At 31.1% G+C, this 72,089-nt stretch overlaps 5 protein-coding genes, 1 non-coding gene and 1 pseudogene across 6 annotated transcripts in view; 3 read left to right on the top strand and 4 right to left on the bottom strand.

The window, feature by feature from the left end:
• LOC125859803 (uncharacterized) overlaps window positions 1-3,921 on the bottom strand; it is a 7,052-nt gene extending 3,131 nt beyond the window's left edge. Inside the window, exons 1-3 of the mRNA XM_049539636.1 lie at window positions 3,613-3,921; window positions 2,473-2,598; window positions 1,695-1,889 (exon numbers count right to left, since the gene is read on the bottom strand). Coding sequence (XP_049395593.1) covers window positions 1,695-1,889; window positions 2,473-2,598; window positions 3,613-3,827 — 536 coding nt within the window. The 5' untranslated portion in view covers window positions 3,828-3,921. The remainder of the gene's footprint in view (window positions 1-1,694; window positions 1,890-2,472; window positions 2,599-3,612) is intronic.
• An 11,847-nt stretch (window positions 3,922-15,768) lies between these two features.
• Window positions 15,769-17,079, bottom strand: LOC125859121 (uncharacterized). The gene is made up of 2 exons (XM_049538843.1): window positions 16,993-17,079; window positions 15,769-16,224 (listed from the first exon to the last, which is right to left on the bottom strand). The coding sequence occupies exons 1-2, from the start codon at window positions 17,077-17,079 to the stop codon at window positions 15,769-15,771; spliced, it is 543 nt and encodes a 180-aa protein (XP_049394800.1).
• A 3,658-nt stretch (window positions 17,080-20,737) lies between these two features.
• On the bottom strand, window positions 20,738-21,253 carry LOC125859122 (uncharacterized). Its single transcript, XM_049538844.1, has one exon. It carries the CDS (start codon window positions 21,251-21,253, stop codon window positions 20,738-20,740), a length of 516 nt encoding a protein of 171 aa, XP_049394801.1.
• A 17,798-nt stretch (window positions 21,254-39,051) lies between these two features.
• LOC125859123 (uncharacterized) lies at window positions 39,052-39,573 on the top strand. Its single transcript, XM_049538845.1, has 2 exons — window positions 39,052-39,363; window positions 39,475-39,573. Exons 1-2 carry the CDS (start codon window positions 39,052-39,054, stop codon window positions 39,571-39,573), a joined length of 411 nt encoding a protein of 136 aa, XP_049394802.1.
• A 99-nt stretch (window positions 39,574-39,672) lies between these two features.
• On the bottom strand, window positions 39,673-45,966 carry LOC125859124 (uncharacterized; annotated as a pseudogene).
• A 4,882-nt stretch (window positions 45,967-50,848) lies between these two features.
• Window positions 50,849-56,877, top strand: LOC125859800 (protein DETOXIFICATION 14-like). Its single transcript, XM_049539625.1, has 7 exons — window positions 50,849-51,235; window positions 52,075-52,622; window positions 53,700-53,786; window positions 53,888-53,944; window positions 54,810-55,048; window positions 56,205-56,410; window positions 56,672-56,877. Exons 1-7 carry the CDS (start codon window positions 50,996-50,998, stop codon window positions 56,702-56,704), a joined length of 1,410 nt encoding a protein of 469 aa, XP_049395582.1. The 5' UTR covers window positions 50,849-50,995; the 3' UTR covers window positions 56,705-56,877.
• Window positions 56,878-58,384: 1,507 nt separating this feature from the next.
• TRNAI-AAU (transfer RNA isoleucine (anticodon AAU)) lies at window positions 58,385-58,458 on the top strand. Its single transcript has one exon. It is a non-coding gene; the product is annotated as a tRNA-Ile (tRNA).
• The last annotated feature ends 13,631 nt before the right edge of the window (window positions 58,459-72,089 follow it).

Consider the following 72,089-nt stretch of genomic DNA (forward strand, 5'->3'; position numbering starts at 1 on the left):
TATGCTTTCTGAATTAAATTTTCTGTGCTCTAAATGTTAATTGTTTTACATCTGGCATTTCTTCTTAGAACGGATATTTTATTCACTTAATTATTATTTTATAACAGGAGTCTGGTCCAACTTTCAACGCACCTCGACTATTTTATTTTATTTTTGATGAAGTAAGTAGATTCATTTCAAGGCATCAAGAAGATGCAAGCTTTACAAGGATAGATCAGTTAAGCTCACAAAAAAAAAAAGGATTTGTAGCGGGTACCTGCTACCTCCCCCCCTAGAATAGATCATCTATTCCTGCCCGTGAGACCTTAATATATGATTTTTGATGGAAATACTAACCATCAAGCAGGGTAACTGATAAAAACAAAAATTGTCGCATAGATTAGCATTTTCAAAATGAAAATAAAAATAAATACCCCCTCCGATCCAAAATAATTGATATTTTAGGCTTGGACACAGAGATTAAGGAATTCACTTACTCCTAGAAATGGGGATTTGACTAAATACCCTTAGTTATGATTTTTTTTTTAGGTGGACATAATTATCATGGGAATTAGGAATGTATCAAGAGAAAAATTGAGAAAAGGAGTTAAATACTTCTTGGTTTTGTGAAACATCAATTATTTTAGACCAACTTTTAGAGGCTAACAAATCAATTATTTTGGATTCGAGGGAGTATATAGAAGATGCAGAAACACAAATGTGCACTTCACTTCTTCTCTAAAGCCATATGCTTTTCATATACAACTGTGACCTTGACTGATCACAGTTTACTATCTTAACAATTACACAAACTGCAAATTTCCAACGCAGCATTATGTTATCTCATCATTCATCAGTATGCTTATTCTTTTCGAAATATGCTTTCTGAATTAAATTTTCTGTGCTCTAAATGTTAATTGTTTTACATCTGACATTTCTTCTTAGAACGGATATTTTATTCACTTAATTATTATTTAATAACAGGAGTCTGGTCCAACTTTCAACGCACCTCGACTATTCTACCGGGTACCTGCTACCTCCCACCCTAGAATAGATCATCTATTCCTGCCCGTGAGACCTTAATATATGATTTTTGATGGAAATACTAACCATCAAGCAGGGTAACTGATAAAAACAAAAGTTGTCGCATAGATTAACATTTTCAAAATGAAATAAAAATAACTACCCCCTCCGATCCAAAATAATTGATATTTTAGGCTTGGACACAGAGATTAAGGAATTCACTTACTCCTTGAAATGGGGGTTTGACTAAATACCCTTTGTTATGATTTTTTTTTTAGGTTGACATAATTATCATGGGAATTAGGAATGTATCAAGGGAAAAATTGAGAAAAGGAGTTAAATACTTCTTGATTTTGTGAAACATCAATTATTTTAGACCAACTTTTAGAGGCTAACAAATCAATTATTTTGGATTCGAGGGAGTATATAGAAGATGCAGAAACACAAATGTGCACTTCACTTCTTCTCTAAAGCCATATGCTTTTCATATACAACTGTGACCTTTACTGATCACAGTTTACTATCTTAACAATTACACAAACTGCAAATTTCCAACGCAGAATTATGGAACTTTCAAGATTTTGTAGCGATTGCGCCAAATAGTTCGCAGAAAAGCTCCTATAGCAGTTATAGAATGACAGAGTGAGGGAATGGGTAGCATACAGTAATAGCTAGGAGGAAATCAACTTTACCCCTGTTTAGCGAACTCTTGAAGAAGCAGACCGTTGCCGGTCCCAATATCAAGCACACTCCAATCAGCCAAGTCCTTCTCATGTACCCCAACTTGCTCGCCATCACCTACATGATTTGACAAGTGATTTTGACAAATGCCAGTGCACAAACCTCGGGTCCATGAAGCAACAATTTCCATAACATCAGCACCAAACCTATAGAAAGATAGGGAAAATAATAGATTAAAATCATTTTTGATGAATGTTTTGTTTATCATTATCATTTATTAGGAACATAATAATCCAATGTTAGAATCACTATCCCATCACCACTTCCTCTTTCAGGTTATCTTTTAGGGGTTGGGAATGGTAATCTTTGTAAAAGATCGAAAGAAAGCCCAAAAATTGTCTTCAATATCTATAACCGAACAAAATATATCCTGAGCTGAACCAAATCTTTGGAATAATGACAGAGCTGAAGCCAGACCCTTTTTCCAGCAAGGCTGCTAATATAATCAGATCTGTTACTCAAGATAACCAACCAAAGGACCTCATTAATAAGTTGTCCACAAAGACACAAATGTAAATGTAGATTACTTTTTTCTTAGTTGATTACCCTCTTCAGGTAATCTGGACAAAAAGAGTTTATTGCTACATGCTATAACCCATATGCTTCAACGAGTTTTAAGTAACTACAAGTTGAACGTTTGATCCACAAAGATCACAAAAAAGTAAATGATATCTTACTGGATGGATGAAAAGGAAACACATTGCTTTCTTTTGGCCAGCTAATTCTTACCAAACTTCACCAGCATGACCATGCTCGCGATAATTTGCCAATTCATCAGCATACGCAGAATCCCAATAGCTCTGGAAACCAAGCATTGAAGAAACTCCTTCAGCATCTTGCTCCTCCTTGTCAGAACTGTTCGTACACACAGATAAAAAATCAGATATTTGCTTATTAAAGCTTTAGCAGTTGGAATTTACTGCTTGAGAAATCAACATAAGAGCAATATCACTTGGCAATTTTTTTGGAAGATGTTCCTAATCAATGATCTGAAGCATTTTTATTAATGGTGGAACCCATAAACATGCAGTTTCAGCTACTGCTTTATTCATGATTTACCTTACAATGCAACCCCAACAGCATTATTCAGCATCATTTCCATTATTAATTAGCTCCAAATAAAATTGTCTAGCCCAGTGCAAAATGAAACGATTTAGTTTTTGTACACCGACAACAACAGCATGTAGTCCCACAAAACACTTACACTGGGTAAACAATTTCTACACAATCAGATTACTTTAATGTCAATAACCATAATAAACAAGAATTCGTTACCTGCAAAAGCTGACGACTAACCGGAGGTGAAGCTAGAATTTTGAGTTTATGGGTTCTAAATTTTAGAAAAGACTACTTACTGGATGGATTCTCCATAAATTATTTATAGATATTAATAGAATTTTGAACACAAATACAAATTCGCGCCAAAGTTAATGGCATCTGCTGGAGCAACCCCCTATTCAAACCAAAAGAAGTACCTCACCTAACTTGCGAAGAAATTGGTGGAGCTGGGTTCCGCACTATGAGAGTTTGCTTTTTATCTTTCTCGGAGAGGTCTGATCAAACAGGGGATCAGACCACTCCCAGTGTTTTAACTAGTCACTAACCAGCTTAATTAGTACCCGTTCAGTATGCGTTGGCTCAGCCCCTATGACTAACCTGGAACAACCCATAAAATACTCATATTACACTGTCAGCTTCCACTTTATTCAAGTTTAACTTTATAATGCAGTTTCAATAGCATCATTTCCAGTATCAAATAGGTCCTAAATAATATTTCTATGAAGTTCAGACTAAATTACTTATCTATCAAGCATAATTTATTTTTTAACGAATTAGCTCCTAAAATTTTGCATCTAGAGGGGAAAAAACCTGTAATCGGAGGGTGCACGGTTATTGACAGCGGCGAGAGCTTCAGTAGCATCAGCATGACGTTGTTCATCATCAAGTGTACTTCCGTATTCGCTCTTTATCGACCACGAGTCCGCCGCTACTGATCGATCGTCGTCGGAGATCAAGTCAGTTGCTGCCAATGTTCGCGCCGGTGCGACGTCGGAATCTTCAGGAAGGAGTCTCATTCCGACCATATATATCCGATGAACGGGAGAATATCGAAAGAGAGATACCAAAACCCTAGTCAGAAGAAGTAAAATGGGAATTTTCAGAGGGGAGAAAGAGGAAGTTGAGAAAGAAAGGATGGAAGGACACCTTTGTCTTTTCATCACTATCGATTTTTCATCTCACTATTAATAAATGTTAATGGTAAAAAGTGAAATTCGAATTCAAAAAAATTACTACTTATTAATTTTATTCGCAAGCAACCTCAAAAATACCTTTCCCCTTAACTTTCTCATGTAATAAGATAGGTGATCTCAATTCTTCTCTTTGATAGATTAAAAAAATGTCACATCGGTTTTATATGTGTATAGTTCCTTTTTTTTCAATTATGGCTACAATTGCTGACTTCTTCCTATAAAATTTAGGGAAAAGGGCTAAATTTACTTTGAACTATCTGAAAAGTAAAAATTAAATTCAAAAAAATTATTAATTTAAATTCTTCGATAAAATCTTAGTCACAATAAAAAATGGTTTGAGTCTTAGCTCAAAAAATTTCGGGGTGTTACATGAACAAACCCAATACTATGGGAGCTTACATACCTCGAAAGAATTAAGTTCTTGGCGAAAATCCTCAAAACTTGCAAGAATCTTGAACATTCTTCTTTTTCTCCTCTTGAACTTCTCTAAAAAAAAAAAAAACCCAAGCTCTTTTGGAATGACTAAAATTGATTCAAATCAGTTTAGACCCCAAAAAGGGTGAAAAAAACGTGTAGGCCTAGTGGGGTAAGGAAAAGACCAAAACATCCCTCCTTAAAACGGATGAATTTCCTTAACTAGGCAGGTTGCACTCAAACGGGCATATCCTTCATCCAAACTTGGAATTTAGCAAACTTGGTGGTGTTGGAAAAAGGACTCAATGACCTTTCATTTGATATCTCATGGGCCACCTAACTCATCATGTGCTGAAAGTTATGATCGTTTGAAGTTGACCCAAAACTCACAGTCGAAGAGTAACTTGTACCAAACTCAATTTAGCTCTTTCTAATATAACTCTTTCTAAATTTAACTCTTTCTAAGACCGAGATGTTACAATCCTATCAGTACATTGCGGTTGTGTACTGATATTGCATTTGCTCTTTTTTTGTTGAGTACATAATATATTCATGCGGCTACATCGAAATCTCAATTGTGATACAAGCGGCATTTGAATTCAAGGCTGAGCTACTTCTTCCAAGTTGCCATTGATTCTTCTCTACCTTTTGATCCATCTCTTCAGACTTAGACATTTATAATTTATTGCTACTAATTTTGGGCTTGCATACCATATTCTTGTCTATTTTAGAGTTTTGGCACATGTTTCTCTTTATTATTTCTTTATTAGATGTCTTTGATTTGACATGATAAACAAAAAAAAAAAAAAAAATCTTTGTTGATTGTTTATGTAGAACTATTGTACTTGACATTGATCCACGTCTCAAAACAACCAAAAAATATTAAGTACTCTGTTGTTTTATAAGTTTTGGTTACTAAAATGTGAAAATGAACATCTACTTTTAAACAAATTGAATGAAAAAAAGAAAATATTTTTTCCATTACGGTCTCTCTTACTTCATCTTGTAATTACAGGTTATTCGGATGATTGTTATTTATTATGTTTGTTATTGTAATAGAATATTTATTTTGATTATTACTTAAGCTGACTATATTTTTTATAAGTTGTTTAGATCATTGTTACTTATTATATTATTATTTAGGTATATATAATGTTTGTTTGATTGTTACTAAAATTTATACTATGTTGTTAACTATGACAATGCAATGCCATACTTTTTATTCTCGTTTCCAATGTATTTGTTCATATTATTATTTTGAATTTATGTCCTTTGTCTTTGTGGGTATTTTTTTTTTTTTACTTTTATAGAGAAGATATTTCATGGAGAGCACTCTAAAGTATCATGCTTCTTGTATGGATTGATCATCTACTCTCAACATTTTTTCTCCAATTTATGAAACAATATTGTATGATAATATAATTACAACATTTATACGGTGCTATACAATTTAATTTTTTGTATTTTCTTTAAAATTGTTCATTTTGAAGAAGTAATTTATAAATATTTTTTTCATATTTACTAATTTGAAATAATTACGTATTGTTTCACTAAGGCGAGTGACATAGTTATTTTACTCTATCTACATGTGAATCACAGTAGATACTTCTATTTGGAACACCAAATACATTCTAATGAGGATGAATGATCAAGGGCTTAAAGAAAAATGGGTCAGGAGCGGGGTGAGTTCAAATTTTGGATAGATTTTATGTAATTCAAAATAAATAATAACAAGACAAATCATAATAGGCCACATACTATTTTAAAGAGCAAAATTTGACCCAAATTCAAAATTTGTTTGAGGGTAACCTTAAGTCAAAAATTAAAGGTTGAGGGTATGTATAGATATAAAAGTTGAAGAACGTTATTTGTGAGTTATTTTTTAAATATTAGAAATACTTTTGCCTCATTTTTGTTGTATAAATTAATCTAAGACGTTTTATGAATTTCATAACTTCAAACCAAATCCTCTTATACATATGATAATACCATATTGAGTTATGTGATACAAGTAAGATTCAAAGTGGAGGCTAGTAAAACTTTGGTTTTAAGCCCCCCAAAAAATTAATATTGATTTATATGTTTATTTTTACTTACACAAATAAAGAAATTTGCAAGGAAAAGAGTACAAAATCTTTATTAAAAAGTAAGGAAAGAAAGATTTTTAAAATACCCTTGAACTATTGGAAAGGGTACCAAACTATCCTTCATCCACCTATTGGCTCTCAAATATCATGTCGTCCACCTTTGGGTCCAATATTGATCACTTTTACAACAGGTATCATTAAATACGTGATGATCATCTATTGGTTACAATTTAATTGCTTAAATTAATTTACAAACTCACCTATTACTAATTTTATCCGATCCAAATTGACTACACTCAATTCAAGTTAACTACACCCGGCTCAAATTAACTACTTCCGACCCAAATTACATTTATCCCACCAATTAAAATAAATACACTTTTTATTCCTAATATTTCACTTTCTCTTCCAACCTTACTTCCCCAATAAATTTGCATACAATCTCAAAAAATACTACGTAAATACACTCATGTATATATCACCATAAAAAATCATGAGTGTTTTGGTGATTTCTTATGGTGATACATGTGTGTATTTAGGTAGTGTTTTTCAAGATTGTAGGTGAATATATTGGGGAAGAAGGTTGAAAAATGAAGTGAAATAATGGGAATGATTGGTGTATTTTTTTTAATCGGTGAGGTAAGGTAATTTGGGGCGGGTGTAGTTAATTTGGGTCGGGTGTAGTTAATTTGGATTGGGTATAGTTAGTAATGATTGAGTTTGTAAATTAATTTAAGTAATTAAATTTTATCCAATAGATGGTCGCCACGTATTTAAAAACATTATTTAAATGATAATCCGTTATAAAAGTGATCAATATTGGACTCAAAGATGGATGGTAGGGGTATTTGGGAACCAATAAATGTCTGACATGGGTATTTGGGAGTCAATAGGTGGATGAAAGATGGTTTTGTACCATTTCCAATAGTTCAAGGGTATTCTAGACCCTTTTTGTGTGGTAAAAATTGTTTGACCTTAAATTAAACTACTTAAATTTTCATATTAGTAGATAAAAACTTTTTATGCAATAATATCTAAGGTAATGTATAATATACACATGACTAACTTATAATTAACTTGAAATAATCCTAATTACATTATTGGATAAATTACCTATATACACACCTTTTTTTTTTCCATAATTTTCATTATTCCCTACCGGTTCTAAAATTTTCCAAAATCCCTTATTTTACTCTCAAACCCCCAAACGCTGGATACATAAATCCTAACTCTCAAACCAACATTTATCCCTTCCTTATTTCACTTCACAAATCTCTCCTTATTTTTAGTCACAAAATCTTGATAGTTATTTTCTCAATCACGTTTGAAATTCAAAATCAATCTCTTTTCGATAGGTTAAGGATATTTTTAGACAAAAAAATTTAAAAAAGATATTTATGAGTCTTTTACCTATTTTTTAAAATACTCTAAAATTTATAATAAAATAAACTATGTGAACTTCAAATTTTCAACACTAAAACGTAAATTAGAAGAAAAAATAAATAGTAGTAGTTGTTATTATTTGTTAATAATTAATATAATATTTGAAGAAGTTCTTGCCTTTTCTATCGTCTTTTCTTTTTATTTTGTCTTTTTCCTTCTTTTTCTTTTTTTTTGGTTTAGTAGTTGTTTTGTTTTTCTATTATTTCCAAATCACTGTTGGGTTTGGTATTTGTATTTGGTTTCTTTATTTTTGGTTAATAAAACTCACCTCGGGTGTTTCATTAAAAAAAAAGAATATAATATTCGTAAATCTTCCATAATTTGAGTTGGTTATGGACTCTAACAACTAATTATTTATTGAAACTGATTAGGATTCTTGTATTATTATTTAATTTTCCATTTTCTCATAATAATATTAGTTTCAATTTCACCAAAATTTTATACAGTCTAATATTTTCCTCTTTTTTTTGGTATTTTTCATAATCAAATTTCTTTAATGGATTGTGCTTGTTCATGTATCTAATTGATAACTTAATTCTTATTTATTGTGATACATTTATAGATACACTTTATTTCAGCTTACATACATCCTTTTTTCACAACCTTATTGTACCAGATACATTATTATCAACTAGAAAATGATACATTATGTAAGTTATAAATATCTTTCAAGGCAAACAATACAATACTTATCAATTTAAAGAAGATACATAAATAGTAATGTATCATGCACTAATTTTTTAGATATGACACGTAAATTCGAATTTATACTAAATGTATCAATTACATAGCAACTGCCACACGGTAATGTATCGATTTCAAAGCTAACATCTTATGGACAACAATTACTAATTTAATGTATCTAGTATAAGTACAATACTTATCAATTTAAACGAGATACATAAATAGTAATGTATCATGCACTAATTTTTTAGATATGATACGTAAATTTGAATTTATACTAAATGTATCAATTACATAGCAACTACCACACAGTAATGTATCGATCTCAAATCTAACATCTTATGGGCAACAATTATTTATTTAACGTATCTAGTATAAATACAATACTTATACATAAATAGTGAAATGCTAAGTAGCAAAGATATTCATGATGTATCTTCTCAATTTTTTCAACAATTTTAAATCAAAATTGAAAGGATTTTCAATAAACTAGGAGAAGAATTTTGAATCAAAATTGAAAGGATCTTCGCTGAACTGGAGAAGAAAAAATCTTGAATCTCAATTATTTTGATAATCTTGAATCAAAATTGAAAGGATCTTCGATGAACTTGAAGATTCAAAAGGATATCGTTTGTCCAACAACAATTTCATCACTTTTGTATCCTTCATAACTCACCTTGCTTACCCAAAATTTTGACAAATTTTTTTGAATCATATCTGAAAGGTTTCTTCGTTGAACGAGGGGAGAAATTTGAAATTTTGAGTTTCTTCGTTCTATTAGGATTTGCCTCTGTATGATTGAGAGTAAGAAGAAACATAAGCGTAATTTATGGGATTTAATTAATTTTCAGATTTTATTCATTTTTTAGCGCAACAGAAAGTTTTTTCTTGTATTAGAATTAATGTATTCAGATGATGAATTAATGTATTCGGATGGTGACTTATGTATCCAGAAGATACAAATTTTAAGAGATTATTGTAATTAGAAAAAAAGTAGGGATACGATATAATTACTCTTTACATTATGGGATTTATGTAAGTTATACAACATTATTACTGTCAGATTTTTCTTGTAAACTTAAAAATATTATACAATACACAATAAGTACAAATTAAATGAATGAGGCCTCTTATTAAAAATTGATTTTAGCCTACTAATTTTATTGAGATGATAATTAGTTGTAAATAAGTTTTTTTTATCAAATTAGTACTTGTTGATTGTACGGACTTCGTCAAGGCGACCAAAGCATAGTCCCACTTATTATTTTTCTTTATTATAGTTATATATAACATGTCAAATAAACAAAATTAAATATCTTTTTGATAAATTTCTTATCAATCAATTTGGGCTATATATTAACCTAATTTTTAATATAATGGATTGAGCTAAGTGAGCTAACAAATGACCAGATCAATAATCATTCAAACTTGAACAAATTTAGTTGAGTTAAGCAAATTAAATTTGAATGTCATACGTAAATACACACATTCTTCCCTACTTCTTGACATAGAAAATTTTGTTGGTTCTCTTATAGATAGGGGTGTTCACGTTTTGGATAAAAATCGATTCAAATAAAAAAATCAAATCAAATCGATTAAATAAATTGATTTTATTTGGGTTTGGTTTGATTTGATTTTATATTATTAAAATCGATAGTATTTAGTTTGGTTATGGTTTTATTAGAAAAAATCGAAGAAATAACTGAACCGACAAATTATATACATATATCTTATTATTCTACATACATAACATATTGATTTTATAAACTATTTTAAAGATCTTCTATATGTTTTCATCAAAAAATATTTATAATCTACTTATGAAAGCAAAAATGCACAAGGTGAGAACAATTATCTTATTGGTTTCATATATATGAGTGTCTGACAATTTTTCATGGGACTGAATCTAGGCCAAAATACTGAATTTTGAAGTTTTATTCGTAGTAAATTCAGTGATAGAAAGTTCTATAATGCCAGTCTTTCTAACTATTTTTCGTTTTGAACGAATATTGTTGTCACTTTTTTAACGTTTTGAATGAATTGTTTCTTTTATTTTGTGTATGGTTAATAACCAAAACAAATCGAAACCGATAACAACCAAACTGACAAATGTATATTATATTTGATTTGGTTTGGTTTTGATAATCTTAAAATCGATTAAGTTGGTTTGATTTTGGTTAATAATCGAATAACCGAACCGAACCAAACCAAACTGAAATCGAAATCGACAAATATATATTATATTTGGTTTGACTTGGTTCTGATAAGTTTAAAACCGATTAAGTTGATTTTGAAAGTCAAGAGGGGGGTGAATTAAAATTTCCTCTAGTCAACTTCCTATAATGGCCAGTCGACTCACCTGCACGTTAGTAGAATAAATAAACAGTAATAATAACTTGTAGTAAGTAAATAACGCAGAGTGTTTTTATGTTGGTTCGGATCATCAATATGGTGCCTAGTCCAGTCCCATTGGGTTACAAGGGTTTCCTTAAGAACTTGTTGAGAACTTGAGTGTTACATAATGTTACAAATAAGAGCCCCGTCTGATATGCAAATCAAATCTTTTCTTCGACACAACCTCTACATGTATAACCTACAATCAGATCTTTCTTTTTCTTTTCTTTTCAATTGTTCACTCAAGTGTGTACAAAAATTTATGATAGATAAAAGAAGATTACAATATAAGTTTAAGTGAAGTGTGTAATTTTAATTGTTGTTCTGAGTCTTTTTTATATGTGAGTAGTACGATGGTCTTTTAACTCTAACAGGAAGACCCAAGGGAGTTTCCTTCAATCAAGGATTTTTAATATTTCCTTGATTGAGAATCTTTGATCCTTGATTTAATTTGCCTTGAAGCAAATGCTGATGTAGAATCCTTTGTTGATCTTCTTTTGATCCTGCCTGCTGTCTTGAGCCTTCTGTTTTGCAGCTGTCATCTTTCCTGATCAATTCCATAATCAGTGTGAATTGCTTGTTGTCCTTATTGATTGCCTGGTGTTGTTTTCTTTTTTGGAATGATGACTGATTGAATCAATCTTTTAGATTGATTGTGTGTTGATCCATTTCCATGGTTGTTGCAAATTGTGAGCCAATCTATTCCTTGATTGGTGCGATCCTTTAGATTTAATTTGATCAATCTATTTCCATGGTTTGCTCGTGTTACTCAGTCTTTTTGGTGAAGCTGGTGATCTTTGTGTTTCTTTTTTTGATTTCCTGCGATGTGAATTTAGCTTGCCATTATTCAGAATATCATAAGTTAACAATCTCTCCCTTTTTGATAATGACAATCAAGATTAATACGAGTTTAATTTGACTTCCCTGTTCGATTCATGCTCCCCCTTGTTGTAAGCCTCATGTGTAGATTTCCAACATGCTCCCCTTTGCTCTATAGCAAAGTCTGATTATTCTTCCCCTTTGGCATAATCAAAAAGGAAAACAAAAAACAGGATGCGCAAAAACAAATATACAATCCAAAAGAAATGGAGACATATCTCCACAAACTGGCAGTCTTTAGCAAACGAGAAAAGAACCCATAGTCTTAACGATCACTGAAAAAAACCTTTAGGGAGGTGATCACATTCTTGCACAGAGAGTGATGCCAAGAAAACTGGTACTTTATTAATAAATGAGGTAATGCCAAGACATTCTCAAAGGAAACAAAATCTTTCCTCAAGTAAAGGTTTTGTAAAGATATCGGCTAACTGATTCTCAAAATCAACAAATTCAAGCACAAAATCACCATTTTTAACATTATCACGATAAAATGATGTTTGATATCTATATGTTTAGCTCTAGAATGATGCACATTATATTTAGATAGACTAATAACACTAGTATTATCGCAAAAAATAGGTACTCCCTCAAAGGATAAATCATAGTCCAGGAGTTGATGCATCATCCAAAGTAGTTGAGTGCCACAACTTCCAACAGCCAAATATTCAGATTTAGTAGTTGAAAGGGAAACAAAGGTCTGTTTCTTACTATGCCAGGAAATAAGAAATTTTCCCAAAAACTGGCATGTTCCACTGGTGTTTTTTCTGTCATTTTTATCACCTGCAAAGTCAGCATTTGAATATCTAATCAAATCAAATTTTTTTGAAAAAGGATACCATAACCCCATATCAGAGGTTCCAATGAGATATCGAATAATTCGTTTCACAGCGGTGAGATGTGACTCCTTTGGAGCGGATTGGAATCGTGCACATTTGCAAACACTGAACATAAAGTCGGGTCGACTTGCAGTGAGATATAATAAGGACCCAATCATTCCTCAGTAAAGTTTTTCATCAACTGCTTTTCCTGTTGTATCGGATTTGAGGCGGGTGGAAGGACTCATGGGAGTGCCAAATGCTTTGCCTTTTTCCATTCCAAATTTTTTGATAAACTCTTTTGCATACTTTCCTTGATTTATAAAAATTCTTTTTTCTGATTGCTTAATTTGAAGACCAAGAAAGAATGAGAGCTCGCTCATAAGACTCATTTCAAATTCTCCTTTCATAAGATTTGCAAAATCCTCACAAAGAGAAAGATTAGAGCTTCCAAATATAATATCATCAACATAAATTTGAACAATAAGAATATAGGAATCAGATTTTTTTGTAAACAAGGTTGTATCAATTTTCCCTCTAAGAAAATCATTTTTTATCAAAAAAAAAGCTCAATCTTTCATACCAAGCTTTTGGGGCTTGTTTTAGACCGTAAAGAGCTTTAGATAATTTGAAAACATAATCAGGACAGGAGGGATTTTCAAAACCAGGAGGTTGTTTAACAAAAACTTCTTCTTTAATGAATCTATTTAAAAAAGCGCTTTTAACGTCCATTTGAAAAAGTTTGAAGCGATTGAAAGAAGCAAATGCTAGAAGAATTCGAATAGATTCCAACCTTGCTACAGGAGTAAAGGTTTCATCATAGTCGACTCCTTCTTGCTGAGAGTAACCTTGAGCTACTAACCTGGCTTTATTTCGGATAACTTTTCCATTTTCATCCAATTTATTGCGAAAAACCCACTTTGTTCCTATCACAGAACATTTCTTAGGTCTTTCAGTAAGAGTCCATTCTTGATTCTTTTCGAATTGATCAAGTTCTACTTTCATTGCTTGTATCCAAGATTCATCTTACATTGCTTCATTTATTCGTTTTGGTTCCATTTGAGATATGAGAGCTAATGAAGCTTGTTTCTTGAGAGAGGATCTAGTATGGATTTTATCATCTGATTTTCCCAGAATGAAGTGTTCAGGATAGCTTGCATTATGTCTCCATTCTCTGAGTACATTTGTTTTGTCAGCTGGAGTAGTCGACTCTACTTCTGCAGTAGCCGGCTCTTCAGTGATATTTTCAGTGGACATGTTAGAAATGACTTTTGTTGATTTGGATGATTTAATTTCATCCTCATTTGCTTCACTTTTCTGTATTCTTGGATTAGTGTCATCAAATAACACATAGACAGAATTTTCAACACTTAAATTTCTTTTATTAAAAACACCAAAGGCCCTGCTAATGAGAGCATAACCTAGAAAAATACCTTCGTCACTTCTAGGATCGAACTTACCAAGATTTTTCTTACCGTTATTGTGGATGAAACATTTGCATCCAAACGGATGGAAGTAGCTGATGTTTGGTTTCTTACCTCTCCATTGTTCATATGGGGTCTGTATAGGTCTGATAAGACACCTGTTAAGAATGTGACAAGCAGTGCTTACAACTTCTGCCATAAAATGGTCAGGGAGATTTCGATCGAGTAGCATAGTTCTTGATGTATCTTGTAAAGAACGATTTTTTCTTTCCACTACTCCGTTTTGCTGAGGTGATCTAGGTGAAGAGAAGTTTTGAGTGAAACCATTTTGAGCACAGAATTCTTCAAATGCCTTATTCTCAAATTCACCACCGTGATCACTATGAATAGTTGTAATAAAATAACCTGCTTCTATTTTAACTTTTCTACAAAATACTTCAAAATTAGCAAAAGCTTCATTTTTGTGAGAGAGAAAAATTACCCATGTAAACCTTGAGAAGTCATCAACAATTACAAAAGCATATCTTTTACCTCCAATACTTACTGTTTGAGTAGGACCAAACAAATCCATATGAAGAAGCTGAAGAGGTTTAGATGTACTTACAATGTCTTTTACTTTAAACGATGAACGAGTTTGCTTACCCAATTGGCATGCGTCACAAATGTGATCTTTATCGAATTTTAGTTTTGGTAAGCCGATAACTAGTTCAAGTCTGGATAGTTTCTCAAGAGCGTGCATACTTGCGTGTCCAAGTTTTCTATGCCATTGCCAAGGATCACTTGTGACTGCAGTAAGACAAATAAGAGTAGGAAAAATAACATTATTTAAAATATATATATTATTTACTCGATTTCCAATGATATTGAGCTTTTTCTCAGAATGATTGATAATGCAACTTGTTGTATTGAAGGTAACTTGAAATCCAGCATCATATAGTTGACCGATGCTAAGAAGATTGTGCTTGAGTCCTTCAACGAGATATACTTCAACCAAATCACATGATGAGCTTAGAGTAATAGTTCCAACTCGTGTTACTTCTCCTTTAGCATTGTCCCCAAATCTTACAAATCCTCTATCGATCTTTTTGATGGTTTTAAAGTTTTCTTTCTTTCCGCACATATGCATGGAGCATCGATTATCAAGTACCCACATTCCCTTTTTGTAGGTTTTCATAGATTGCTTCTCACTTGTTTCACCTAGTGCCATGAAACATAGATTGGCTATTTCATCATGATCATCGTCGGTTGTTTCTCCTTGATCCCATGCTCTGAGACTCTTAGGGTCCTCATTTCTTCGATTGTTTCTTCTTCTCCATTCTGGGCAATTTTGTTTGATGTGTCCTGGTTTTCCACAGTAGTAGTAGCGATCATCATTTCTTTTGAAATCATTGTTCTTAAAGTCCTGTTGAGGTCTCTGTCCTCTTTGTCTAAGCATTTGTCTCACTCTTCGATTTATAAGAGCCATTCCTTCGTCTTGATTTTCATCGACTTCTTCTCCAATTTCAGATGCCTCAGCTGTAAATGCCACAGTTTTCTTTTTATCATCTTTATTGTACCTGTTGATATGATTTTGTTCATAGGCCATCAAGTGGCCTCGAAGTTCATCGTATGTCATTTTCTGTAGATCTCTATCTTAAAGAATGGCAGCCGTAGTTTCCCAAGCTTTAAGAAGACTTTTAACAAGTTTTCTTACTTGAAGTTCATTTGAATACACCATTCCAAATGATTTGAGTTCGCAGACAATTTTACTGAATCTTGAGAACATAGTTTCTACATTTTCATCTTCGGCCATTTTGAACAATTTATATTCATTTACTAGTGAACTGATCTGAGCCTCCTTCACCTTGGTGGTTCCTTCATAAGTCACTTCTAGTTTGTCCCACATTTCTTTTGCAGTTTCACATGTTGATATCTTGTCATATTCAGCTCCGCTCACTGCACAATATAACAAACTTATAGCTCTAACATTAGTTTGAATTACCTCTTGCTGCTCCTTAGTGATGTCAAATGATTCAAGATTAAATGGTTTTTCAGTGCCATCTTTGTCAGTCAGTCCAGGAATAGGCTTTGGGCCCTTCTTGATCACTATCTATGCTTGGTGATCATTCAAAGAGACAAAGATTTTGAATCTGTTTTTCCAGTGAGAGTAATGTTGTCCATTGAAGTATGGTGGTCGATGTGAAGAATGTCCATCTTGAAGTAGGGCACCATGAATCTGATAATGTGCCATTGGATCTTTGCTCCTTGTGTGGTTAAACACTTAAAAGGTGAGACCTGCTTTGCTACCAATTGAAAGTCAAGAGGGGAGGGGGGGGTGAATTAAAATTTTCTTTAGTCAACTTCCTGTAATGGCCAGTCAACTCACCTGCATGTTAGTAGAATAAATAAACAATAATAATAATTTGCAGTAAGTAAATAACACAAAGTATTTTTATACTGGTTCGAATCACCGATGTGGTGCCTAGTCCAGTCCCTTTGGGTTACAAGGATTTTCTTAAGAGCTTGTTGAGAATTTGAGTGTTACATAATGTTATAATTAAGATCCCTGTCTGATATGCAAATCAGAGCTTCTTCTTCGACACAACCTCTACCTGTATAACCTACACTCAGATCTTTCTTTTTCTTTTCTTTTCAATTGTTCACTCAAGTGTGTACAAAGTTTTATGATAGATAAATGAAGATTACAATATAAGTTCAAGTGAAGTGCGTAATTTCAACTGTTGGTCTAAGTTTTCTTTTATATGTGAATAGTGTGATGGTCTTTTAGCTCTAACAGGAAAACCCAAGGGAGTTTCCTTCAATCAAGGATTTGTAATGTTTCCTTGATTGAGAATCTTGGATCCTTGATTTAATCTGCCTTGAAACAAATGTTGATGTAGAATCCTTTGCTGATCTTCTTTTGATCCTGCCTGCTGTCTTGAGCCTTCTGTTTTGCAGCTGTCATCTTTCCTGATCAGTTCCATAATCAATGTGAATTGCTTGTTGTCCTGATTGATTGCCTGGTGCTGTTTTCCTTTCTGAAATGATGGCTGATTGAATCAATCTTTTAGATTGATTGTGTGTTGATCCATTTCTATGGTTGCCGCAGATTGTGAGTCAATCTATTCCTTGATTGGTGTGATCCTTATGATGGCTGATTGAATCAATCTTTTAGATTGATTGTGTTGATCCATTTCCATGGTTGTTGCAGATTGTGAGCCAATCTATTCCTTGATTGGTGCGATCCTTTAGATTTGATTTGGTCAATCTATTTGCATGGTTTGCTCGTGTCACTCAGTCTTTTTGGTGAAGCTGGTGATCTTCGTGTTTCTTCTCTTGATTTCCTGCGATGTGAATTCAACTTGTCATTATTCAGAATATCATAAGTTAACATGTTTGATTTTCATTTTGACCAATAATCGATCCAAACTGACCTATGAACACCCATAGGCACTAAAAGAAATTAATTAAGATATTTAGTTTCGACTAGAACTCTATTTTCAAGAGAAACGAAGGCTGTTTGGAACAATTTTTCGACGATACAAGTCAATGCAAAACTTTTGTGTTGTAACATTTACACGATTTATCGTATAATTCTTTCAAACGAAAGATTTGACTTTAAAATATGATTAATTATACTAAATTATCCTATAAAATGACTCAATTTTGGATGCACCAAGGCTATTACTCCAAATAAAAAAAAAACAAATTAAATTAAAAAAAAAAAACCTCAATATTTAAATTAAACATCAACATAATTTGATTTGACTTTTTTTAAGCAATATTAAATATCTAAAAATATTTAGCGTAATTAACTGCTAAAAATATTAAATTTTGAAAAAACTATAAATTATACACTAGATTCCAGTATACTTTTATTTGAACGGAAAAGGGTCAAGAATACCCCTGACCTATTGGAAAAGGTTCAAAAATATCTTTCATCCATCTTTTGGTCTAAAAATACCCTCCACTTTTGCTTTTGGTTCAAAATTACTCCATCCACCTTTTGGTCTAAAAACACCCTCAACCCAAATTGAATTGACTTTTTTTTTACTTGTTATCTAATTCTTTTTATTTGTTTTAATGATAATATTTTATTTATTCAAATTCGTAATATTAGTTCATCCCAAAATATTTAAATTATTTAAGTCTAACTATATTTAAAATAAAATATTAAATTTGTTATGTTGTCAATATTTTTAGTAACAGGGAATAAAGGAAAAAGACAAAATTTGACTAATTATTACGTAGCTAATATTTAGGGTTTTAGATATGATTAGTAACCGTAAATAAGAAACAAAAAATATTTTCTTTCTTTTTCAAAATTTCGTGATGGGTGGTGTCCTTATATTGGATCACTGATTGTAAATAGGGAAAAATGAGTTTTTTTTAAAAAAATTATCATTATCATCATCATTGTTATTTTGGGTCAATGACAACGGTAAATAAGACATAAAAAAGGGGGTCTTGTTTTGTCAAATTTTGTCGTAAGAATTTTTTTAAAATTTTAAATATAATTAGACTTAATAAGTTTTTAATATTTGAGATGAACTAATATTAAGAATTTGAATAAATAAAAATTTATCTTTCAAAACAACTAATAAGTAAAAGAATTTAATTCAATTGAATTTGAGTTGAGAGTATTTTTAGACCAAAAGGTGGAAGGAGAAGTATTTTTTGAACCAAAAATACCAATGGAGGATATTTTTAGACCAAAAAGTGGATGAAGGGTATTTTTAAACCCTTTCCAATAGGTCAGAGATATTCTTGATCCTTTTCCGTTATTTAAATGATAGAGTAGAGTTGTCAATATGGGCTAGCCCACCCCATCCGGGCTAACCCATACAGACTTTGACATTTTACGGGTCAGGCAAGGCTAATCCATTTTTTGTGTGGGCCAGAAAATGGTCGGCCCAACCCACAAGTACGTGGGCTACAGGCTTGCCGGCCCTGCCCACTTTTTTAAAAGTTATACATTTTTTTATAATTATTAAATTAAATTATAAATTAAAAATATTATCATAAATATGAACAAAACAATATTACATGGTGTTAATGTTACTACTTGTTAATCAAATTCACAAATAAAATTATCTTTATAATATTTATTAAGTTTTTTTCAAGTAAAAATATAAATATCTAAATAGAAATATTAACCTAATTGTTTTGCAATGATCACAATGAAGCACAAAAAATATGACAATATTCCAACCATAAAAAAGTAAAAAATAAACTCCTTAAAAAATCATGAAATTATGGCGTATCTAATACTTTATGAAACCTATGGCGTAGCTAACACTCATGATCATCTTCATCAATCATATCTGAATCAACTTGTGGGAAGGTTGTCTTAACATCTTCATTTCCATCTGCAATTTATATGCGGTGTCAATTAGTTATATATTAAAAAATAACTAGATTGAGAATTATAATATTTAAATGTACACAAAAATATATTACCAGTTTGAGAAAAACCATGTAACCAGTTTCGAGTAGCAACAAGTATTTGGACATTTTCATGGTGGATGCAACTTCTATACTTGGTGATTTCCTAAAAACCTTTAAATAGATTTTGAGTTTGGATCTCTTTAATTTTAAATTTTAATATTATATTATATTTTTTAATTAATTTTTATTGGCCCACGGGTAGGTCCGACCTATATTTCTCAAGCCCCCAAATCAGCAGGCTTATTCAGGCCAAGCTAAATTTTTTTTTTTAAAGTGGGCTCCAAAATATTTAGCCCAGTCTTACAGGCCGGTCCAACATGCCTAGCCCATATTGACGGCTCTATGATAGAGTGGTTGGCCACTGACACTTTCTTTTTGTTATCCCTAAAAAATATTCCAATTATACAACTATCACTATATTCTATGATTGGTAACGCGCAAAATCTGTTTACATTATATTATAAATTTAATTACACTTATATTCTTCAAATATTGATATATTTTAATTTTTGTTAAAGAATATTTTATCAGGCATACTTAATCTTGGATTTATTAAATTGGATGTTTTGACCTTTTAACATATGAAAAAATAAAAGTGCTAGTATATTTTTCTTATTGTTTTAAATAATTTAACAGTTAATGATCCGTTAAAGCTGTCAGAAGCAAAACCTTATAGGAGTATTTCTTTTGGAAAAAATATTATAATTATTCCAAAACAATTAGAAAGAGATCTTTTAACGAGAGAAAAAAAAATACTTTAATTAATTAAAGAACAAATAAATTTAACCAAACTTCACAAAGAATTAAAATTAAAACCCATTATTATTTCAAAAGATACAAATTTCCCACAATAATTTGTTTGTGAAATAAAAAAAGAAACACAAAGTTTCTTATACATCTTTTTCTTGCATCAAAGAGTATATCTCAATCACAAACAAAAAAAACTATATCCTAAAAATTCATAGACCACTTGAATGAATGAATAACAACTTGCGCTGCTCAGACTTTTCAAAAATAATACCAAGTTCGTGTTGAATTCTCAAAAAATATTAGAAATGATATGACACTCGTGTCAAATTCTTCAAAAATATATTATTTTGGAGAATCTGACATGTATTCGTCAGCATTAGCATTTTTTGAAGAGTCTGAGCAACATACTGAATAGGAACAAATCTTCATCTTGAAGGTTCTTCAACTATAGTTTCAAGCAATGGCTTCTTTGATCTACACATTGACAACATTTTCTTGAATTCTGGTGTAGAAAACTCTTCAATATCATCCAATTTCAACTTTGGCAAATCAATTTTGTCATCAAATTTTGGTTCCTCTGTATACTCTGGCAAGATTTTGACTCTTCCAAAAGACACTTTTTTAGAAACAGAGTTAGCAGTTAGGAATAATGCACCTAAATCTGCTGCTGACACAAATGAATTCAATCTTTTCATTGGGAACATAACATACACATTGGCAATTTCAAGATCCTCGTCAGCATTTAACGCAGAAAATCTCTTACCAATATGTAAAGACCTCGAGTTAACGATGAAAAAATTAGGTGTTTCCAGCATGATCTCAGCTGCTTTGACTTGTTGATGTACGTTTCGAATTTCGCCATTTGGGAAAATGACCTTAGTTGATCTTGATTGTTTGTTGCCTCCTTGTACTAATAATGTGCAAGACACATAGTTACCCATTACGAATTGGATTTAGAGCCTGTTCGAATGGACTTATAGCTTAGGACTACGAAAGTGCTTAAAAGCACTTTTAAAAAAAGTCAATTCAAACAGGCTCTTCGTGCTTATGAAGTTGTAGTTAGTTGGAGGAAAAACCTTTAGAGTTGAGAAGAAATTTTCCAAAACTAGTATGAGTATTAGAAGGTGCAAATGAAATTTTCTTCAAATAAGGAAGAGAAATATTTTAAGATGAATATGTACTCTTGGTTTTTTTTATGTTTTGGGATTGAGAAAATGAAAGAAATATCCTATATTATATGTAGTACTAAATGAAGGGAATGTTGGTTATAAAAGGATAAAAATGTGGAATAATATATTTATTATTATTGTTATTATTAGTAGAGAGGCCAGTTGTAAAAAGAAAGAATAAAGTGTTGGGGGTATGTATATAAACCAAATTTGACAACTTGACATGTTTGTGCTGACTGTCATGAATACGCGTTTTGGTGAAGTGGGGTTTTATTTACATGGATTTGATTAAGCTCTCATTTGTTTAAACTTTAAAGGATTACAATGTGGGAAATCGAACATTCATTAAGGTGGGAGTTCAGGTAGCCAACCAATTGAGCTACTAAAATTCTACTTATTAAGATATTTGAATTTGTACATACAGATTTAATATAGAAAAATTAACTTAAATATGTCATTAAACTTTGAATTTTTTATTTATTTATGTCATTTGTTAATAGTTGAGTTTAATCATATCATTTCCGTTACAAATAGGGTCTATCAATGCTATTTTTAACTGTGTTTTGTAGTTTTGCAAAATCATTTTTCCACGCGATCTCTTATAAGAGGCTTATTGTCACACTCCGAATCTACACCTTGTACGTGGTTGACACTTGAAATCATTCTGACCCAAGTGAATCGTTGGCCTGACATGTTATAACATTGAACACTGTATAATGCGGAAATTTAGATTTATAGTAATGGACTAAGCTATTGAATACTGAAGTAATCTTTTATTAATAAAGCACACTAAAATATTATCTAAGCAAAAGTTTGAAATAGAATTGAGGCTATTAATGTCTATAACTCATGACTGTGTTTAATGAAACCTCTAAAATAACTGAACTAAAAAGTTTATTGGGACAAGATATCGGACTGCCTGGAAGCTAATACAATTGAACTAAATAAAACCTGTTGAATTATAACTGAATTCCTCGGAGTGCAAGGAGGACTCACCACAAGCTGAAAGTACAGGAACTTAGTGAAACGTCCAGACGCAAATCTGAAACAGATGCTGAAATCTACGTCATAAAACGATGTAGCACAAAGTAGCATCAATACATGTAATGTATTGGTATGCAAAATAATGACTAAGAACAACAATTATATAACAGATGAAAGAACCATAAATCTAAGCATGAGTAATACACAAACGATAACTGAATGACCGAGACATAGTATTTTAAAAATTGTTCACTGAAATGAAAGTCATAAAAATAAAATCTTTTAATTGAAAACATATGTTATGCACTAAACTGGTTATTTTTACTAAGTTGCTGAAATATGCATTTGAAACATGAAGAGATACGTATTCAAAACACCTCTAAATTAAACTTGGAGCGATTTAATAGTTTCATCTCTCAACTATTGACAACCTTAAAAATACCCTTCTACTTGACTAATTGAACTTAAATATACTCCTGATCTTGAATATATATATGAATATTAAGTCTATTATTTTTTCAACATCTGAATTCTTTTTAAATAAATAAATATATAATTTAATAAACTACTAAATTAATCAAATATCGTATCAATAATATATCTTGTAAAAGTTATACGACAATTGGTGGTGGCGATGCTAATGGTGATGGTTGTTGGTCTCAATTAAGATTGTTGTTGGCTAATGGTGATGTTGTGGTAGTAACTAGTGGTGACGGCTAATCATTATAGTAAACGATAGTAATAGCTAAAGTGATGGTCAATGATGACGGGAGGATGATAGTAATTGTGGGTGTTGGTAATGATTGTAAATATTGATCAGTATTGGTATCAATTAATTATAATAATTGATAGTAATAATGGTTGTGGCTAAAGAAGTGAAGATAGTAATTGTGGATGGTTACTGCGATAGTTGATAGTAATGAGCGCATGACAATAACAATAGTTGATAGTGGTTGGTGATGGCACTAGTGATAGATGGATATGGATTGCTAAACCGTTATTATTGTAGAAATATTTAAATAGCTATTTCAATAACATTAAATTTTTATTACAAATCTTATTCATTTAATTTTATTCAAATTCATTGAGTAATTGTTATATAGGGAAAAAAAAGCAGACATTATAGCCAGGATCTAAGCAATTAACAGTCATACCTAAAAAAACATAGACTTAATTTCAGATATGAATAATTAAATTAAAACATCTATTAAGTGTAAATAATTAAAATAGAAAGATTAATCATCAATGGTTTTCTGTTTATTGCGTGTGGAGCCCTATCTTTTATTTGCTTATGAAAAAAATAAAAAGCACTACCGAATTTCCAAAAGAATATTAAGTATATATATATTCACGGTATGTGAAATTTTTTTTGTAAAATTACGCACTTATATTGTTAATATTAATACAAATAAATGTTTGTGATAAATATTAATTTCGTAACTTACCAAATATTACAAATTAAATTACTGTAAAAATGTAATAAGATTTTACATTTACATATAATTTTAATCTTTTTCAAAATAGATACATATGGTAGGAATTATAGGAATACATTGGATTTAGATCGTAATTACGGGTGTTCACAATTTGGTTAAAAGGCAGATTAATTAAAATTGAAATAAATCAAGCGTTATTTTGGTTTTGATTTTGGCATAATACATATATAAATTGATATGTTCTTTAATTTGATTTTATATGACATTTACATCGTTTAATTTGGGTGTGCACAAGTAGACACTTAAATTTGTATAAGTTGAACAAGTAAACACACGTCCTATGTGGCGCCGTATGTGGCCATTCACACCCTATGTGAGTCCTACATGTATGATGTCACGTAGGGCACATATACCTACTTATTCAACTTTATATAAGCTTAAATGTCTACTTGTGCATATTCAAAATTGAAAGAAATAACTATCAACTGAAACCACATTAAAATATTTTGAATAACATAAATATCAACTGAAACCAAATTAAAATGTATATTTATGTATTATGTCCATTTCTTTTATAAATGTTAAAATAATATTGCAGGAATTTATTTCAAAACTGGTTTTGATAGTGTATTTCCTTGAAGAATTAAGTCTCAAACTATTATTGTTAGCAGAATCCTTCTAGAATTTACAAAGTTATTAAAATTAGAATATGTCACGACCCAGACCGTCGTGATTGACACCCACACTAATCCTCCGGTGAGAGAACCATTACTGCAACCCAAATCTAACAATTTAACCAAATACTATGCATTTAAAGATACAAAAGCATGTTTAAATGACAATAAAAATGGAGTTCCCATAACCTCCAAAGGTTTAAACAATTAACTAACCAAACTAATGCGGAAATTCAGCCCCTAGAACCTGAAAGTCATTGTACCAAAACTCTACTAATGACAAGTCTAAAATCAAGGGGTACAACCCTGAAACTAAACAATACCTTAAACAAATAGTCTGAGTCCGAAAAGAGTGGACTTAAACAAGACAGATCCATGGCAGCCTGAAAGAACTGGCTCACCCTTGAATCCGGTCATGCTCAATAGTCACCTAGTTGAAGTCTATCAATAGTCGCCTGAAGATGTGATATACTCAACAAAGAACAAGCAAGTTCATTATCAGTACACAACCACTGTGTACTGGTAGGATCACGCGGCTATCCCAATAAGTGAAACACATGCAAGTAACCACAATATTATAAAACAAGCATATATCAAACATATACAATATTAGTCATCTTTTCAGGATCAATGTAACATTCCACGTTCTCAATAATACACATTGGTTATCATTTTAGAGCAACAAATAGTCTTTCAACCTCAACCACCATTAGATATGAATGTGATCATCACAAGTAGATACACAACACAATTCAATGGTCATCTCACGGAACCCAAACCCAAACTGTTAGAGTACCGGTTTGTAGTACCCGATCCAATGTTTATGCCAGAACGTGGCAACCGATCCCATATTTATGCCGGAACGTGGCAATCGATCCCATATTTATGCCAGAACATGGCAACCGATCCATGTTAGTATGTCGGAACGTAACACCCGATCCATTCAACAAACCACAATCACAATTACAATCACAATCTATATTCTCACAATCATACAACAAAAGGTGATTCATGTCATACACTTATTCAATTATCCTCATTTACAATTAGGGTGATCAATAATGCAACATTCGCATAACATATATCACACCAACATGAAATCACAACCATCACCTATCTCAAATCCAAGCTTAAATCCCTTAAGACACTTGAATCTTCCCTTTCCGGATACTTTCCACTTGTTCTAGGTCTACAAACAACAATTTATACGCAATGGTCAACAATCAAATGTTTAATTATCTGGATTGTAACGAACTCAATAACCCTAGACTAAACCCATGATCCCCACACCCAGATTGGGGCTTTTCCACCATAATTCCCAGATCAAAACCCTCCCCCATCGATAATTACCCAAGAAACTAAGTTCTACGGATCGAAACACGGATTCGGGGAGTGAAAACCTTACCTTTAACCTAAAGAATGGTGAAAAGCGCTCAATAACTCGTCGTCTCCTAGCTCTCAAAGTCTAAAAGTGCAGAATAAAACGTTTTTGGGATTTTATTTCCTACTTAAGTCGCGTCTGTCCTGCTACAGTGGGACCCATCCCGCTATAACGACATCCATCTAGCTACAGCGGTGCACAGAGGCAGAATGTTGGAATTTGAATTCCAAGCCCCCATTTCACAACACACCTTCATCCCCTGACACTCAAAACGTACCTGTTCACGCTAAGATCAGTTTCGGGAGTTCTATTTGCCCGAATTCAATTTCGTAAAGTCGTACGGGTTCCTTAACGTCTTAGCTATCTACTCATATGATCAAAATCATAATTAGATCACCCAATTGTTACCATATTTCTCTAGACTTGCCTGACTCCGATTTCATACAAATCTGAACTAGGCTAGGAAATTCCAAGTTACTACTCAAAAGTTTTCTAGCCCCAATTCTTTCCCAGTGGCTTTTCCCTAACGATGGAATCAAGTCGTTACAATAGATACCAATTTACCCATCACTCGTCCCCGAGTGATCAACTAGGAAAGTCTGGCTAAAGTAAGGGTAGAGTAGTATCTGAATCTTCGAATTACTGGGGATACTTGTCTCGCATGCCCTTCTTACCGAATCTCATTACCCCCTAAGGGTTTCATATCTCCAACCTCAAACCAACCAATTGAATACCTACACATCCTCCCTTACAATGCCTTAATGAAGTCATCTCAATACTCGAGTGATAAATATTGTTGTATGTAAACTTAACTAACAACAAAAACGATTCCCAACAACCACCAAAGTTGATCGTACATGATAAAATTCCACGTCAATACTCGCTACAAATAGAAGTGAACCTGAACCAACCAACACACACTCATAATACCCAACCAATCATAGTTCTTATCAACATCTCCATCTCACAACCCAATTTCCCATGAGCTTAAGTTATAAACATTTGATCTTTAAACATTAGATACTCATAAAGGGATATGTCCAAGCATACAAGCCCTCTAACCACACTATCGAATGCTGGATTTAGCAATTGTAGATTACCTCTTAAGAACAGTAAAATTGGACCCAATGATCCCCACATTCAACCACACATAATCAATACATGACTTTGACGACTAGATGAATGTTAAGATTGTCGGACAACCATAGATTACGCAGGGTAACTCTTCTATGGATTATCATAAGTAAGGTGATATACGTAAAACCACTGAAATACATTAACAACTCCAAGACAACATCACATAAGTCATCTAAAATAACCACGTCTTCCCAAATCATCCCACTCAACAAAGAGAACATCGCAGGATCGGTACACCTGATCCACCTCTAAGGATCTACCTACAAAGTGAAAACACATGTGGGCTTAGCTAGTGAATCATACTCACAACCATCATGAACACTTCGACCATTTACCTTACTCCAAACCAACACTTTAAAATGAAACCCTTTCTTATATACTTTAACAATCAAAAGTAATAAACTTTACGACTCAAACCAAGTGTAAATCCTTTCAAAGGTTCACTACTTGATACAATTGATAATTTCTCACCTTACAAATTTGTTCCTTAACAAAATATATCACCACGAATGTGGACTTACAATGAAAACTCTAAATTGTAACTCAACCGTATAACATAATTCCCTTATCTATCAACATTAGCTTATACATTTAAGATTTTTATGAAATCATGGATCTTCTCTTATTATTAATCGCATCTCCATCGATCTTACAATATCATTTGCTAAAATTCCATCGTACTCATTACTAAACTCAAAAACAAAACCAAAACACTTATCATCACATTCGAGCTAATGTCTGTACACCCCTCTCTCAAGTCATTTCCAATAGTTTTTAACCAAATCTGACGGACTTGTGACACTATTACCATAGCCACAACAAACGAATGAAATCATGCGTCTCTAAGCCCAATTATCTACCAATCTGAAGATATCTCTTTAGTCTTTGCAATCAAATAAAATAGTCTTGCTCTCGCCTCTCTCTAAAGGCTGTACTACATTCTACTATATTTTCCTTAATTATAACTCTAGCTCTTTAACATTCTATTCGAGTGGTGTCCTACCATCTCTTATAATTTTTCATACAACCACGTTACTCACCAAGTATTAGAAAACCACGATCTTGGATACTCGCAAGTCGTAATTACTATACAAAAATCACTTAACCAATAATTTTATTATATAGTTGCATCTCGTCACAATCCATCACGAACTCTTATTGTCATTATGCTCTGTCAGCCTTGACTATCATTACGAAGTCAACCTTTTTCATCAACACGATGCCTCAAACTCAGGTAAACTCATCAAATCCAAAGGACTAACCCTATTTTATACGCACCTTCTTGCTAAATACTTTAATTTCCTTTACCCAGGTATACTCAATGAGACTGTCTTTATCCATAAACTGGTCATTCCGGTATCAATCCATTCATTTATGGCTTGAGATAAATTCACCAGTCCTTATACCACCCTCCTTCTTCCTAACAAACAAGACAGGAGCACCCCACGGGAAAGCACTAGGACGGATGAAACCTTTATCATAAAGCTCTTGGTTTTGGGCCTTAAGATCTCTCAATTCTGCTGGAGCCATACGATACGGAGGGATGTAAATGGGGCAAGTGCCAATTTTCAAGTCAATGCAGAAATCTATATCTTTATCTGGAGGCATACCAGGTAAATCTGTAGGAAACACTTTCTTAAACTCAGACATCACAGGAACATACTCAAAAGAGAGAGACTAAACCTCAACATCCCAAACATGAGCTAAATAAGCCAAACAACCTTGCCCTACCTATTTCCTAGCCCGATTGGAGGATATGATCTTAGCTAGCTTAGGCTTGTACACCCCTTCCCACTCTAATCTTTCCCTATTGGAGATTTGTAGAGTTACCGACTTAGTATTATAATTAAGCCCGGTATAATAGGGGAACAACCAAGTCATGCCAAAGATTATATCAAGTCTGTCATATCGAGCATAACCAAATCAACCCAAATTTGAAAATCCATAATCACAACAGGACAATGCGATATACATGAGTGACTATGACTGACTCTTCAACTGGGTAGAAACATAGATGGGGGCATCAAGTATATCATAAACCATATCAAATATCAAGGCAATTAAACTGACACATACGAATAAGTAGAACCCGAATTAAACAAAATAATAGCCATTCGAGCACAGACAAGAGTAGCTCTTGTGACCACTGCATCACACCCTCAAACTCGGTCTTACCCGAAAAAACATAAAACTGAGCCCTGTCCTCTTACGGGAAACCTCCTTGACTGGCTGCACTACTCTTCTACCTACATTACCATTTCCCCGACCTCCACGGCCTCGCTGATTTCCCTCCTCATATGCCCAAGTTCTCCACAATTTTATCACACCTTATAACTTATATTCGATTGTTGAACACTGAATTAGATCACGGGGGTTAGTTCAGGTACGATTCGGGGTCCATAATTGTGAATAGGAGATAATAGGAGAGACAGGGCTGAGATTCTGTCTCGCCTTGTCCCGCTCTGGCATGAGAAATTCGGCACTGGCGGTCTTGCCGTGGCGGGGAAAATCCTGCTCCACTGGCCCTGACGGAAACAGAACCCCTGCTAACCTTTTCTGGGTTCCTCTTTTTTCTATATTTCCCCTAGATTTCCTAGCTATAACTAGGTATTTAAGAAAATCCCTTTAGCTAGGACTATCGTTGTCTACCCCCGGTCAACCCAACGAAGTACGCAATTTAAAATCTTTTACATTGTTTCAACACTACCACACACATATCGCAGGATATATCCAGACTCTCACACGATTATCAGTTGGTCGCAACGCACGTCCAGATTTCTCGCTTATGAACCACATCGTAATTTATCTAAACCCTTCCACATAATCTCGTGATGACTTTCTTTTCACAACAAGTTTCACGACACTCAAGTAGTTACAACTTGCAGATAAGTCCAAATTCTTTAATTAGTTCGTTCCATAGACTACCGTCACTGATCATTTATGCCTTATATGTCCCCTAAGACCAGATGCCAATTGGAACCTTCTCAGTTCCAATTAACTTGCTTGTGTCTTTTTGGCTAGGACTACGGCGTCTAGTTCACATCGTTGTGATACTAATTGGAATCGGGAGATACCAATTGGACTTAACTTATACCACAAGTGACAATAGTAGCTAGCGAACCCCACAAAACTGTTAATTTCAATCATTAAACTTGGTCGAACCCAATTCTTAACCGCCTCAATCTTTAACTGATGGTAACCCGACCTTAAATCAATCTTAGAGAAAATCGATGCACCTTGCAATTGGTTTAAAAGGTCATCTGTTTTATTTAAAAAGAGAAAACGACGGTGTTTTGAGAGTCGCCACTTAATTTTTAAAGAAAAAATAAGAAAATTGATTTTTCAAAAGATTAAAATAGTAAATCTAATAAAAATATTTAAAAGGGCTTTGGTGTTCAAATTTAGCATTTCGGGAAGAGTTTAAAAGCACCCGAAATGGCCGCTAACATGCGGTTATCTGGTAATTAACTATTTGGCAAATCGATTTGAAAATAAAAGCATACTTTGTTTAAAGAAATAACAACTTAAGACTTGAACTTGTATTTTTAAAGGGAAAGGGTGATGGAATAAAAATATTAGTTAAGTACTAGATATTTTAAAGCCAAATAAAATACTTGTTTGATTTTAAAGATATGGTTGTTTCGTCTTTTGGGGAATTGAGTTACGGAAAAACCTTAGAATTAACTAGCAAATAAACAATTAGACAAATATGAAAACAAATAAAATAAAGAGGGAGAGATGGTTCAGGCCCAGGTCTGGTTTTCTGTTCGCCCGAACCAACACTTGGGCCTGATTTCTGCTTTTTGGGACATTTGCCCCAATACTTGGTACATGTCCTAGACTAACACGATAATGATAAAGATAAATGGGCTTTTGGCCCAATAGTTACAAAAATACAAAAGTCGAAAATTTAAGGCTCTTTTAGCCCATTTTTGATGCGATATACAACGTATACGTCTCATGTATATTGTTGTATATCGTGCATATCCAGCCTCTTTTTTCCACTCCAAGACCTGTACGTCAACTTTAGGGAACCTATTCTTCGACTTTTGTGGCGGGCTGACTCAGATAAAATAGAATTGGGCCTCCATGGCCTAATACCAAAATGAAAAGGGAGCAAAAGGCAATCAAGTGTACTCATTCGAGCAATACATACAATAAACAACAAAAAATAAGTATTAACAAGTGACTAATTAAGGATAAGGTGATATACACTCAATTATCAATTAGCTTAAATAAAAAGATCTCGAGCTTTTTTCAACGGAAAAGATGGCAAGCAAAAATCTTCACACATCAAGAATTGAAAAAGAACTATGACCCCAAAATATGCATCTCAAGGATAATAGACCATAGGCTATATCAACCTTAAATAAATAAATTAGAAATAAAACAAGCTCACCATATGGACAAATCGGTAGCTATCAAAATAGATATAGAAACCATATAATACTATGATAAACACGAAAGCATGATGAAAAATGAGGAAGAATGCGAGACACACGGACAATCATACACTAATACTTTTATGCTCATAATCTATTGGAATTTTTTAAAGAAAGCATGAGGCTCACATGTATCACAAATAGGCACGAAGATGACAATTTTTACTTAACATATTAATTAAAAGAAACAAACATATCATCAAACCAGTACCTATTTAAAATTATTACCAACTGAACTCACATATACAATAATCAATTCACATGACAAATAGGAATACTATGATAAAGAAGAAAGCAATTTAAGCTAACATATATTCAGAAAAATTGATTTAAAGAACTTAAACACGCAAGGGAACTATGAATATTTTTAGGTTAATAACAAGATATGAGAACAGGGAGGTTCTCTTCCATTTTCGAATTGAAACAAAATCGGTAGTCATCATTCATGGCTCCAGAGAGTATCAACCAAACAACGGAAGAGAGACAACATGTCACTAACCACTTAATGTAGCATACTAGGAGCAAAACAAACACAAAGGCTATCCAAAACGAACGAACTGAGAATCCAACCAAGTTTACATAATTACTAATCCAGTTTCACACATTTAATCAAGACAATGAAACGAGTAATACGATGATCAGCGAAAAGTCCAAACAACGAAGCAAACAGATGGGAAAGCTCATATTCAAACAAAATGAACTCGCTGCCAAGAGTATTGAAGTCGAAAGTAAAGAAGTAAACACAAAAATTTGACGAAAACCCAAACAGAAGACATGTTCAACCCATAATGATTAAAATCAAAATAAAACGTAGATAAGAGAAGAGGTATTACCTTTTTTGAGGCAGCGAAACTGAGATAGCACGAGCAAAGGAGCAACAACTTCTACCACAAAGCTCGGACACGAATCAATGAACAAGAAATCTTGGTAGAATCTTGAAATCAAATAAACGATGGCAAGCGAAAAAGGAGAACGACACTCAGACCGAAACTAGTTGCCTCCCATTTCTTCTTAAATGTATTTCTAGATATTTTTATAGTCATCTTTTGCTTAAGCTATTGTATTTCGGTTAAGAAAAATGCCAACCCTTTTTCCAACTTTTCCCATTTTTCTTCCAATCTTAACAATGAAAAAGAGGAGAATATATATAGGCAAAAATAGGGTTCGAATTTGGGGGGAAACGGATAGAATCTTGAATGAATTTGAAATTCGAAATGCAAAACTAACTTTTGGATAAAGTTACAAGTTGTCTTTGTACTAATTTCTAACGGAAAAGAGAGAAGAGTCGTCCGATTCGGAACAAGGACACTTGAGGTGCGGAGATGAAGACACCTGGATTCGAGTACGAGCTAGAGAAGAGGACGACTCACGATTCAAATTTTTTGCTGGAGCTGGACGCGATTTTCATTTGGAAACTGCCGTGTTTCTAGGTTCTTGTGCGTGAAGAAAAAGCAGAGGTGAGGGTCGGCTGGTGCATTGTTGTTGCTGTTATTTTGGGCTGCTGGGTAATTTTGAGAAGGAAAAGGAGAAGTGCGCTGGAATATTGCTGTAACATTGAGAAATTTGGATACTTGTTCTGAATGGTGACCCTATTCAACTATCGGTAGTCTATACACATCCTCTATTGCTAGTGATGGTGTTATCACTGTTGTTGCTCTAGTTCGAACGATAGAGTGAAGGAGGAAATATACCAATTTGTATCACCCAAATACTAATTGGATTCAAGTCATAACACGAAGGAGTAGAAAGAAGTGAGTTTTTCCTAAAGTCCTATAGCCTCTCAAAGAAAAGTACGGACGTTTTCGTACCGTTCCGCAAGACTCTACTAGACTCGTTTTGGTACAATGAGATCAACGAACTTAGGGCTCTGATATCAACTTTGTCATGACCCAGACCGTCGTGATTGACACCCACACTAACCCTCCGGTGGGAGAACCATTACTACAACCCAAATCTAACAACTTAACCAAATACTATATATTTAAAGATACGAAAGCAGGTTTAAATGGCAATAAAAATGGAGTTTCCATAAACTCCAAAGGTTTAAATAATTAACTAACCCAGCTAATGCGGAAATTCAACCCCTAGAACCTGAAAGCCATTGTACCAAAACTTTACTAACGACAAGTCTAAAAACAAGGGGTACAACCCTGAAACTAAACAAAACCTTAAACAAATAGTCTGAGTCCGAAAAAAGTAGACTTAAACAAGAAAGATCCATGGCAGCCTGAAAGAACTGGCTCACCCTTAAATTCGGTGACGCTCAATAGTTACCTAGTTGAAGTTTATCAATAGCCGCATGAAGATGTCATGTATTCAACAAAGAACAAGCAAGTGCAGTATCAGTACACAAATACCGTGTACTGGTAGGATCACACGACTATCCCAATAAGTGAAATACATGCATTTAACCACAATATTAAAAAACAAGCATATACCAAACATATACAATATTACTTATCTTTTCAGGATCAATGTTACATTCCACGTTCTCAATAATACACATTGGTTATTATTTTAGAGAAACAAATAGTCTTTCAAACTCAATCACCATTAGATATGAACGTAATCATCACAAATAGATACACAACATACTTCAATGGTCCTCTCACGGAATACAATTCAATGGTTCTCTTACGGAACCCAAACTCAAACTGTTAGTGTACCAGTTCGTGGTATCCGATCCAATGTTTATGTCGAAACGTGGTAACCGATCCCATATTTATGTCGGAATGTGGTAACCGATCCCATATTTATGCCGAACGTGGCAACCGATCCAAGTTAGTGTGTCAGAACGTAATACCCGATCCATTCAACAAATCACAATCACAATCACAATGTATATACTCACAATTATTCAACAAAAGATGATTCATGGTATACACTTATTCAATTATCCTCATTTACGTTTAGGGTGATCAATAATGCAACATTCACATACATACATGCATTATAATGAGCAATTACAAACATATATCACACCAACATGAAATCACAACCATCATCTACCTCGAATCCAAGCTTAAATCCCTTAAGACACTTGAATCTTCCCTTTCCGGATACTTTCCACTTGTTCTAGGTCTACAAACAACAATTTATACGCAATGATCAATAATCAAAGGTCTAATAACGGATTGTAACAAACTCAATAACCCTAGACCAAACCTATGATCCCCACACCTAGATTAAGCCTTTTTCTACCATAATTTCCAAATCAACCCCCCCTCAACGATAATTACCCAAGAAACTAAGTTCTATGGATCGAAACACGAATTCGGGGAGTGAAAACCTTACCTTTAGCCTAAAGAATGGTGAAAAACGCTCAATAACTCGTCTGGGGTCGTCTCCTTGCTCTCAAAGTTGAAAAGTGTAGAATAAAACATTTTTGGGGTTTTATATCCGACTTAAGTCGCGTCTGTCCCGCTATAGTGGGACCCATCCCACTACAGCGGCATGCATAGAGACAAAATGTTGGAATTTGAATTCCAATCCCCTTATCTTACAACACACCTTCATCCCATGATACTCAGAACATACCCGTTCACGCTAAGATCAGTTTTGGGAGTTCTACCCGCCCGAATTCGATTCCATAAAGTCATACGGGTGCTATCTACTCATGTGATCAAAATCATAATTAGATCAACCAATTGTTACTAGATTTTTCTAGACTCGCCTGACTCCGATTTCGTCCAAATCTAGACTAGGCTAGGAAATTCCAAGTTACTATTCAAAAGATTTCTGGCCCCCAGTTCTTTCTCCATTGACTTTTCCCTAACGACAGAATCAAGTCATTACAAAATATTAATAATTAATCCAAATAAAGAGAAAGAGAAATCCAATTAATTTACGTTTTGGGATAATTAGGTACATTTACTTAAGTGTCTGTTCAAACCAATACACCTAAACCCCTAACGAAATAGTCACCGTTCAATAATTAACCAATCACTTCTAAAATTATACTACTCTGTCTGTTCACTTTTAGTTGTCACGATTACTTTTTTAGAGTCAAATGATAAGAACTATGAATAACATTTTACGGTGTATTTTTTCATCATATTGATATGCAAAAAATAGCAATTTATAGTACTTTTCATATAGTTTTTGAATATCTAATATTTTTATTTAAAATATCAAGTTAATGTAATTTAATTCAACTTTGAAAATTAGTCAAATTGATTTTCGAAAAGCGCAACATAACAACTAAAAATGAATATATATATACGAAAAGTATATCTATACTATATATAATAAAAAATACTTATACACTATTTATAAACACTCAATGCTACATACACTATGTATATAAAGTATATATTTAGCGAATATCATACATACAACTTATAACATGTATATAAAGTGAATAATTGATTTATCATATTCATATAAAAAGTGTATAATCCACGAGGTAGTGGTAAGGTCTGCGTACACTCTACCCTCCCTAGACCCCACCTAGTGGGATTACACTGGGTATGTTGTTGTTGTTGTTGTATATAAAAAGTGTATAATCCTTTTCTCACTATTTCTCTCTTTAATATCTTATTTTTTAAAAGTTTGATAGATAAAGTTCCAATTCTTCTTTAAGAAAAAAATGAAGTCTTTTGGTGAACAAGATGAAATTATGCCTAATTGATCCATGTGATCAAAATTAGAGGTCTCAAAATATTGCAATGAAATCTGACATTTTGTCAAAAGATAGTGAAATTGAAGAAGATGGCCCCTTTTTAAATAAGAAGATATTTGAGGAATATAAACAAGAAAGTGAAGTTCAATCCATTAATTGTTCAAGCAAGTGAAATAACATAACTCTTACTGCGCTAACTTTGAAGTGATCGATAAAGTTATTGTCATGTGATAAAAAGTCAAAGGTACAAGCTTTTGAAACAATCACTTGTAAAAATGCAAGATAAACTGCATATAATAGACCCTTGTGGTTCGATTCTTCTTCGAACCTCACGTATACCAGAAACTTTAGTGCAACAAATTATCTTTTAGCCCGTTCATTATTAAATTAATTTATCTCTTTTACATATACTCATCTTCTCAGCATTCCAAATATAATTTGAGGTATTGCCATATGGATCATCCACCTAGCTAGATTTATAATAGGTAAAAATTATACAAAGCACAAAGTATAATAATCAAATTACTTCCTATCCCTACTCTTTCAAAAATTACAACATTCCCTTTATTTTATTGTCTAGCGGATATTTTAATATGCGGGCGGATACTTTAATTTAGAAGCTGTAATTATCAGTTCAATGCATTAAAAAGGGTTTTTATCAGTTTAGTGCGTTAAATAAGGGATATAAAACAGAAATAAAAATTGACTACCACAATTCACGCATATGTTTCTTTCATCTACAAATCAGTCATTCATAAAACGATTACTAAACTAAAATTTTAAATTTCAAATTTTGAATTTCTCTCTTCCTGTTTTGCAAAAAGCTTTGGAAGGTTGATTCAAAAAATTTGCAGCGCATTTTTTGGTGAAGATTTGTAATGAATATTTCGATCTTGTTAAGGCATTCAGGAATATGGGAAGTGATGTTAGATACGAGCGATACAGAAGTGATGGCATAGTGTTTGGGGAAAATATTTTGTTCGTTAATCTTAATTCAGTAATTGTAGCAGAATTGAATGTTGATGAATCAATAAAAATATGGGAGATCAGATATGTCGTAGAAGGTAATTCATCTCTATTGTGTATTCAAATTGATATGGGGGTGAAATTGTACATAGAAGTGAAGAAACATGAGGTAGGATTCGATATGTATACACTATGCATTGATACATCGGATAAAAGTGATGAAGAGATACAAAATTTTAATGTAACAACAGGTGCAATTGTGTGTGTTGAAGGTGGAAAAAAGGACACAAAAGCTCTAAGCATTGTTGAATCGAAAATTTGTGATTCCTATTACATACTAGGAATGGAGGTGGAAAATTATATATCAGATACAAATATTTTTAATGTGGAAGTGAAGCAATTGTACAAGGATAAGACAACTCTAATGGCTGTAATGGTAAAATACAAAATAAAGCATCGCTTCAATTTTAGAGTTAAAAGATCTAATAGTAAAAGGTATGTGATACTTCAATCTTATAACATTCTTCATTTTTTATATTTTATTTGCTATTATGTTGATCATGATACACAAGTAACATGTGTTACGTGCAATTGTAGGTGTTAGGTATCATGTTCATTTTGAGTTACTTCTGATTGTTAATGTATTAATTAAAAAGGATAAGTGAGCGTATTGTGTTCAGTGGATACAATAAAGAATCATGTGCATTTTGAGTTACCTCTGTTTATTAAAGTATCAATTAAGAAGGATAAGTGAAATCATGTTAATAAGTGGATTTTGAATTTGTTATCTGATTTGTATATCAACAATATAAATTGAGTCATTATCAAACTGTGTGATATATTATTATGTGTGAACATTACTATTTAAATAAAAGTATTTGTAATAATGTATGTTGTACTGTTATTTTATTTTTAATATTATGAATTGATACATTAAACCTGATCAAATAACAAATATATATGGTATAATTGCAGCTACGTATTAGTATGTTATTCTGATGATTGTTGTTGGAATTTGAAGGCGTGTATTAGGAAAAATATGGACATATTCAAAGTGAGATACCTCAATAGTGAACATACCTGTCCATTGAGGAATGGGGTATTAAGTAAGGTACAGGCTACTGTTGGGTTTGTTAGTGGTGTGACAACTCTAAAGTTAGTGAATCATAAAAGAAAACATACTCCAAACGATATAATTGATGATGTTAGGTCACTATATGAAGTTGAAACTTCTGACCAACAAGCATGATGTGCTAAAGAACGTGCATAGGAGATGATAAAGGGTAAACCTGCAGATGGATATAAATAGATGCCAAAATACATATATATGTTGGAAACTGTGTATCCAAATTCATATATACGGATGCACAAGTCGGAAAAAATGAGTTTATGTATCTCTTCATATCATTAAGGCCAATGATGAGAGGGTTTGAGTTCTGTAGGTCTGTTGTTGTTGATGGTGCTTCACATCTTAGCAGAGCTAATCGAGTGACATTTGTATCGGCAAGTACACTCGATGGGACAGATATGTCATGTTGTTTATTAATTTAATTTTTTTATGATAGTAATATAACATCCTGCAATAATTATGTATAAAGAATCATAATGTTGTGTGTTTCAATATTAAGGTTATATATTGCCGTTAGCTTATGGAATTGTAGACACGGAAAATGACTGTTCATGGACATGATTCTTCCAACAGTTTAAAAATGTATTTGGTGATAAAGAATAAATGTGTGTTGTATCAGATAGAAATGAAAGCATAATGAAGAGTGTAAGTATTGTTTATCCAAATGTTCCTCATTTTGCATGCATATGGCACCTATGGAATAATGTGTGTACATACATTAGGAGAAGCAGATTCATACTAAGTGATTTTTTCTATTCAATGGCAAAGGCTTATCGGAAAGATGATTTTGAAAAAAATTAATGGCTAAAGTGGAAAAAGTAGATGGCAGAGTTATGAAGTATCTTCAAGATGTTGGGTGTGAAAGGTGGGCTAGATCTTATGCAACAATGAACATGGGGAGAATGATGACTTCGAACATAGCGGAATGTATCAATAGTTTCCTTATTGATGCACGGCAATTACCTATTATAGACTTTCTGGAAGAAGCTAGAATTCTATTTGGTACTTGGAATTGCAAAAATCGAGAAATAGCATCTTATACAAAGGAAACATTAAGGAGAAGAATTGAAGAAATATTGATTATAAACGCATCCAAATGTGCGAAAATGAAGGTACATATCTGTATTACAAGTATTATGTTTCTAGCTTTACTTCTCATTATATTGTTATGTATACCAAATCAAAATTCGTTTATTGTATCTCTAATTTTTAAATATTTGCAGGTTGTTGCATCTTCTGATTATATCTTTGTAGTGTATGAAGGTGGGATAAGATACATTGTTTGTCTTGAGAGGAAAACTTGTTCATGTGGTAGATTTTAACATGACGAGATACCTTGTGCGCACGCAATGACTGTTTTCAAGAAGAGGAATATTAAATATGTACACCCCTACTGCTTTGATTACTATAAACATGATGCATTAACAAACACATGCAGTTTCAATAGTATCAATGCCAGACAAAAGTGATTGAATAGCTTCAGAATGTGTTTTGGAAGAAGTCGTCTTGCCACCAAGATACAAAAAAATGCCTGGAAAGCCAAAAAAAAAAAGAGGAAGAAAAATCCAGATAAAACGATTATCACAAACACGAACTGTTGTGGACAATGTGAACATGAAGGTCACAATAGAAGAACATGTACTTTCTTCCCGAAAGATTCTCTATGCTTGCTTTTAGAAGTACTTTTATGCTTCATGTCTAATAGTTCTCAAATTTGATACTTTATTAAGTACTTTTATGTTACTATTGTATGATGCAATAAATGAAAAATGTTATGTTTTGAATTCTGGCTACATTTTTTGATTATTAATTTCTATTAAAGTTAGTTTGGTATACATTGTTGAGTGTCTGATACTTAATTGTTTGTAAATTTTGTATGGGATAGAATAATAGTATCAATAGATGTGATGTGTGCCAAAATTAAAAGAGACAACATGTAAAAAGGTATGATTTGAAGCAATTATATATCATATACATAATATCTTTTTCTAAATTTTGTATCTACTAATAATAGAGTATCGAAAGTTGTATTTTTTTTTATCAATATTATATATCATATACATACAATTTTGATAATTGTGGACGCAATTGTGTTATGTACATAATAATTTTCTGGAAATTTAATATCAGCTTTAAAAATGTTAGAGTAATTTTAGAATCAATTTTGTGTATTTGATACTTAATATCTTTGTAACGATGTGTGCCAAAGTTAAAAGAGACAACATGTAAAAAAAGTATCATTGAAGCAATGATATATCATATACATAATATCTTCTTCTAAATTTTGTATTTACTAATAATAGAGTATTGGAAGTTGTATTTTTTACCAATATTGTATATCATATACATATAATTTTGATATTTGTGGACGCAATTGTGTTTCATGTACATAATAATTTTCTGAAAATTTAATATCAGCTTAAAAAAAGTTAGAGTAATTTTGGTATCAATTTTGTGTATTTGATGCTTAATATCTTTGTAACTTTGACATGAAATAATAAAGTCGTATCAATTTGAGATGTTTTAAGCACCTAAGTATCATATACATAATATTATGTAAATGATAATGACTTAGTATCATCTGTTGTGATTTGTACCAATCTTATAAAATATAATATGTACCATGTTGTGTGAAGAATAAAATTTTTTTATTTGTGAAAACAATTTTGTATCGTAGTAGAAGTGGTAGTGATATATATAATACTTATAATATACAAAAATTAATAAGGTATTAAAATGTATTGAAAACGAATTTTAAAGCGACATAAAAATTATGGACATAAGAACTCTTCAAATTTAGAAGTATAAATTACTTAGAAATATAATGATGACCTGGGGAGGAATACTCCAAAACACTTAATGTATCTTCAAAACAATAAAACTTCATATCTTGACTGTAAGTCAGTAAATAAACTATTATTTTACATTAATCAGTTCATCATCTGTTAATGGAATGAAGACACCCTTTAGCCTTGTAGGATCATCATTCTCGCTAACGTATCCCCTTTTGGCCTTGTCGGTACCATATTTCCATAACAGCGTTGTATATCTTGAGCGAAGATAGTCACTTCGAAAAGAAATCGATGGGACCTTCATTTTGTCGCTCAGAAATTCAGTAAAAACAGCTACATACGTTCCGTAGTCACTACAAACAAAAAGAAGATACATTATAAATTGAATGAAATCTGTAAGTAAAGTTGGGTGGATACAATACTGACAGGCTATCGCTCTCTTGTTGTGTAATGTCTTGAGCAAATTCCACCACAAACGGATGACGTGGACCCAATAATTCACCAATTTTGTTGTTGTTATATGCATTCATTGCTGCCCAATCAATTCTGTCGATTTTATTAAAGAATTTACTATCCTGAAGGTAGTTATGAAGGATGATAGACAACTGTTTTATCTCATCAGATTGAACTTTCTTCCTTGATCCCAAAGATGAGTCATAAACTCGTATTAACCTTTCCCTTAAAACAACCACAGTCAACACCCAATTAAATTCTTCATCACAGTTGATTGAAATATATACCTCATCTACCAGATACCATGGTAAAGCAGTAGGGACAGAAAATTCATTAATGACATCTTTGATGGACCTTTCATATACAGATACAACATCAGCTCAAGCAATATGTTCCTGTGTACTAAGAGTATCAACTGTAGGACTGCAATAATACCTTTTGTACGCATTAATGATATAGGACTTGAACAAACAGTTGTAGATAGTGTATATGTATTGATCCATGCTTCTTAGTTTTGACTTCTTGCGTAGATAGTAAAAAATTACATCTATATGCTGCAAAAATAAAGAAAAGAAGAACACAATACATAAAATAATAATATATGATAAAAAGTAGATGATACATATAACAATTGGCAAACACAAGTAGCAATCTGAATTTTTGAGTTACACATGTTAATTGTGTATCATATACATAATTGTATTATATATTGTACCTAATCAGTCCAACATTTATATGAATGTGACATAGTATAAAATTAGTTCTTGTCCAAAGGAAATGTGACAACAAAATCCATATAATCAAATCCAAATAGAGCAAATTTGCCTCTATATTTATCCCCTGATGGATTCCTATGAGAATGATTATAGCAACATAAGAATAATTTAATATAAAATCAAAGTACAAAAATACAATAATACGAAAACTTACTTATTCACATATGCTTTGATATAAAGATACATTAATAAAAAAAACTTACTTGTTTGCATGTGATTTGAGGAGTCCCTTCTGTATCCACTGGTTGCATTAAACTGATGAAACTTGATAGGTGATGCCACATCCTTCAAATGGAGTATATGGGCGAATGTCATCATCTATTTTCCCCTTGCCCTTATCGCTGGATCCAAAGGTATTCACATAAGGAGACTGCAAAATCTTTGAAGGCATTCTGTTACGTGAAGCTGGAGTCTTTGTATCAAGATTGTGTGCAGACTCCTTGACTGGAAGTTGGGTGGGTAGCTGGTTGTCAGATAGAAAATCATCACTGTCGGTTAGCTGTAGAGGAATGATTACACTTAGTGGTGCGACATTAATTGGCTCGTTTGGAAGTTTGTAGACAATTGCATCTATGACTGCTTCAGTGCTAGATGAAATAGAAGCCGATATGGTAGAATCCTATATGATATCAGAGAATTATAACAAAATATTACAATTTACATATGCAACTGTTGTCATTTTTCAGTAAACAATTTAGAACATGACCTATGTATCAACAATTACTGGATTTGAAGAATGTTTTTCGAAGTCTTGTTAAATTGTATCAACAACATCTTCATCACCACTTAATACTTTTGTGTGTAATTGGGGGGCTTCATGTACTGCATCCTCCTAATAAACAGAATATTACACAACATTTTAATTTTTTTTTAAAAAAATTGATTATAAAAATTCAAAAATTCTTTACTTACCACTTCTTTATTATGAACAATCTCTTCTACTGGAACATGACTATGGTATGTTGTGGGTATAACATCTGTTGAATCTTTCATAGCATGTTCCTTAATGGATGTCTCATCATTCTGTGTTTGTATATTAGTATATATGAAAATATATCATAAAGTACCTGTTAATGGTGATTCAAAAAAGAATATATAGTATCAACTGAGATTTTAGTGTATAATGTACAGCCAATGATAAACAAAAATGCAACGGTTGTTTCATTATATGAATTAAAATTACTGAAGTATTAATCTTATTAAATGATACATTGATTAACTAATGATTAAAAGACATTAAGTTATATAATTAAATTGACATATACATACCTTTGCAATATTTTCTTCGATAACATGTCGTTTTTCAACCTCCACAACAGATGTATCAACATCATGATCAACAGTTGCAAAATTCATTTGTATGGGTGAAATGATTTGTTGGAAGAATTGATCAAAAGTGGATTGTGGATCAACATTATCTTTGTATACTGAATCATCCACTATATGTGGCATAGAAATGCCACCATTGTCCTTCGTGATCCAAAAAATCAGTATAACACAAAACTGAAAAGGGAAGCTAAAAAATAAAAATACTACCTTATCACTTTTGTTATCTTTCGCGCCAACTGCTTTCATCAACTCAGAATGATTTTTATTAGTAACGCCTCAAAAGCTCCAATTTTTTTGTCAATCTAGATTCAAATTAAGCATATTAAGTGAAATTAACAATAAACATGAAAATGTTTAAATGACATGGTTATGTTTACTTACATAAGACTTCATGTGACCCTTCAGTTCCTCAAGTCCTGCATTGTCTGAAATTGTTCTTCAGAAAACTGTATTATGAAGAACACCAGATACATTATCGACTTGTGACGGATGTGAATCCGGAGTTTGAAATGGCTGATTCGGTTGCTCATCTGGTTGTGTGGCTTTGGGCACATTATTTTTTGTTGGATGTGCAACCTTTCTTCTCTTGGGGGGTGGGGTGGATCATGTGGTAGAAACTCGTGTGGATCTCCTTAACAGTTGCTCCAGAGGTTTTGATGAAAACTCTTCCAATCCAGGAACCTCGTCTGGTTGCACCTCCTCATGATTAACATCTGATGTGGCTAGTTGAGTTGGAGGTACATGACTGTTATTTGGTAAATCAAGTGATCTGATTTCCTCTTGAGTTGGCTAAACGCTAGAACAATCATTCTATAGAAACAAAAATTAAAACATCATGAGAACCAGTTAAATAATGTATCGCAAATAAAAAAATAAAGTGAAAATGATTGTTATGTACTAATTACCTCAGTAAAGATATTTTCCATAAACATCTCAAACTTAGGCTTGCACCCACAACTTTTCAATTGCATACCCATGGTATACCATTTCCTTCTTTAATAGCTATCTCGTTATGTATTATAGACGCACATTCATATACCCAGCTATTAAGTGCGTAAGAAAATCCATTCAAGCGATACATTTGTTTGTCAGGTTTGTACTCTTTCCTAAATGATGTCATTAACTTTGTGAAGGCAAGTTGTCCCCACGGAAACTATTGATAGCTGCCATCTTCTACCATTAAGAAATCTTCAATAGGAATTGGTGCATCACCAAGTTGCGAGAATACAAATGTATGAATGAAATATAATATAACCATCTGAAGGGCATCATTAGTGTTGTCCCAACCACCCATATCAAAACGATCTACCAGTCGTCCTTTGTTTACATTATTATTTGGACCAGAAAAGTATCTTTGAACCAGCCTACTAGTTTTTGAATTCGGATATGTAAAATCTTTAATATTTTTGTTACACTTTAGACCAGTAATAATAGCAAATTTCATGATACTAAATTGCAATACATTTCCTTTGGCATGACGAATATGAATTTCTTTGTCTAAATTGTCATGCTCAACCTCTAGAAGATATAAACACTTGGTAATTTGTCCTTGGTAGTGGCACTTGGGGATATTAAGGAATTGACCAAATATAGTATCCTTAAATAATTTCATACCTTCATCCTTTATTGACAACACTAAGTTTTCATTAAAATTTGAGTTGTAAGTAGGACCAAACTTTAGGGGTTGCTTTGGAATATGTTTAATTACATATTTCATATTCTGCAATTTCATAAACATAAATGATGTTGATCAATCAGTAAACCGATAAATGAGGCATATAGAACTAAAAGGGAAAGGCCAGATATTGATTCAAAATATTATGTTTCATATCATTTTATACTACATAATAACAATACATGACTGATAAATAAAATCATATAACTTCTGTATATACACTGACTTGTATTTAAATATGATACAAAATGTTAACTACCAGATCTATTATATTATGTTTACGTATCATTCATGTGAATATCTATGAATATTATACATTGTACAACAAACAACTTACATATCATACTGTGAATTGAACACCTATCTTAGATACAGTTCTCAACACAAAAATTTTGACAAAAAATAGTCTTTCATCTACAAATATAAAAGTTATACTCAATACCAACATTTGATAAAACAATCAGTGTTTCTGGGTAACAACTCTAGATTTCAATATATACAATAAAATTTTATTTTTCAACAATGTCTAAATTTAAAGCTAAAAGAAATGCATACCATGGGTAATGTTGATCGAGAAATGAGAGGGACAACCATTCTACCCCTTTTCTTTTGAGTTTTTGCATCTTTTGCTTTAGATGATGCCCCCACTTCCTTTTTCGATTTTCTCTTCGTAGAAGTTTGATTTGCCATTAATACCGGTGCGTGCAAACTTTTAGACCTTTGTTTTGCCCAGTTGGGGTCTTCTGAATCACAAATTTGATCATTGTTAGGTGTTATTATTTGGGAAATTCCAATATTAAAAGACGGATGATCCATATTGACAACTGATCCAAAATTGATTGAAACACAAAAATTGATTTTGAAAGAAAAATGAAGAAGATAATAATACCTATTTTGAACTTTGGATGGTTGAATATAAATAGAATCGTTTGAAAATTAAATTGCTTTGAATTCGGTAACTGATTTGATAGTGGGAAAAGATTAGAGGCGAGATTTTGGGGATGAGAAAGGTCGGTTTTGGGTTCTTTCAGAATAAAGTATCCGGAATAGAGGGTTTGAGAAAAAATAGGGATTTTTGAATTTTTATGAAAGAGTAGGAGTTAAACGAGAATATGTAAACATATGTAGTGTAGTTTAGTAATTTTGCCTTATGACAGTTTGATTGTAATTATTGTTGCTTTAGTTTGTAGTTCTATTATTTTATATTTAGAAATAAGAATATTTGAGGGAAAAGAAGACTTTGGGCTTGAATTGTGGAAATGAAAAGTAATGATTTGTGGAAGATCATTTTCTGGTTGGGGGATAATATGTAAAATAAATAAATTATGACTATGATAGTATGATTTGTATATTGAAAAAATGATATATGATTTAAATATTAAAATCTAATTAAATAGGGCTATTTTTTTTTTATAAAAAATGAAATTTAAGATAAATTTTAAAAATACAATTCATAGAAGTGAAAACAGTGTTTTGATGTTTTCAAATGTTGAATTTTGGATAGAGTGAACTTTTTTTTAAAATTTTGAATAAAAAATTCATAACCGAACGGATTATGCTCTCCTACTTGATGTTTAATATTTACTTTGACTTTTGACCTATTGTTTAATTTAAATTTACACTGAATAAAATAATAAAAATTTTAAAATCTTTCATTAAAAAATAAGGGGAAAAATGTCTGAAATATATCCGAACTATGATCGAAATTGTTGTAACAATATCGAATTTTGGAAAGGACCTTTTACCACTACACTATTTAATAGAGTATTTTAAAGGTATATATGCGTCCACGTGGACATCATAAATATTGCATCATTATAGATAGTAATGTGTCCACGTGGACACATATATACCTTTAAAATACACTATTAAATAGTGCATGGATAAAATGTCCTCCATAAAGTTTGGTATCGTCACACCAATTTCAGCTAAAATTAGAGTATTTTTCAGATCTTTTTCCGAAAAATAAGACATTATATCTATCCATCACCACAGAATTTGCGACCCCTTGATGGTAAGATTTTTCCTTAGATCCCCTTTTCTTTCATTTGGTTGAGGCAAATTTACCTAAACTACATCATCATGTATAATAAAAAAACCATAAACTACTAACTAATTAAAACATATTAAACTATGATATTTGTGAATATTTATAAGCAAAGAGATAAAAAGAATCATAATTTAATTAATTGAAGGTAGTATGTTTATTTGGATAGCAAGAAGGATCCTGGTTAAGGTATCAAAGAAGGAAGGACAAGTTCGACTAAAACAACAATTTATTAATAATTGAAGAATAAAAAAATACTGTTAACCTTTTACAAGGATCATCAAGTTGGTTTGATCTCCTAAATACGAGGTGATAAGTTCAAATCTTCTTAGTTACTTTTTTTATTGACTTTACCATTGAACTTGCCTAGTTTGATTTGCCTTTATGAGTCATTATATCAGAAAAAAAAAATTTCTCGTGTATCAACACAACAAAAATAATAATATTATAAGGCCTTAAATACCAACTACAAATCTTTCAAAATAATGCTACCACAAAAATCCATTTTCTATAGAAAAATGTGCCCTATTAATCAGATTTTTAAACAAGTAAATTAACCAAACTTTTAAGGATCGTTTGATATGAAGATGAGTTAAATAAAGTTATAGTATAAATTAAAATATTTCATATGATTAGTTATTTCATCATATTTATGAGATAATTTATTTATCATAATATTATAAATAGTAGATAAATAATTCCAAAATAAAGTATAATATATATTTTTACATTTTTTTCTCAAATTATTTTTCCTTTATCCCTCGTAAGTCTTATCAAACAATTACTTAGTTTATCAAAGCTACCATCACCTTTTAAAATAATGTTTTTTTTTTTGTGAAGTTTATAATGGTGGATGCTAATTGCTAGCCCCTTTTGTTTTGTTTTGTTTTGTTTTTCTTACAAAAAGAAAGATTCCCTTTTTCTATTTTGAAATGTATATTACATACTGCAAGTCCCACACAGCCACATGAAAATTTTTCTTAACAAATTTTTCCAGACAATAGTGCAGAAAATGTGGAAAATAGAATTCTTCGAGAGTATCAAACAATTCATTTGTAAATATATTTATTTTTATATAATAAAATAAAAGTATTTACTATTCAGATCGAAGATGTCCTTTATTATTATTATTATTATTATTACTACTACTACAAAGATAAACCTAAAATTAATGTACTAATTTAGTACTCTCTCCGTTTCATAACAACAAGTATTTTTTCAAAATTTTATTTTAAAAATAAATGGTGCTTTAGATTTTTCAAGAATGATTTGATGTTATTTATTTTAAAAATAATTCTTATTTTAATATACAAAATTGGGAAAATTACGTAGATAAGAAAACATATACTAGTTAATTAACTAACATGCTATAGTTTAAATTAATTACGACTCACATCTTAATTTTAGGGAAAACTACATAAATGAGCCATAAAATCTAAAATAATTACAAGTTCATACCCAAACCCAAAGTAATTCCACATTCTCTCATAAATAATTACAGCCCATTCCCTCCACATTAAGGCTAATAATTTTCGCCTTAATGATACTATAAGAGTTTATGTACATTGTTGTTTAGATATTATTTTAATTGTTTTTTCTAAAGAAAATTCTACCCCACCCACATAATCCTTCGCTTTCATTTTTTTTCTTGTTTTGAATATATATATATTTAAAGAAATACTTTTTTACTTGTTGCAAGACTTTTTTTAAAATAAAATTTTTATTTTTGTTATATTCGGACAAGTAGAAAAAAACATTTTTCTAAAAATATATGTATCCATCTAACACAATACGAGAAAAATATAAAAAAAAACAAAAAAAAATTATGAGTTGAGAGTTAGACGGGGTGGGGTAGATTTTATTTAATATCATTTTTCCAGGAAGGAGTGGGGGAGGGGTGCTGTCTGGATTTTTAAAAAATATTTTATAAAAGAATTTTAATAAATAAAAGGACGGGATGATTGTGGGGGGGGGGGGGGGGGGGGGGGGGGGGGGGGGGGGGGGGGGGGNGGAGGGGATGGTGGAGTGGGGTGAGAAAAATATTTTAAAAATAATTTTATTTTTAAAAAAATTGGATAGTAATACTTTAATCTTATTAATAATTTATTTGATTTTTGTTAATGTGAAAGATTTTATCTATGTGGAATGCCCTGTGGCAACGTTTTTACAAATAAAAGAGAGAGTGCATTACACATATCACTGTGTTTCTCAAACTAATAAGTGATAATTTATGTATGAAACCAACTCTCTCAATAATTTAGGTATGAAACTAAAAAATAAAGATATTTTAGATGTATTTTTGACACTTATCTCTTATTTAAAACTCATGAATATATTAATTCGATGACAACATAATAACGGTAAACGAAAAGTCATCTTTCATTATTTTTAAATAAAAGGGATGGGGTAGATGTAGGGTAATTGGTTGTAAAAGGATAATTATATAGATTCCATATGTCTGCACTTTATAATTTTGTCTAGAATTAAAGATACATCAAATCAAATGTATTAAAATATATTTAGTATTATAATTTTAAATATATCATATAAATAGTAAGAATTAAAGAGTTATAAGAAAAAGAAAAAAAAAATCATTTTGAAAAAAGTAAATATTGACGAAATTATCATATTGCTTCTTAACAGATTCACATAAACAAAAGGTCAAATCTTAAGTAGTTGTACATACATTAAAGTTTTGGCCTTAAAAATAAATAATACTTTATTAAGATTTTGCTTCTTAATAGGTAAATCAAATCAAATATGAATAAGTAAACATGAACGAAAGGCCAAATCTAAAGATGTGCGTGCATATATATTAAAGTTTTGGCTCGAAAAATAAACACCACTACGTACACATGTAGTTTCTTAAATATATCAAGTCAATATGAATGAACAATCAAATCTCACATATATTAAAGTTTTGGGCTGAAAACTAAGTACAATTTCATTCACATTTCTCTTCTTGTGTCAAGTCTATATGAACATGTAAACATAAACAAAAGGCAGGGGCGGCTTAAGCATATTAGTGGCCTAAAGCAAAAATCAAACGGGGTCTTACACTTGAATTGTTAATAACTTTTATATAATTGATTTCTTCTAGTTTTCAATTGATGAAATAACCATTCTTATTTTAAATTATTTTTCATGAGATATAGTACTCCAAATATGTCAAATTTCTTCTAATAATTCCTTCATTTTCTATGAAAAGTTTACTTTTTCTACAAATAGTATTCAATATTTGTTAAAAAAATAATAACTTATAACATGTTATTATTAAAAATGAGGCCCCTTAAATTTGGGGGCCTAAGATACATGTCTTTTTTTTAACACTGTCGAGCCACCCCCGACAAAAGGTCAAATCTCATATGTATAAAATATATATTAAAATTTTGGCCTGAAAAATAAAATACCACTTCATTCACATTCTACATGAACATGTAAACATGTACAAAAGGTCAAATCTCATATATATATATATAGTTTTGGCCTGAAAAATGAACACCACTCCATACCATACACATGTTGTTTCTTAAATATATCAAGTCAAACATGAACGAAAGATCAAATCTCATACTTGTGTGCATATATATTAAAGTTTTGGCCTGAAAAATAAATACTAGTCCATTCACATATATACCAAAGCTTAAAAGTCAAGAGAGAGTAATTTTAGTTATGGAAGAAGCTTTTCTATTGCCACAAAAGAGGGAAAGTTTGAGGACAACAACATGGGATTCCTTGTTGGAAGCAATGAAGAAGGTGTGCTACATAGCCATACCAATGATAGTGGTCAATGTTTCACAACACCTAATAAGAGTTTTATCAATGATGATGCTTGGCCATTTAAGTGAACTTTCACTCTCTGGAGCTTCTATTGCTACCTCTCTCACCAATGTTACTGGATTTAGTCTCCTTGTAAGAATCCTAATTTTCACTTTCCTTGTTTGATAATTATAGTTTTGCTAGCATTTTATTTGAATTCATTCAAATTTGACATTTTTCTTAGTTGTATCATATTAGATTAGTTATATGTCTCCCCTTTTTCATATTATATGTGTCAGAAGCATCAAAAGATGTTTTATGAGGTTGGGGAAAGAGGTTATTCGACTAATTTAAGAGGCTACTACCGGTGAAGCTTGCTTGCTTAGGAGTGTGCTATTGGGAGAAGCAAAAAGGAACAACAAAAGACTACACTAGAAAGGGAAAACAAGGATTAGATATTTCGTCAAGTACCACTTGAGCGTGTTAAAAAGTCAGGTCTATAATTACATAACCTGAAAGAAAGTCATTCTTAATAGGACTTCGCTAGAAAAGAGAGGAAATAATGGACTATCTAGTTTGGCTATTATTACATTTTATGAAAAATGTAGTGGTATATATTGGGTTTGACCTATATATACTGACAATTTAAAACAAATATTTACTATCAGATGATATATAGAGAGTTGTATATAGAATGAAGGGTAGCCAGATAAATATCTTTCATCAAGAAATTTTATTGAATATATAAACTATAATTTGTATATAGGTAAAAAATTACCAAAATCTTGAACATCTTTACCATAATCCTTGATTTGCCACTAATAAACAAGGCTTATATAATTTTTCCTTCAAACTCTGTATATGTATTAGGACACTGGATATTATAAATATTTTACTGTAATCTCAATTACTGTTGTACACTATCTTGAGATTGTTGTAGGAATTTATAAATTACAAATCCTGAATCCGCGTATGCTGATGTTGCAATGCAGTTAGGAATGGCCAGTGGCTTAGAAACACTTTGTGGACAAGCATATGGAGCTGAACAATACAAGAAATTAGGCATTTACACTACTGGAGCTATCATATCTCTCCTTTTGGTTTGCATACCAATATCTATACTATGGTTATTTATGGACAAAATTCTTATTTTCATGCATCAAGATCCTTTGATTTCTATAGAAGCAGGAAAATATTCAATCTGGCTATTAATTTCACTCTTCCCTTTCGCGATTTTGCAAGCGCTCACACGTTACTTGCAAACTCAGAGCTTGATACTCCCTATGGTTGTTAGCTCTATTGCAACACTATGTTTTCATGTGCCAATTTGTTGGTTATGTGTGTTCACCTTGGATTTTGGAAGTGTTGGAGCTGCATTTGCAATTGGTTTGTCATATTGGTTCAATTTGTTGCTTCTTGGATTGTATGTGAAGTACTCTAAATCATGTGAAAAGACTAGACTCTATTTCTCAAAAGAAGAAGTTCTTGCTAGCATAAGAGAATTCTTCCCTTTGGCTATTCCTTCTGCTTGCATGGTTTGGTAAGTTTTCTACTTATAATTCCTTTCGATTTATTTGCCATACTTTCATTTTTTTTTTTTGTCTGTTTTATAATCACAAGATTCAAATGATGTTTTAGTACATTACACACATCTTTAGTTTATGATGTCAAGATTCTAAAGTCTCCTTATATTGAGTCAAACTAAGACAAACAAATTGAAACAGAGGAAGTATATGCCTAGCGAATCCTTGCTTGCCTTACTTTCTTGATAGGCAAGTGGATGAATTGACTTGTTAAATTGTGTGATCATCTTACTTAAAAATTTAAACAAGTAGTCAATCGGTTACACTTTTATTTAGTCAATTGAGTTTTTAGTCGGTTGGTTACACTATAAATATTTAAATTGTGAATTTAGTTTTTATTCTATATTAATTTGAGATCGTTATAAGAATTTATAAGTTTCACTTGGATCTGTGAAGGATGTATCTATAGTCAAATATGAACTCATAGTAACCCAATAATTTTTGTCAAGATTCATTCACCTATATCTCAACATGCTTTTCATATGTGGGCTCAACTCTTTTTTATGGTCCAAACATTGCAAGGAGAGTCAGTGAAAGGTCAATTTTTGGTGACCCAAAAGAATATTCTGTCAATTTCCTCTGCTGTCGAGATTACTCACGTATTTTATGGATCTGAATAGCAACCTTAAGTTTTAGTAATTGTTATTTTATAAAGTTTATAACTTTTTTTAGTGATATAATAGTGAATATATAATTATTTACTTATATATATATATATATATATATATATATATATATATTGCCTTAATTTGGTTTTGTAATGATTTTTTTTTATTAGGGTGTCAAAATGAGACCAAATATAATTGTTGGGTATTTATCCTGATTTCTTACCATTTTGTTAAAATTACTGATATTATTAAACAAGTCAAATTGGACGGATCATGATCCAATTTATTTTTTGGCCCATTTGAAACTAAAATAAATTGGAGACCGATCATGACCTACCCCAATTTTTATTTTAATTTTTTTTAATATTGCCAATTTTAACCCCAACCCGTCCATTTGATACGCGGTAATTGTGATGATTGTTGCAGTCTTGAATGGTGGACGTTTGAGATAGTGATATTGCTAGCTGGCGTGTTGCCAAATCCTCAGCTTGAGACTTCTGTGCTTTCCATATGGTAATTAAAACTAATTTATTTTATAATTAAACATTAATTAACTACTAATTATGTATTTATGATATGTGAGTGACTTTTTATTTTTATTTTTATTTTTACAGCCTACTTATTGCTTCCACTCATTACTTCTTACCATTTTCCCTTGGTGCTGGAGCAAGGTTTGGATCCCTCTACTGATTTTTATATATTATTCATTTCGTTTCAACTGATGTGATATTTTTTAAATTGTCAGAGTTAAATGAATTTTCTTATATAAGTCTTTCAATATTTTAAATTATCAATTATTATAATTTACGTGTTTTTACTTTTAAATATATAAATTTAACTTTAAAATACCTATTTTAACTTTTATGAGATAATTTATAACACACAAACATATATGACTTGTTTCAAAATCATTTATTTTTTTTTAAAAAATCTTAAATTTCGTGTCTAATCAAACAATATTATATAAATTAATATTAAAAAAGTAATCAACCATGAATTGATTCTTTTGATGAAAATTTTGTCTCGATCATTATAAAACAACATGACTCGTATATATAAGCTTTTTCCTCATGGGCAGAGCCACCTTAGGCAATGGGTGGTCCATCACACACACTTCCGCCGAAAATTATATGGTATCAGGTATACAGAGGTTAAATATTACTCCCTCTATTTCAATTTATGTGACACTTTTCATTTTTCGAGAGTCAAACAGTTTAAGTTTGACTAATAATTTCCACATGAAATCTTCAACTTATTTGAAATAAAATTTATATATTTGTAAACTACGTAAAAAGTAGTATAAGTCACAATAATTAATAATTCAAAATGTTTAAAAAATCTATAAAAAACTTACAGTCAAAAATAGACTTGTTTGAATCTTGAAATTCGAAAAATGCCACATAAAATGGGACGAAGGGAATAACTATTATGAACACATATTTAATTTTGCATGTTTTTAACATAATTAAAAAGAAAATTTGCACACCCTTCATTAAATTTCTAACTCCATCGCTTATTTTCCTTTATAAATTGTAGCACGAGGGTGTCTAATGAACTAGGAGCAGGAAATCACGAGGCAGCTAAAATGGCAGTTAGGGCTGCACTTACAATTTCAATAGCAGATGCAATAATTTCTGGGAGTATATTTTATTGTTGCCGTCATATAGTGGGATATGCATTTAGTAATGAAAAAGAAGTTGCTGATTATATAAGTAAAATGGCTCCTTTTCTTTGCATCTTGATGGTATCTGACTGCATACAAGGGGTGCTTTCTGGTATGTTAATTCTATTCTTTTCCCCCTTTTAATTGCTTTAATATTCTCTTTATCCTTATTGAAATAATTTTCAATCAAACAAATATTTATGAATTGTTTTATACTATAAATTTCAAAAGTATTCATTTGTTTAAAATATCATGCAAAGTCAAACGATGCCACATAAAATAGGATGGAGAAAATATTTTTGTTGAGTGATAATAGAAGAAATCAACCCTATCTAGGCATGTCTTATCTGATATGGTATCATTAATTTCACGTATATATGTTTACTAAACTTTATTAAGCTTACGTTTAAACATGTGATTCATACGAAATTAAAATTGTAAATCAATATTTAAATGTGATTTGAGATCATGATTTCAAGTGTGTTTTCTCTTTCTAACTACTTGCCATATTATAGTGCTTTTACTATGACTATTTATTGAGTGACAAAGTGCTAATTTGGCAAGTAACATAGTTCAGTTATTTTATTTTTATATGACAAGATAATTTTGTGACTTTAATGTTATAGTATTATAAGTAATAATTTATTTTACCTTGTTATCTTAAATAAAATTTATTGATCACACGTGAAATTTGTAAGAAAAGTGTTTTAATTTAAAAGAATTATTAACTATTGTGCATTAACAAATGCAAGTGGTAAGCCACTTGTCAATATGCTTTCAACTCTTATCCTATAAATTTTTTTCCTCACTATTGAAATCAATATGTCTCAGTATTTCAGCAGTGTAAAATATTTTCTCATAATTAAACAAGTCTTTCCTATTTAAATAGAGAATACATGAATCAACAAATTAATTAATATCAGCAAGTTATTAATGGGGAAATAAAATAACCATTAATTAAAATAAACACAACTAAAATGGAAGAGGGAACGAGAGAATGAAACAAGGCAGAATGTTAATTTTTCTGTTTTTGATTTCCAATGGTGACAAGAAGAATTTATAGGATAAAAAGTTGTAGGCATATTGACAAGTGGCAAGCCACTTGTCCAAACTTTCACATGCAAAATGATACATGTTGAATGTGTTGTCAAGAGAGGAAAAAACCTCTTGACTTTGTTAATGAACAATATTTACTATTTTTTTTTGAAATATGCCATAATTTTCCTTGCAAAATTAACCTTTGTATTAAATGGCTATATATACAACAGGAGTTGCAAGAGGAAGTGGATGGCAACATTTGGGAGCATATGTAAATCTTGGGTCATTTTATTTGGCTGGAATTCCAACAGCCATAATATGTGGTTTCCTGTTTCATTTACAAGGGAAGGGACTTTGGATTGGACTCAATGTGGGAAATGTACTCCAGTCTCTTCTACTTTCCCTCATAACAAGTTTTACTGATTGGGAAAAACAGGTACAAATCTCTCCGTTTCAATTTATTTGTCTGTTTTGGGATTTGATACGGAGTTTAAGAAAATAAAGAAATATTTTGAATCATGTGATTTTAAACATGTTACGTGGAAAGTTAGAATTAAAAAGTTATAAAAAAAAAGAAGATAAGACATTCTGTTTAAAACAGATGAAAATGAAAACCAAGATAAACGAATTGAAACAAAAGGAGTAACATGCTTCAAAATGACTTTTGTGACTAACAACATTTTTATTTGGCTTGCAGGCATCAATAGCTAGGGAAAGAATCTTTTATTGAAGAGAAGTATTGGAAAAAGGAAAACAAATTGGTTATTTAATTTTGACATTATACCACTTCAATTTTTCTTGGCAAAAATATGCTATTTGTAGTAAAATGTTGACTAATTATTGTTCAATTTCAAGAGGCTAAAATGCAAACAAAGAGTTGAAAATTTTTTTTAAGGTTTTTTTTTTTGTTTCACAAGTTAGTAAATCCTAAAATAGTCTCACACAACTAAGCTTATAATAAAGTTTTTTGTTATGGTGACATTACAATATAAAAATGAATAAATGTTTGTTTGGTTTTAGTATTTTTAATTTCTGAATTGACATTTTGTTTATGAAATATGGATAAATATTTTAATTTTAAATCATGACTTGAAATTTCTAATTCTATATAAAAAGTAGCATTTCAAATTTCAAAGTTGTGATTTCAAATCTCTTAATCTATAAGTTTATATTTTGCAAATTATATATACAAAGACCCATCATTTTAAAATTTGCGAATTAAAGATCCAGACATGGTATCATTTGAAAGGATTATATTAAATAATACTGTAGCTAGTTACTACTTTTTCTTATTTATTGAACCAATAAATGTTTGTAAAACTATGTGTATTTGAAAATTTGTAATAATATATAGTCACATTTTTTTTATAAAAGAAATATGGAGATATGTGATATATTAATGTCACGCCTTGGAATATTTTGCTACCTTGTTTATGAATTATATATGATTTCTTCATTTGATGATATTGTGTAAGAATTGGAGAAGTTCAAAAGTTTTTACAAATTATGTAATTTTTATATTTATAAGAAAAAATACTAACTTTAAAAAATAATAATCCATATTACATTTCCAAAGTAGAATTTTAATTAACTTCACATCAACATGAAATCATGTCCAAATAAATCCTAAATAACAATGTACGCCCAAATGATTTTTACAAATAGAAGCACCCTGTAACTCTGTAAGTCGTAACAATTAATTTTTTTTTAGCTTAATAATGTATCAAATAATACTTTGAAAATGTAATGTTTTGAACTACTCTATTAGTTTCAATTTATATGATATAATTTGAATTTTAAGAATTAAAAAAAAAGAATTCTTTGATCAAGATTTATTCATATACGTTTAAATATTTTAAATTATTAATTTTGTAACTTATAGTACTTTTTGTGTAGTTTCTGAAATTGTAATTTTTTTTTAAAAAAAAAGCATTATGAGATTTTATGTTTATATTTGCTGTCAAAATAAAAAATTTGACACTCAAAATTTTCCTTCATACAAATTAAAACAAAGGAAATGTTAACATATTTTAGCAAAGGTATAATACATAAATATAATCATCCTTAACTTGGCGTCAGTTGACAATTATAACCTTTAATTTTGGGTGTGCACAAGTAGACACTTAAATTTGTATAACATTGAACAAATAGACACATTCATCTTACATGGCACTCTACATGACAACTTTGTGCCCTATGTGACGTTTGACCTGTATTATGCCATGTAGGACACATGTGTCTACTTGTTCAATTTCATACAAGTTTAAGTGTCTACTTGTGCATACTCAAAGTTGGAGGGCATAGTTATCCGCTGAAATCAAGTTATGGGTCATGTTTATGTATTATGCTTTTAGCAAAATACCAGAGACTTTAAAGATAAAGCAAAATTAGCGTTGATTGAAAGACATGAGGCCCATTAGCTCAGTTGGTTAGAGCGTCGTGCTAATAACGCGAAGGTCGCAGGTTCGAGACCTGCATGGGCCACTAATTTTTGGTTTTTTTTCTTTTTTTTTAGCACAAACTTCTTTTCATTATTATCGGCCATCCAAATCGATGCTACCCATGACTTTCTGGATATTATTTCAGACTTGAACTCAAAATAACCGCATATTCTTTTTAATTAGAAGTGGGATAAACTATTTTATGTTGATTGTTGGTACTAATGCTTGTAGTAACGTCTCTAGTAGTTCAACTTTAATTCTCACATGCATTTTTCATTAATAACGGGTCTAAAATTAAGTCAAGTAAATATTTTTACTTTAGAACTATTGAAAAGTAGCTGCTCTGTTGCTACATTAATTATTGATAAAAATGTCTTCAACTGTATGAATTATTTTAATTTTTGAATTAATTTGTGGAATTTAGAGAAAGTGGCTTTAAAATATGGTATTGAATATTTTAAAATGGGATTGGAGGCCAAAACTTGATTAGCACCTTCCATTAATAATGGATCTCAAATCAAGTCAGAGTCAATAGTTTTAATTTTATTTTTCGAAAGTTAATATTTTAAATTGGGCTTGCTTAAAATTACAAACAACATTACTACAAATTCTTGATTAAAATATAATTATTTTTAATTTATGAATATGTGGAAGGGAAATTAACTCAAATTCAAATGGTAAATTGAGTGCTAGTTTTCTGAAACTAAAATATTTCACATAAATTTTAGACATAATACGTAACGAAAACTTAAATCTGGCCTTAACGAGTAAGTAATTACTTTAACATTGAAAGTCAATGTCTAAACATCTCAATTGACAAATAAATACTCTAACTCGTTTTTGTTGTGTCTCAAGGACACCCGACGCTGACGTGACACAAAAACTTTGAAGGTATCTAGATGATCATTTTGTAAATTGAAGTGTTCGACTGACACAATGGAGACAAGTAAAAGTATCTAGATGTGTATGCATACTTAAAGTTGGAATGTTTAATTGCCAATTAAGATCAAGTTGAAATGTCTATCTATGTATTATATTATCATAAAAGTTGAAGTGTTTAATTGTCAAATCTTTTTCATATTAAGTTAATGAAGAGCTTCCCTTAATGCGAGTAAAACTATCTATTTGGATTATTAAGAAAACGGCCCTCTATTCTTGTTTTGAAGAGCTTGATCGAGAAAATTAAAGATAGCGCCCCACTTCAATTAACTACTTATGCTTTCTCTTTTGCCAATTATATATATCATTTTCAGTACAACAACAATAATATATTTAGTGTAATTTCATAAATAAGAATTCTTAAAGGTAAGATGTATGCAAACCTTATCCTTATGGAGTACATTAACTATTTTTGATAGATTCCTAGCTAGCTCAAAGAAGTACAATCAAAGCAAGATATTAAAAAAAAAATAACAACACAATAAGATATACAAAACAATTAAAGTAATATGTATTAGACTTTATATATTTCGTCATATCACAAAGTTCAAATAAGAATTTATCAAAAATTGAGGTAAACCAAATAATATAGGTCAAAAAAATAACAACACAATAAGATATACAAAGCAATTAAAGTAATATGTATTAGACTTTATATATTTCGTCATATCACAAAGTTCAAATAAGAATTTATCAAAAATTGAGGTAAACCAAAAAATATAGGTCAATGAGTTAATTCTCTACATATTAGGATGCAATTCCATAGAAGGCGCAACAGACTTGTATATCTCATACATCAATCTATTTTCGAACTCTACTTTATTCGCATAACTCACTTCATCAACTTGTTGAGTCTTGAGAATTTTTTTGCTTACAAATTCCCGTATGGATGATTTCTTCTCACCAAACGTAGTAACTTTGACGTTCTTCCTTTCAACACCGTCTAGACTATCAATTTTTCTTCTTGGTCTCCATTTCTTATTCAACTCTCCATGGAATATTTTTGAAATCAATTCCATGAAACCTACAAAATTAACTTTAAATCAAATATGTTTGTAAGAGATTTAAATTAAGGTATGATGGAAAGGAAGAATGAAGTGTTTGGTTTATATAAGGGAAATTTTTGATAGAAAGCTGGTCAACAAAGTCGATGGGGGGAATTTATTGACTAATGATATTAGTCACGAGCATATATTATAATTAATTAACAATAAATATAAATAATACATGGAGGTATCATGCAACAATTATTTATTTTACCATGTTTGTCTTGCAAAGCTAAGGTGATTTTTTTAAAATTATTTTGATTTTAGATATGCAATCTGAAGTTATGATTTTGGACATGTGATTTAGGTTTAAATCTTTTTATATGTAAAACTTGATCAATAAGTTTATATTTATATAAGAAAAGACCCATCATTTAAATTGCAAAAAAAGATGTATGTTCGGTATGAAGAGATTGACCGATTATATTAAAGAATATCTAGTTATCACTATTATTTACTAGTGGGTTTTTATAAAATTATGTGTATTTGAAAGACTGTATTCACAAATATTTATTTATAAGAGGAATATATGGAGATATGCAATTTATCAATGCAACGCATTAAAATTTGATTTCTTGTTTATGAACTATGGTTTGCTCATTTGATTGTATAGGAATTTGAATAATTTTCATAACTTATGGGATTTTCATGTTTATGAGAAAAAAAATGCTAACTTAAAAAATTCAAATTGCATGTCCAAAAAAAACCTCAACTCTATATCAATTTTATTTCATATTAAAATTTCAAATTATAATTTCATATCGCAAGTCTAAACAGATTCTTAATGCGGGTAGTAGGAAAGATAACTATATTACAAAAAATATTATTCAAAGATATAATTATATATGTTGACAAGTGAGTATTATATATGGTGTGTTTGATACGGAGGGAAATGTTATTTTTAAAAAAATTGTAAGTGATATTTTTACTTATTTTCTATGTTCAGTTAGTAATTAAGGAGAAAGTATTACTCTCTCTCGTCTTAATTTATATGACACATTTTGTGTTTCGAGATTCAAACAAATTTTCTTTGACCGTAAGTTTTTCATATATCTTTTAAATATTTTGATTATCAATTATTGTGACTTATAGTACTTTTTACATAGTTTAAAAATTTCATTAAAAAAAATCAAAGATTTCATGCGCAAATTTCTTATCAAAATTTAAATTGTTTGACTCTCGAAAAATGAAAGGTGTCACATAAATTGGGACAGATGGAGCATTCATAACCTACCCAGATCTATGTGCAGACCTAATGCAAGCCCTGACCCTCTGACACCGATCCAAAATCTGACCCTAATATCAACCTATGACTCTTAAATGACCTAAAACTCGATAAGTATGTCGACCTGAGACTCAAAACCTGAACTTGACATTGAGCCTGAGCCTGAGGGCATGAGATCCCAATTCCGAGACTTGAGATCTAACCCCAACCCCAACCACAAGACCCGAAATTCAACCCCTACTAACCCCACTCCCCGACCCTACCCCGACCCAGTGAGTATGTTATGTGTGATAACAATATCTAAGCGTTAATTGGAATAAGTGATAGTATACATATAAGAATATTTTTGTATAATAGAACAGAAAAAAGTAATTAGTGTACCCCTAAAGAACAACACCATGTTTGACCGTCATCTCGAGTGAGTTCTAGTTGCAATTTATGTGTGTTTGATGACATGATATATTTAAAACTACAAGGTTGAACCCATATTATTAATATGTTAGTTTTAAGATTACAAGATAGCAATTTCTTTTTATACATTATTAAACTTCTTGTCCATTTAAATTAGCACTCATGTTGGATATTACGTCCAAACGCACACGAAAGTTGCACCATATGGATAATAGATAAACAAAATCATCAAACTATGGCAGCTCATAAGTTTTGCATTGAATTATAAATTATTGTTGATGGAAAAAAATAAAATAAGAATATCATATCAAAGTTCAAACCTCTCTTAATCTTTATATAGAGGCTGAATAAAAGAATGAAAAAAATAAATATGGATGAGTTCTCTACATATTGGGATGCAATTCCATAGAAGGGGCGACAGATTTGTATATCTCATAAATTAATCTATTGTGAAACTCGTTATTCATATAACTCACTTCAACTTGTCGAGTTTTGAGAATTCTTTTGCTTACGAATTCCCATATTGATGATCTCTTCCCACCGAACCTAGTAACTTTGATGTTCTTCCTTCCGATACCATCTAGACTATGATATTTTCCTCTTGATCTCCATTTCTTATTCAAGTCTCCATGGAATATTTTCGAAATGAATTCCATCGAACCTAGAAACTTTAAATTCAATTACAATATAATTGAAAGGTATGATAGAATGGAAGAATGATTTTTGTTTGGTCTATATAAGGGAAGAAATTGAATATTAGTCAGGTGGTCAACAAAGTCGATGGGGGAATTCAATGATAGACAACTAATTATAAATAATATTTAGCTTACAAAATATTACTACTATTTAAAGATTGATAATTATGTTAAGTTTTTGTTTGTGAAAGACAGCCTTTCTCAACATAATTACTTTACTTCTAATGTAGAAAAAATTTAGAATTTAAAATTTATGAATTTCTTATGTTAATATATAATAATAACTAGTTTCAATTAAATTAATATAGATACTTAAAAGTTAATTCACCATCTTTCGCATATAATTATTGTACTCATAGTGTAATATTAATTAAACATATTCAGAATTTAGAGTTATGTATTATATTTATTGAGGAAAATTATTAGGCACCAAAAGGAGTCAGGTCAACAAAAGCCGATGGGGGAATTCAATAATAGATGACTGATTTTATAATAAAAAATAAATATCCTGCAACATTTTCTTTATTATATTCAACCATTTTTGGCGATAAAATACATCAATTTTTTTTTCCAAAAAAGACGTTACCCTATCTAGTCTCCAGAAAAAATCAAATATTCAATTGAATACACGAAACTATATCCATATTATTTGTTAATATATAAAAATATTATTCATATTTATTTTGCGATTGTAATTTAATTTTGTTACTCAAAATTTGTTGTAAGCAACTACTTTAGGGCCCTGTTTGGAAAGCTACCAGGTAATTGGAATTGGTGTAATTACTAGGGTAGTAATTACCAGCCTAGTAATTACACAACTTAGTAATTACGTGACATGTTTGTTTGCCACAATGTAATTACAGGGTAATTACAAATGTATTGTTTGATTGCACAATTGTAATCATAAGGTTATATTGAATTTTAAAAATAAAAATTAATTATTTAAAATTAAAAAAACATATTTGACAAATAAGGGCCTTTATAAATGATATTAAATTAAATATTTAAGATATACATATATCGTCTCTTGAAAATATATTAATTAATAAACATACATTCTTACCCAATATTATAAAAAAACAATTAATTAATATTTTTAATTTGGTATATTTTAATTAAATTAATCATTAAAACTAAAAGTACATAATTTCTATGAACATCATGAAATGCATGTTTGACAAAAAGATTAATATTATAAATATAATGTCATAAAATTATAAAACATTTGACAAAAAGATAATCTATCAAGTCTAACTTAAAAAAAATAGCTTGTAATGTAAAATATCGAGTCAATACTCCTAAAACAAATCAAATTGAAAATATAACATAAGTTCTAAACTAAAAACAAAAAAAATTAGCGTAATACTCTAATGCCAAATTTCAACATAACATACATAAATATGATTAAAAAGAAAAGGAAAACGTAAGTCCATAACTTTATTCAACAATGAATTCTACTTTAATTTAAAAATTAGAATACTAACAAAATCATACTAATGATTTTTTTAGATGATACAAAAAATTGCATGGAATCACATGAAGTAAAAGTTGAGAATAAGAAGGAAATGAAATATAAATAATATTAAAAAAATATTTTTAGAAAATATTAGAATAATAAAAATAAAAAACAATTTAAAATAATATAAATTAAAAATACATTAAAACGAAAAAATTAAAACAAAAATAAAATAAAGAAATTAAAAAGTAATTAGTTTGTAATTACACTATGTAATTACCAGCAATTCACAGCCCCCTGTGAATTGGATGAATTGGTGAGTGTAATTACACCCAATTACTTGTTGACCAGGTAATTATATGTTCAACCAAACATGACAGACAATGGAACTACACCAATTACACCAAATTCAATTATCAGGGTGGGCATTCCAAATCATCCCTAAAAGTATTTAAAAATATATTATCATTGGTTGGTAAAAAGTTTTTTAAAAGAACGACTTATTGGACTTGATATTAGATTTTTGTGGTAATATATGGTGTCCCGTAACCAGTGACCCCACTAAATTCAGGCTCCCGTTGAAAGGAAAAGCTCTCTATCAAATATTTTTTACCGAGTTAATTTGTTCGCAAAAGAAAAAATAAATATACATTTTAATTTTAGTGTAGAGTTCTTTTGCTATAGATGCATATGTAAATACATATGGGTAGGTTGGGGCTTTCTCCCGATAATATTTATTATTAGACATTTGTTGGCGGAATTAAAAATTTCATGAGGACGTCCAAACACTACATAAGCCTTTTTTTTTTTTGATAAATAGGTGCATTGAAAAATTTAAAATCGAACTACGTAATTTTAGTATTAGTTTTTTCTTTATGAATAAATGTTTCAAATTTTGAAAATCAAACTGCATAATATTTAGTTTTAATAGTTGTGTCTAATTTAATATAAAATGAACAAACAAAGCCAAAAAAGAAAAAGGAAAAAATTCACCGTAAAATGAAACCATTTTTATGTTTTAAGCTTTGATTGATCTATGGTGACGACAACAATAACGAGACATGAAAGAAAGGTAGCAAAAGCAAACGAGGTCTTCTTTTATTCGCTTTTTGCAGCGTTAATGTTTTAGTTTTATTTCAAATTTTAATGAAAAGTCGAATTCAAATTCGTTGAAAATTCAATTGGCAACTAAATTTTCACTTTTTAATTAGATTTTTGAATTGTAGATTTCTAATTAAGAATCATTTTGATGAATAATATTTAAATTAATTCAAGAATAACAAATTTACTATTCTGACTATTATTTAGATAGTAATTTAATTATGTTTAGACAATTAAAGGATCAAGTTAATAACATAGAACAATAATAAAAGATAGTTCTTTTCTAAAATGATTATAAAAGGTCGTAGCTACAGATTCCGAACCTGCGCCCACCCAAAGTATTAAATTTAACCGTTTTGAAGTAGCATATAATTTTTCGACGAAGCATGTCCAACTAGGATGGTCACTCTTACATTTAGTACACTGTAGCTCCTCCCATTACGTAGAGGCTTCATAGATCAAGTATCTATGCCATATATTTACAATTGTTATCTCTATACTTATACCTTTATCGATTGTTAGGTCAGGCTTCTGTCCTAGGCCAGTGACTTTTTTACTAGAGATTTCATTTCCAATTGGAATTTGAATATTCATCATGTACGAGGATCCCCTCCTAAGCATTCATGGCTTGTTGATATATGTCTCTAATAGGTTGTACAATTCACATTATGTATAACCATGTTATATACAATTATACGTTGTATATATACACATTATACTAATTTATAGTTGAAAGATGAGAAGGTGTGTGTGGTGTTATAACAAAAGAAAGTCTAACTCCAGAAAATTTGTGTTTGGTCATGAAATTTTTATTTTTATTTTTGGAGTTGAACTTTGTGAAAAATGTTTCGCCATAAAATTTCGAAATTCAACTTGAAATTAAATTTCAGAATTTTCAAGAATTTGAAAAACAACAAAAAGGTTTACTCACAAAAAATCAGCAACTCCAATTTGTATTTATAATTATAACTAAACATAACTCCAATTTTTACATATCATTTTTTACTTTAAAAACAAAAACTATTTTTTTTAAAAAATAATGTCACAATGAAATGGCCAAAACTCCCACTAAAATTGGCATAATAACAATTCAAAAAGACGAAAAAGATGAAAATGAGTTAACTAGTACACATGAAAAAGATGGCAACAATGTTTGGAGAGAGGGATGCAATATCAAAATAGTCAAAAATATCTTTGAACTATGTGAAATTGAACCAAAATATCATCAGTTAATAGATAGTCTAAAATTAACTCTGCCATCAATAGTTTAATCTAAAAATATATAAGAAAGGCGAGAAAGATTCAATATAAGTATCATATATGAGTCAATTATTCGGATTCCTTATTCTGGAATATATATATATATATATATATATATATATATATATATATATATATATGATAGCATTTAGACTATTTTACGACTTATTTCTATCATCATCCATGAACATTCTTTTTTATTAGAATCTTAACATTTTGGAATGGATACTTTACAGGTTTTAAAAACCATTTGGGCACGAGTAGAGTTGACATATGGCTTCGCGATAGGATTCTTGCTATACTCGCAAAGACAAGGCTCCTGCTCCTTCAACTTAGCGCAACATGTCCAAGTTGGTGGCTCTGAAGACAAAATTGATGGGGCACACGAGCCCAATGCCATGACATTGCATGGTTCTTGCGCGGTCACTAGCAATTCACCAAGAAAAAGGGCCATTGCCCCAACCAAAAATATTGCAACAAAAGAAGTAGCCTTAGTCATATTCCAAAGTTTTGAAGAATATTAGAGTAAGATAGAAAAGTGAAGTAAAGGTGGAAAGCTAATGAATGATAGGGCTCTTAATTTATAGTGAAAATTTGTTGAATAAACTTATGACATATTGTTGTAATTTTTGATAAATAGCCTAATGATTTAAAACATGGTATATAGCTTGGTCCTACTAGGGATAGTGTGTTTGGCCAGTAGTGGCTCACTAAACGTAAGATTAATAGCTTGTTTTGCTAAATTTTTGAAAAATCGAAAAGTGAGTTTTTAAATATAAAAATTTAGAAAGTTGAGATGTTAATTCTAACATGAGTATTTCTTCACCCTTCTCCTAAAATTGACTGGTTGTAGCTTGTTCACGTATATTGAGCCTCTTGGCTCCAAAGGAAGTTCATTTTCATCAAGAATTTCTTTTTCTCCGATATGATTGTAGCATACTTAGCTAGAGCACCCGCAACCTCATTGCTTTCTTTGTAACAGGGGCGGCTCAACAGATCTCAGGGCCTAAAGCAAAATTATATTAAGAGGCTCATAAATTTTTTTATAAAATTTATACATTAACAAGGAATTTATTTTCTACACAATAGATTAATCATTAAAAACATAGAATAACAATTTTTTCACACACACACAAAAAAAAAAAATAGGAAGAAGAGTACAAAAATAAAGTGGTGGATTATCGATGTTAAGCCTCAAAACTCAAATTGAAATTTTAATTTGACTATCATCACAAATAAGAAAAAGAAAAAAACATACATAACTTAATAGTTGAAGTTCTGAACATGAATAGTATAAAAAATATATACACCTTCTCATCAATTTAAATGATATAATTCATTCCATTAAGTAGCATTCATTGGTGAATGTCTAAATAAATTATAAAATTTTCGTATAATATATTAAATTAAAACGAAAATGAAACTTGTGTATGAATGCTTTTGTGTTCACACATTTTAAGAAAAATTTGGAAAAAAAATAAAATTATGTTATTGATATATATAACTTAGTTCCTCTATAAAAAGGATAAAATTTAAAATTGAAAGTCAAAACGAATATATCAAATAATGAGCGAAAAAATTATGAGAATTTATGAACTTATTGGTATAAAATACGTTCAAGCAAGAAATAATAAAAAAATATACAATAATAATTGTAACATCTCGCACCTAGAAACGTCTAGAAAGAGTTTAAAATCTGAAAGTACTTATTTTTTGGAAAGAATAAGAAAAATCTGGAATTTTTTTTTGTCTAAGTTAGAAAAGTGAGTTTTGGTCATTTTAAAGCGACCATAACTCCTATCTCAGGATGAGTTAGGAGTAGTTCTTGATATGGTTGGAAAGCCCTTGGGAAGATCTTTCCAACGCCGCCAATTTTTTGTGATTTCGATATCGTATGAGTGAGTTATGCATTTCGGAAGTTGGGCTATTAGATTGAGGAAAGTCCAAATCCGGATTTAAGGAAGGGCAAGCTAGTCTTTTCTCTAATTAATTTCCTAATTCATTTTTAGGGGTTTATTGGGGTAAAAACAGAACTTAATTCAGTTTTGGAAGATTAGAATACGCTTAGGGCTTGGAGAAGAGAGAAAGGAAGAAAGAACGGGAGAAAAAAATCAAGAATTCTCCAAGATCATTCAAGCGGTTCGAGTGGAATTCGTCGGGGGTGATCCCTACAAAGTATGTGAGATCTTCTAGTGATGGGTTAGTTCACCCACACATCAACTTGTTTCAATTCAGTGAATTTTGGGTTGTTCACATGTTAAGAAGTGAAGTTCTTGAAGGACATCGTTAAGTTCTTGATTGGTTGTGTTGTTGAAGTTTCTTGTTGATTTGATTGGTGTTTCCAGGTGAATTTTTGAGTTAAATCTGTTGTATGTTGAGGGTAGTATTGATCCTAAGTGTTTGGGTAAGGAACCATTGAAGTTTAGAGATGAAAAACGAAGGAGAGAAATTGAGATTTTCTGGGCAAAGGCTTGGGCGCCGCGCCTGCTAGAGCGCCACAAAAGTTCCTCTGAACTTTGGCCTCTGGCGTGTCGTGCCACAGAAAGTTCTTTGAACTTTGAGGGCTGGCGCCCCGCACCTCTCAGAGCGCCAGGGACGCCAGTTCTCCCCATTCGTTCCTTACCTTTTCGTTCTAGTTCCAAAACGATGAACCTATGTTTTCTAGTTGATTCCAACACTCTAAGGTACATTTAAACATCATGAAATCATCCATAAACATGAGATCATGAACCTTGAATCCATAATCCAATTCAAGAAAGTTAAGATCCAAGTCATAGAAGCTAAGAGTCAAAGTCTAGAAGTTAAGAAGCAAGTCAAAACAAAGTTTCTTAAAGTTTTCAAGAGTCTTTAACAAACATTTTAACTTCGTTTTAAGGCTCAGGTTTCAAGTTAAGCAAAGAGTAAAGAGTTGAGTTCATTTCTCAAAAAGCTATAAGGGAACTAAGTATTCCCAAAGAGTTTATAAATGTTTTCACATTTGAGCAAGAAAAGGGAACATCGATTCCAAGAGAACTTTAAAGCTAAGTTTTGAGTAATTATCTCAATTCAAAGAAAGAGCTTTGTTTTTTTTTTAAACATATGAGCTAAGTATATTTTGGGAGTAGTATTGAGCACCGATATGGGAATGCAAGTTCATATTAACTCAAGTCTCCATAAACCATGTAGCCATCATGGGTAGTAAAGGATCATACTTTTTAGATGACTTCTTAAGATGCTTTTAGCATAGACTAGTGGATCCACTAAGTTAAGCGTTCTATATGACGGCAATGTATAAGATAGTTCTGGCAGCGTGGGCAAGACGTTGTATCACCACTTAGGCTCATAATGGTGGTGTCGGTTAGAGAATCTCTCATAGAAACTATATTACTTTATTATATGAGTAAAGTTGGGTTTGTTATTGCATTTCTTTAATGAACTAAGTTGCTTTTACTGTTTTACAAAGCTTTTCATATATTGCAGTTTCATTGCTTTATTTTGAGTGATTTATTAATGAGTTGAGAAGAGTCAAGGTAAGTATTTCTTTCAGATTCCTTTCAAGCCTAAGTTGTGTTTAACATTCCAACTCGCATACTCGTACATTCAATGTACTGACGCCAGTTGGCCTGGATCATCTTATGATGCAGACGCAGGTAATCAGGATCAACATCCAACGCTTCGTTGATCTATCTTGAGCATTCAGAGTCTGTTGATGAGCCTCCTTGCATTCCAGAGGAGCCCTTTTATTCGCTTTCTAGTTTAGTTCATTAGAATGTTGTGGGGTTTGTCCCAACATCCATCTCAGTTGTTTAGAGGCTTCATAGATAGTTAGTAGTTAGTTATCTTTACATTATCATTAAGATGTTGTTTAAAGATTGAGTTGCCATTTTGGCTAAACTATTATTTCTTAAGTTATGCCTGAGTTATATTTTCTTATGTTTAAGTCTTCCGCTGAGTCAAGTAAATCAGGCCAAGGGTTCGCTTGAGGCCAGCAATGGTCTTCGAATGCCCGTATCGCCTAGGGTGTAGGCTCGGAGCGTGACAATAATTTTATTTATATAAATTATATAATATATAATAAAATTAATAATAATAATTTAAATAAATTTGGGGCCTTCAAATTTTTGGGTCTAAGGCAATGGCCTCACTACCAAGCCTTAGAGCCACCCCTGCTGATCTGTAACAATCTAAAATAATAATGATTCTTTGGAGTTTTCATAACACTTGAATCTACCCTTGTAGCATTTGAACAACGAACATCGAACTAAGTTTCATTTGATAAACTAGTCAAAGTCACTTTTTTAAACTCAAAATTCATCTTGAAATTATTTTTTTCAAAAGATCAGTCCAACGTATAATCAAACCTTGATTTGAAAACTTCTTTTTTTTTGGAAAAATAGGGGGGAAAATTTATATCGAAATGGGTTAAAAAATTTAGAGTTTGCATGGGCAAATACAAGCTTTAGGTATGGGTTCTCGAACCTAATAATTTTTATGTATACTTTGTAGATGTACTAAAAAATCTAGTAAAAGTTTATAGTATATATTTTCTTTCTCCTATCAATAGCAATATTTTTAGTAAAATTTCACAAGTGGAATCGTTTATTCGATTGTTAGGGAGGGAAACAGGAATGATTTTCTCTCTTTGAAGAGATTTTGTCTCTGAATCAAACCAAATTAAGTCAAACTAAACTACTAATTGAAATTTTTTTCTCAATTTAATTTAAATTATCAATTTGGTGCGATTTGTTGATATTCTATATACACCTCGGGCCTGATTTATAAGTTAAAATATCACAAGTTATAAGGATTGCGTACCAACATATAAAGTTTTGGTTAATTTTGACTATTGACTTATAAGCATTTTTAATTTGGCACATGAAGTTAAACTGTAATTATGTTACGACAAATAGACAAGTCTAATATTGTGTAATTACTAGCCTTTTTACCACCCTAGTTAATAAAATAAATACATCAACTGTCAGCCACAGGAAGGTTTGGTTCTGTTGAAGAGCTAACCCCTTTCCAGCGCTCTCACTTGATTCTGAGCCAGAGGCTAAAATAATTTTTCTCTTTTTTCTTTTGTTTGCTTTCCGGTTGCCCTGTTTTTTCTATTTGCTACAGTAACTTTTTCTTCTTCTTCTTTTTATGTATATAGGAGATATTAATTCAATTTATCTTCTTCATATATTTACTTTTTTATATTTTAACTCTCCTTAGTAAAAGTTTTGATTCTACCACTCTAATTGTTAACAGCTTCCTATCCAAAAATCTAAAGAATAAGTTTGGTTAAAGATTAAAGAACATGTCTATAAATGGCTACTTGATTTTATTTCTACAAAGTTGCCACCTCTAAATGTAGCTATATGTCATCAATGATAACCTTTTTGGGTAGAAATAGGTTTAGCTCCCCCGCCCCAATTAGAGGATGCAAAATGATTTGAAAAATAAGTAATTATTCAATTTAATAAGTTAGATACGCGTTGAATAACTGGTTTGTTTACTATAAAAAATAAGATTAAATATGAATATTATTCATTAAAATTTGAATATTCAAGACATATT

Source organism: Solanum stenotomum, chromosome 3 (genome assembly GCF_019186545.1).
Source record: "Solanum stenotomum isolate F172 chromosome 3, ASM1918654v1, whole genome shotgun sequence".
NCBI classification, from domain to species: domain Eukaryota; kingdom Viridiplantae; phylum Streptophyta; class Magnoliopsida; order Solanales; family Solanaceae; genus Solanum; species Solanum stenotomum.

What these genes read in the sequence shown, in the direction of transcription:
- LOC125859121 (XM_049538843.1), bottom strand. Translation starts at nt 17,079, where the DNA reads ATGACAGCTGCAAAACAGAAGGCTCAAGACAGCAGGCAGGATCAAAAG. An exon ending in ACATCAACATTTGTTTCAAG is followed by an intron (nt 16,225 to 16,992) that starts GCAGATTAAATC and finishes CACCAAGCATAG; the next exon opens with ATAGTGATCAAGAAGGGCCC.
- LOC125859122 (XM_049538844.1), bottom strand. Translation starts at nt 21,253, where the DNA reads ATGGGTAACTATGTGTCTTGCACATTATTAGTACAAGGAGGCAACAAA.
- LOC125859123 (XM_049538845.1), top strand. Translation starts at nt 39,052, where the DNA reads ATGGCTAAAGTGGAAAAAGTAGATGGCAGAGTTATGAAGTATCTTCAA. An exon ending in CCAAATGTGCGAAAATGAAG is followed by an intron (nt 39,364 to 39,474) that starts GTACATATCTGT and finishes AAATATTTGCAG; the next exon opens with GTTGTTGCATCTTCTGATTA.
- LOC125859800 (XM_049539625.1), top strand. Translation starts at nt 50,996, where the DNA reads ATGGAAGAAGCTTTTCTATTGCCACAAAAGAGGGAAAGTTTGAGGACA. An exon ending in TCCCTTGGTGCTGGAGCAAG is followed by an intron (nt 53,945 to 54,809) that starts GTTTGGATCCCT and finishes TATAAATTGTAG; the next exon opens with CACGAGGGTGTCTAATGAAC. An exon ending in CATACAAGGGGTGCTTTCTG is followed by an intron (nt 55,049 to 56,204) that starts GTATGTTAATTC and finishes TATATACAACAG; the next exon opens with GAGTTGCAAGAGGAAGTGGA.